Source organism: Artibeus jamaicensis, unplaced genomic scaffold (assembly GCF_021234435.1).
Source record: "Artibeus jamaicensis isolate MK-2021 breed Jamaican fruit bat unplaced genomic scaffold, CSHL_Jam_final contig_851, whole genome shotgun sequence".
Taxonomy (NCBI): domain Eukaryota; kingdom Metazoa; phylum Chordata; class Mammalia; order Chiroptera; family Phyllostomidae; genus Artibeus; species Artibeus jamaicensis.
In genome coordinates this window covers 7,538,282-7,605,365 of record NW_026521986.1, presented here as the reverse complement: position 1 = coordinate 7,605,365, position 67,084 = coordinate 7,538,282, and the positions used below count along the sequence as shown (strand labels likewise).

At 37.0% G+C, this 67,084-nt stretch overlaps 1 protein-coding gene across 1 annotated transcript; it reads right to left on the bottom strand.

Moving 5' to 3' along the window:
- Positions 1 to 7,807: 7,807 nt before the first annotated feature.
- On the bottom strand, positions 7,808 to 19,399 carry CCDC196 (coiled-coil domain containing 196). The gene is given in 11 exon segments (XM_053673318.1): positions 7,808 to 7,915; positions 8,084 to 8,104; positions 8,106 to 8,144; positions 13,835 to 13,984; positions 14,368 to 14,427; positions 14,957 to 15,040; positions 15,242 to 15,319; positions 17,016 to 17,066; positions 17,756 to 17,852; positions 19,093 to 19,245; positions 19,350 to 19,399. Coding segments are annotated over 11 exon segments (891 nt in total).
- Positions 19,400 to 67,084: the final 47,685 nt, after the last annotated feature.

The following is a 67,084-nucleotide window of genomic DNA, read 5'->3' as shown; positions in this document are numbered from 1 at the left end:
TAATGTGACCTTTTTTCTTTGATTGCTGGTTACTGGATGAATATGGCAATATGTACGTGCTTTTTTTACTCCTGTTACAATGCAACATTTCTTCAAAATTCTCCCTGTGTCAGGTGTTACAGCAAAGAACATTTTCTGGAATGTGGGAAGACAGTAGCATTTCTAAACACTGACAAATGTCTCAAAAACATGGTGGGAGGGACAACCAGAGTGAAAGAGTTAAACAGCTTGTATGTGGAGAATGATAAGCACCCAGGGATTTATTCTCTCCATTCTTAAAAGTTTTAATATTGAAAACTATAGGAGTTCACATTGACTGAGTTAACATAAAAGGTAAACATCTGGCTTTCATAATGATTTTCATTATGAAGATGAAACTTTATCAGTAGAGATGAATTACTGAATGAAGTTAGGGGTTTTGCTGTAATGGTATATTTACACTTAGTCCTCTGGTATCATACTTCAGTTTTCCCATGTTAATCACAATCTTCATATATAAATAAGATACAAGCTTACTTTTCTGTGGTCAGATTCTCCTCGCCCGCACTAAATGTGAGCAAAAACAGATTTGATAATGAATTACTCTTTCTCTAAGGCTCATTTCACTATCTCTTCTTTCCTGTTTGGCTAATGGCCACAACTAAAATTAAAAGTGGGTGCCAGCAACATTTTGAATAGAATACTTAATGCCACTGAATTTATACCTTAAAGTGGCAAAAATGCTAAATTTTATTATGTGTATTTAGCACAAAATTTTTTAAATGGGTACTAAGTACAACTTTGGTTGGTTTTAACCTCTTATTTTCCCCAAAAGGAGCATGGTTACATTCAAGATGAATTTTTAGACTGGCTGAATTAGTGTACTAGTTCCTAGGGCTGCTATAACTAAGTGCCACGAGCTGGGTGGCACAAACAGCAGAAATTTATTCTCTCGTATTACTGGAGGCCAGAAGTTTAGAATCAAGCTATCACAAAGCCATGCTCCCTCTGAAGGCTCTAGAGGAGAATTCTTTGTCTGGTGCTGGCTCCTGGTGTCAGCAGCCCTCAGTTTGTAGCTCTGTCACTCCAGTCTTTGCTTCCATCTTCACATGACCTTCTTCTTTGTGTGTATTTCCACGTGCCCTTCTTATAAGGATACTAGTCACTGGATTTGGGGACTAAAAAGTAATCGAGTATGACCTCACTTAACTAATTATATCTACAGAGACCCTATTTCCAAATAGGCCACCGTCTGAGGTTCTGGGTGGGTGTGAAATTTTGAGGGTCACTATTCAAACGCAGTATGGGCAGTTCATAGATTACATTACTCTCTAGAGCCATGAGAACAGAAAATTCAGCCTGTCAGAAATGAAGGTTGAAAGTTTTCTTTAAAAGCCGGGATTTAGTAATTAGATATGCTTTTAGAGAAAATGCAGCTCCATAGAGAGTCCTGGAGAAATGTTTAATATTTGGCTTAAGTAGCCTAACGCTTTCCCTCTAGAAGTAGTTTTCTAGATTAGAATTTTCTAAAGTCTAGTGACATAAATTGATTCATCCCTACTAATGAAATTTAACATTTTGCTTTCAGGTCTATGCCCTTGTTATCTTTGATGGGAAGCTGAGCCACCTCAGTTGCTTGTGGAGTTTGGTGGCACTGATTTGGGAACAACTGGGACAATGTTTTCCAGTGTCTTCCATGTTTAAAATAAACTTGAACTTTCCTTGCACTTTTTTTAAAAAGATTTTATTTATCTTTAGAGGGGAAGGGAAGGAGAGAAATATTAGTGCATGGTTGCCTCTCTTGTGTCCCCTGCTGGGAACTGGCCTGCAACCCAGGCGTGTGTCCTGACTGGGAATTGAACCATGATCCTCTGGTTCATAAGCCCGCACTCAATCCACTGAGCTATACCAGCCAGGGCTTTCCTTGCATGATTGATATTCTGTTTGTTCTGTGCAGATTGCTGCTTGAATAGTTATTTTGTGCCCTTGTCCTTTGTGTTTTTTCCACCCTTACTCTCTTCCTCTGAGGTTCCCATCTAGAAATTCAGATATATGAGGATGTTTTTGGTTCCAAGTAACTGATCCTAGTTTAAGACGAAAGAAATGCATTGGCTCATGAAACTAGGAAGTCCAAGCATGTGTAAAGGCTTCAGGGTTAGCTAGTTTCAGGATCTGAAGCCATGTCAACAAGATGCCATCTTTCAGCTACACTTTGTTCTTTGTTGACTTACTTCCCACATTGGCTCTTTATACATGGTGGCAAAGATGGTATTGATTTCTGTAGGCTGTAATTTAGATCAGTAGTTTTTGAGTCTCTCTGGGGGACCTGGATACCCCAATATCCTTTCAGAGCATCTTCAAGGTCAGAAATATTTTCACAGTAACACATTTTTCCACTCTCATTTTCTCATTAGGTACAGTGGAATTTTCCAGAAACTACATGATGTATAATATCATCACTCTGATAGCTAATGGAATGTGCTTGTATATTTTTATATTTAAAAACACCTTAGTATATAAATATCAATAGATATAATGTACATAAACAAAAGCTCTTTGGAGTCCTCAGTAATTTTTAAAGTATAAAGGGGTCTGAGACAAAACCTTGAGAACTATAGATTTAGGTCATGAGCCCATCCCCAAAGCACTTACTAATGCAACAGGAGTGGAATTTTTTTATTGGTTTGGCTTTGATCAGGTACTCACCTGGAGGATGGAGATGAACTGTCCCCTACAAGATGAACTAAGATCAAGGGAAGATGGATCTAGTTACTATATGTAAGGCTAGTACCTTGATAGGTTAGCAGACAATTCAACTCTTTCTACAGAGACCCATCTCTCTCCACCATTATTAAAGGTTTCATTCTTTTCTTAGGGCTCTAGTTTATACTTTTAATATCACCTACATCATCTTATGTTAATATTCATAAGACAGAGAAACTCTTCCATATGTGTCCTGGCAATTTACAAATGTACAAGGTCACCACTTATTTACATGGCTGCTTATCTGGTAAAAGAAGAAAACCAGGAACAAAAAATTTTAATTTCTAAAGAAAGCAGTGGTATTTTCCCCCTTAATTCAAAGAAAAAGTAGACTATAAGGAAGGAGGAAAGAATTTGCTAGATGAGGAAAGAGCTTTTAGATAAGGGAAAGGAGGTTGATAATGAAAAGTAACATTAAGTACGCAGAAGCTATTTGATTTCTTAAAAGGATTCTGTTCAGTTCTTAGTCTTCAGTATATACAAGTCAAGAAAGTTCCAAACTCAACTGACATAGATTAGACATTGATTAAAGTTATGTGGACACGAAAAAATAAAAAATATCATGTTTTTCTTAAATTATCATCAATTGATTCCCAGGTCATCAAACTTAACTGAAAACTCAGCTCCCCTAGAAAATTAGTTTTGTCTCTATAAAAGCAATATACACAAAGAAAATTATCATATTTTTCTGTGTATAATGTGCACTTTTTTGCCCAAATTTTTGAGGGAAAAACAAGAATGCACATTATATGTGAGTAGTACCAATTTCATATCTATATAAATGTTTTTCTTATATTTATGTTTATGCATTAAAAGTATAACTCTAGAAAGCAATAATAACATCCATATCTTCAAAAATAAATGTTAAAATTTCTTTATAGTACTAAAAACAAGTATCTAAATGTAAACAAACAATTAAATTAAAAATTAAAATGAAAGTTTTTTTTCCTGAAAGTTTGGGCCAAAGATGTAGGTGTTCAATATACATGGGAGCACATTATACATGACAAAAATGTGGTAGTTTGTTAACCTGAATAATCTCATTTTTCTCTCAGGTTGACTAATAATTGAAGAAAATATGACTTATGGGACGTTTATACAGAGTTCTAGCATAAAATGAACCTTAAGTAAATTTTAGGAAGCATAAATGAGGTGTGAAGGAAGCAGTTGTTCTGAAAGTTCTCATTTTATCCTGTAATCGTTACATTTCATATTTGTCTGCTTGTGTATCTCGTGTGGGATTGATTGGTTGCAGAGTGAGTATCCCTTTCAAATGCAGAACCTTGTTCTCTTCCCCTTTCCTAGTATTTGATGACTAAATACAGACCATATGAAGCAATGGAAACTTTAAATTGCTAGCAATGCAGGTTCCTCCCAAGGTGCCGGAGGGGCCATTAGAAACTTGCCTTGGCACATAACATTGCAGAAGCCTCTGCCTGTAAGAATGAACTCTACCACCTAAGGTGGCCATAGTTCATTCAAACAATACTAAAGCTGATTTTCTGCTTTGGCCTCAAAGTGTAAGGCATATTTCATACTGTTACCTGTTCTCTTTGATGCCTGCTATTCCATACTAAAGATCAAAGTATTGGCCTTATTCCATTTAGGAAAGAAGCATATGACAAACATTACTAATCATTTGAGGTCATTGCAAAAAGGTAACTGGGGGGGGGGTGAAATGTAAGCAAGTATTTCATAAATAGCTAGAAAGTCAAGATAAAATTAAATAAGTCATAAAAATAAAACTACCCAACATTATGGTTTGTAAATGTATTGCTGTTGGGACAGAGTTTTTTCTCAATTGAACTTATAATTGAAAAGTGTCTCCCCAACTACAGTCAAGGGTATCAGCAGCTTTATTCTCAGAAGAGCATAATTGGAATATTATGACTATAAATGAAACCAAAATAATGATATTTCAATGTCACCAATACATTCTGATTACTCATTCAGTTTCCCTAGTAATTTGATTCTGAGATGCAGGATGCCCAAAACATAGACATATTCTAACCTCATTGGAAAGTACAGCCCCGTCTGTAATTTAATGTGGTTTGTCAGTGACTCTCATAGGAGTTTGAGTGGCTTGGATGAGCCCCTGATCTGGTGGGTAAGCAAACCAAACAAATCGGTACATGCAAACTGGAGATCCATATACTGGATTTATCAAATCACAGACATCCAGGCAGAGCCGGCCTCCCTGATAACTCTGCACTGCCATATAGAGAATAATCAGAGTCCGAATTAAGTCTTAAAAACAAGGTAGAATGAAAAGCTACAATATTCCAGTTCTGTGTCTTGAAGAAATGGAAAGATTTAGAGTATTTGAAGAAAGGTGATAAGCCCAACTGATAATGAACATACAATTTTAATACTTTTTAAAAAATATTTTCTTTATTTATTTTTGGAGAGAGGGGAAGGGAAGGAGAATGAGTGGGAGAGAAACATCAATGTGTGGTTGCCTCTCATGCGTCCCCTGCCGGGAACTGGCCTGCAACCCAGGCATGTGCCCTGACTGGGAATCGAACCGCGATACTCTGGTTCGCAGGCCCGTGCTCAATCCACTGAGCTACGCCAGCCAGGGCCAATTTTAATACTTTGAAGATGGTAAATGACTCATTTTTTGAGAAGTTATAAGTCTCTGCTAGCAAGTAAATTACCTTATTTCATGCCTTAGTTAATGAATAATTAACAACAAATAATCGCAATGTAGTCCAAAAGGTAAGGAATAAAGGTAAGATACTCGTCAAAACCCACTGAAGGGGTAAAAAAACATCAGCACATGATTTTGAACATTCAGATGCTGATCTTTTAATCTGATTTTTAAAATGGGACTCTAAGGCCCTGTGATTAAATGATTTATTCAAGATAGTCAGTGGTACAGTCAGATTTTATATTCCTCATTTTTGTTCTCATTTCTCTGTCTAATCCAGTTGACTTGGAAAATCTCTCAGGACTGCCAACTTTCTTAAAACAGAATGTGCATTACACACTCAGCTAACTCAGTTGGTAGAACATGAAAGTAATAATCTCAGGGCTGCAGGGCCTATTATTTTTGTGGTCAAGAGAGGCAAAACATGAGTTAGATTGGCTGTGATAATCAGATCAATTGTTAACAGCCCCCATTAACTTTAGATATCCTTTCGACACAACTAAACTCCAGTTTCTTCTTCTGTGAAGAAACTTTATGCTTATTTGAAGTCCCTTCTAAAAGTCCAAATTTCATGATTTAAAATTTTCTAGTCCAAAAGTACATTAAGAAAATGCACTTTAAAATACACCTTTAAAATTTAAATCGACTTTGGGAGAAAGAAGATTTTTCATTGTGGCTTGCTTTGCTCATTAGTAGAATTTAAAAGGGATTCCTACAGGTTATGAAGTGTTTTGTAACAAATCAACTTTCCCCATGTTGACATGAGATAGAAATTTAATGACACCTATGCAGAATAAATTAAAAATCTGAAGGTCTCAGGGATTACAGTATGATCCAGTAGTATTATATTGACATAAGACAGGGTGTCAAGAAACCGAGGACTTTGCAATTAACTTTCCGTGTGGCATTATGCAATGTCTGAGCCTTTGTCAAATCTCAGGCACTGTTTTAGGTGGTCAAAACGAAGAAAAGATGGCCCTGACCTGTGTGGCTCACTTGGTTGGGCATTGTCCTGCAAAGTGAGGGCTTGATGATTTGATTCCTGGTCAGGGCACATACCTGGGACAGTTGATTTGGTCCCTTTGGGGGTGTGAGTGGGAGGCAACTGATCAATGTTTCTTTCACATCAGTATTTTTCTCCCTCTCTGTCTCCCTCCCTTCCCTCTCTCTAAAAATAAGCAAATTAAATCTTGTTGGAAAAATGAAAAAAAAAAAAAAAAACAAGACATAGTCCTGGGCTTCAAAGAGCTTACCATTTGATAAGGGAGATAACTGGGTAAACAAATAACTGCAATATAGTTCATTAAGTACTGTGATAAAAGTCAGAGAGCCTAGGACAGTGATTCAAAAACCTGGCTTCACTTAAGAATTTCCCAGGGAGCTTTTTAGAAACATAGATGCTCTCGCCCTATTCTTCAGAGATCATGATTTAAAGGATCTGGACAAGGGCCCAATAAATTGGTATTTTTAAAAGCTCCTGAGGAGATTCTAATACACAACTTGGGTTGAGAATCACTGGGATAAAAGTTGGGCACCAAACTCAACCCTTAGGACAAACAGGCAATGGTCAAGCAGACAAGGAAAGAAGAATCTTTCGGGCAGAGGAACAGCTTTGTGCATAGGCATGGAGATAATAGTACTCATGATGCATCAGGGGAACCACAAATAGTTCTGCAGAGTTCTATGTAGGGTATACGGGGGAGGGGAATATGGTGAAATATGAGTCTGGGGACGTAGATGGGAGGCAAATCATTGTTATATGGTCTGTGAATGAGTTTGGACTTTACACTCAAGTCAGTGGGAAGTGACATGATCTCATTGCTTTTCAGAAAAGTACTTTCAGTGGTGCTGTGGAAGATGGATTAGAGGGACTGGAAGCAGGGTAACCAATGAAAAGGCTGTGGTAACCTAGGCAGGAAAGAGGGCCTGAACTAAAGCAGCAGTACCAGGAGGGTAGGAGATATTCAAAGAATAGAAAACTAGGAGGCAGAATCAACTGGGCGGTTGGATGTGGTTGGTGAGAGGGTCAGAGGAGCCTATGGAGTATCATTTTCCTTTTTTTGTGCCTACTTGTATTCATTTGCCAGTGGTGGATTTGCCCAGATTTAAACACTTCAGAGAGGAAGATGAGCAGTTTTTTATGGTCTTAGTCTACAATGTGTTTTGAATCTTGTTGTTTCAAAATCAAAAGGTATCAAAACAATCAGCGGTTATTTCACAATCCATACAGGACTAAATTCCTAAAGTGCTTAAGGATGAGCATCTAACTGGCATTTCCACCCATTCTGGTGGGGAATGAGAGGGGAAGCAGTACTAAAACAAAGGTTTGAGAGATTTTAATGAACACAAATGGTTGTGCCTAGTCCTTAAGTCTGTCCAAGCAAATGGAGTGAAAGCCTTCAGTCCTTCAGAGATTCATTTATCTGGCAGTGACCTCAGAAAAAAGAGCCTCCCTCCTACATCATCAAACTGACTTCCTTTAATTCTTTGTTGTTCTGTATAGGTCTTTGATCCCAGGATTCTCTAAAGCAGGAAAGAAAAAAAAAGAAGAAAATAACAGCTATAACATCAAGTGCCTTGGCACTTCGCAAATCCCCTAAAATAAATTAGAATGTACACTAACAAATGCATTCTAAAACCTGTAACTTTTCAAGACTTTAAAGTGATTTTGAAAATTAAAGTAGTTCTCACCACATTAGATGCATTTTTCCCCCGTAGTTGCTCTGCCCATGGTTGTAGTGCCCATAGTTACCTGAAGGGAAACATGGGGGAAATGAGAGCTCTCTTTGAGAAAAACAAACAAGCAAACCAAAACAACTAGTTTGCAAGGCTATTAAGTTGCAAGGCTATTAGGCTTCATCACAGTATTGTATCATTGTGTGACTATAGGACTGACTCTTGTATTAGCATTAATGTAGATTTCCTAATTGTTGTCTTAGAAAATAACTTTATCAAACAGTATTTAAAGTTGAAGTGATGAAGCTTTTTCTGTTGTTAGCTCATGTCCCACAGGAGAAAAAAAATCATTGAATATTACATGCAAACAATTTTATTTGAGAGGCTACAAAATGTAGTTCTGATACAAATTTTAAATGAAGAAATGTGATGTTAATTGACATGTATACATATATATCCACACCCTCCAATAACCCAGATATGTATATATATCACAAAAGTAGCCAACTTGAATAGTGAAGAACAAACCAAAGATAAAAGTGGGAGTGGGGAAGATAAAGAGGAGGCAGTGGGAGTAACAGGCATGAGCTGAGATAGAGCAGGAGAAGGGAGGCAATAAAAGGGGAGAAAAACAGAGGATACAGGGAAAAGTATGGGGCACTAATAGGCTCTGTAATGAATCTGTTCAAGGTTAGTGTTGCCAGACCAAAATATAGGACACGTAGTTGAATTTGGATTTCAATAAACACCAAGTAACTTTTAATATAAGTTACTTGGTGTTACTTATATTAAAAGTTACTTGGTGTTTATAAGTGTCTCATGCAGTATTTGGAACATAGTTATACTAAAATTTATAGTTTATCTAAAATTCAATTTTAACTGGGCATCCACTTTCTATTTGCTAAGGATGATAACCCTATCCCAGACACCCTACTGCTCTCCTGATGCAAAAAAGTTTTGAATCTATTATCACTCATTGAAATAATTATAATATTAATAATATTAATAAAGGTACAGTTTACTTTTTTAAAAATTCTTAAGCTTTATATTTTTGAAAGAGGACTTTTATTATCCCCCTGGAATTCTGTGGGGTTTCATATGAAGTGAAAGAATGACCGAGTTTAGAAATTAACTTCATAATCTATTAATGCCATAAACCTAACTTGGACATCGAGTTGCCTCAAAGCCTAAAAAATTCTGTGTTTGAGAACAATGCTATTCATCGAGGACCCAGAATTAAGTTAGCTGTGGATCTTCACCACTGCCTTTCAGCATTTTAGCTTGACATCACTATTTTCCTTTCAACAGCACCTGCTGGAGTGCATTTCAGCCATCACGAAGAGTAATACTAAAGTGAAGTAAAGGTTAAAGCTGGGAAAAATGACTTGCTTTCAGAACAGAGGGAGTTATAGAATAAATAGGGTCTCAAGAGTATTCATTTCCCACCTCACTGGACTTTCCTCTGAATTTATAAACATAGCAAAATAGTCACATCCAACCTTCGGCTTCTGAAAAGAGCTCAAGTAAATGCTAAGAGTTTGAGAAGGAGTAGAGGAGAGAAAAGCAGGGCTGTCAGAATCAAATGTCTTATCACCACTTCTATTATTACTAAAGATAACCTCTTCTTTATACACCAGCATGAATGATGGGAAATTCATCTGAGTTTAAAGATCACTTCATGTTCTCTAAGGTAGGTGACTGCCAAAGACCATGAACTGTTCTCTCAACTCTACTGAAGCCAGGCAAGGACTGCCATTCACTGTGGTTCAGACTGCAATTTTACTCTGGTGGGGCAGTAAATCTCTTCAAAGGTGACCCATTTCTGGGAAGACTAAAAGAAAAGACTTTACCCTAGGAATAAAAATGTTTTTCTCTCCTCTAAGACTAGGTGATACAGTATGCTAAACAGATAAGCCTGTAAGGCTAATACTGTAACCTGTTCCTCAAGAGAATTTGCAAGTAGTGTTTGCTTGAAGAGTAACAAAGCCAGTATTATTAACACAGAATTGTATTTTGCCAGCCAAATAGGCCACACCCCTGAGATGCAGCCAGCCCACAGGAAAGTTGATGTGGAAGTATGGGTTCTCTCTTCTTGGAAATGCCCTGATTTGCTGGGAGGTATGTTGAAAATTACAGTTCGCCTTCTCTTAAGACAGATTGTGAAATTCAATTCTTTTGAAACTAGAGTAGAAGAAACATTATCCAGGAACACTATTAAACACTGAATACTCAACCTTCAAAAATTTACCACCTCTTGTACAATTGCCTGATTTTGTAAACTAGGTGTCCCAAACCTAATTGGGATTGTGGAGGAAGTGGGCAAGGACTGTGTTTTGGAATGGAGGGAGTAGAGTAATAAATAAGGATTGTGAAGCCAAATACCAACTGTAATACGGTCTGCTCAAGGCTGCCAGTAACACACATCAGTGCCACAGAACATGGCACAAAACATCAATAGTTGTGTGTGTGTGTTTTCATTTGATATATAAATGTAGCACATTTTGTCGTAAATAGAAGGCCAATTGCTCCCTGAATTTCCAGAATTACCAGGATTTGTGGACTAGACAGCTGGACGAGATTGGTGCCACCTACTGGGCTACGTGCAGAATTACATATCTGTCAAGCTGTTTTGGAACCGTTTTATTACTGAACAAAATCTTAGTGCGTCTGATTCTTCATTTGGAAATGTATACATTAAACAAGTGATAAGTTTCAGTTCAAGTGATAGCCTGTAGAAGTGGAGGAGTTGTGAGAAATCACATACTTTAAAACTTCCATTTTATAGCATATTCTAGGAGATGAGCTTTGGCTATGGAATCAGAAGCCTAACTTCTCTGTACTTGTTTCTTGTTCTATAACTACTCCATGGAGTCGTTGTGAGGGTTAAACAAAGCCATATGTTTTCAACATGCTCTATAATATCTTGTGGTAGTTTTATATTCAAAAACCCTGAAACTAAATGACTTGCCCAAGTTATTTAACTGGTTAGCCTCAGAGTAAGACCTTCAACTCATATATGACTCAACCTAGTGCTTTTCACATTAAATGACTATTTTGTAAAATTTAATGGTGAGATGATTTAGGTGGCAACTGAGATAAATCTACAATAGGAGGTGCTAGATGCATTAAATACTATAAATCACAGTGGGAAAATTATTCCTTTTTCAGTTCTTTCAAACTTCATGTCATCAAGGAGAAAGTTTCAATTTGTTACTGGATTTCTTTAAAACTTTTTACACCTTGCTAATCTCACTTTCTAATTAAGATAAGGCAGACTTCACACTTCAAAATCTTGTTTGAATATTTAAATTCTGTTTGCTGTGTACTTACTATTAAGTTAACGTTCTATTACAAATAACTGCACTGGAATTTCATTTAAAGCAGTAATATATAAATATTATTTTCAGGTAATGCACTTAAGAAATTAAAAAAGCGAGTCTAAACAAAAATATTGAATAAGCAAATCTAAGGGACACAGAAGTTGGGAAACACTGAGCACCAACAAACCACCTCCCATTGTATCACTGTGGGTAATAATCTTAATATAAAGAAAACTGATGTTTCTTTTGTTTACTTTTAAATAATCAAACACTAGATTATAAATAGGTCAATATAACCAAACTCTAAGACTTAGATTTCAGACCCACTTAGGCTCAAACAAACCTAAAGATTTTGTATATGTGTGTATTAGAAAATGAAACTGGCCTATAACCAGTTTATTGAATACACAATCAATAAAACACAGGAGCAGTGCATCACTCATGCTTGGGGCTACAGTCACTTGCAGTAACTAGACAGTTTGGTGCCTATCATTTCTCTAGAAGCAGAAGAAGAACAGGGAGGAAAAAAGGATATCGATCTATACTAGTTCAAAGTTCAAAGACTCCAAGCTTTATAAGCAAGCAAAAAAAAAAATCTGAGATGATCAAATTGAATGGAATCATTCATTCATTACTAATCTTGGCTTGACTGAATCTGGAATTAAAAGGATTTTGGCCCCTTATGCTATGGATCCCTCAAGATAACCCTCAACTAATTTTAAATGAAACTGTCTTCCTCATAACCCTTATTTCCTCTATCATTTTTGTTTTTATCTCAGTGACTTCTGGCTGTATTCCATGTTCTTACTAGAGAAGAAAACCTCAAAATTTCTGCACTCAATTCTTATAAAAACAATAGTTAAATAAAAAATATGAATGGAACAGTGCCTGAAGGACAGACAGGTAGTTCATCCAGTCTTCTAGATTTTCTAAATTTTACTTATGGCTCAAGTCAGACCAACACAGTGCTATGTACCTGGACCAGATCATCTTGAAGTAATTCATCATTTTTAAAAAAATTTTGAATCAATAATTTCTTATCAGGTGGTACCAAGTAACAGATAAGAAATAGCCTAGGAAATTTATATTCTGGATTCATTGTAGAAATATTGTTGAGGACACTAGCTATTGTAGGAGACTTCTGGCCAAGATGGAGAGGTAGGTAGATATACTATGTCTTCTCACACAACCAAAAGAAGGACAACAATAAATTTAAATACAAAAAAACAACCAGAACTGACAGAAATTCAAACTGTATGGGAATCTGACAACCAAGGAACCAAGGAATTAAAGAAGAAACATTCATTCAGCCTGGGAGGAGAGGCAGAGACAGGCAGCCAGGTGGAGAGGACTCAAGGCGAGGTGGCAGCTGGAGGAACCGAGTGGGCAAAGCAGGGGCTGGCAGACCAGGAGGTCCCACATTTGCATGTGGACACTAGCTATTATAATGCACAGAGAGTGTCCTGTCCCTGTGATAAGGAGCTAGAAAGAAATTTTTCTTTGGTCTCAGTACTAATAAAAGCTATGGTTCTCCTGACCAATTGGCGATGTTTCTTAACATCAAAATTCAAGTTTCTTTTTCTGGAAAATCCAGAACTAAATTTGAAGTCTGTCTCTACCAACTATGTATTATTTGCATTATACATTTTCATGTATTTATGTGTTTTCAAATTAGTTTCCCTTTGCATTGATGTATTCATCTGTTTATTTAATCCTATGTGCTATGTGTTATTTTGTACACTGTTCAAGTCCTATATGGAATATGACTGAGAAAAAATTAGAGATACACATTACTGACACTGATGAAAAAAACATTGTTATGTCTTAGCAATGATTTTTCATTCTATGTTTCTTTTTTAAAAGTCAGCATTCAGATCTGTAGAGCCCTGAAAACTTAAGAACTCCTCCTGTTCCTCAGCAACTATTCCTTTATTCTCTTTTTTTATGGCAAACTATATGATTTCTTATAGTGATGCCATAAATTCTTTGGGGGGAAATGTTGAACTCCCAGAGGAATATCTGGATTGGTGAAACTCACAACAATTGTCAGATGTCTATCTCCATGGCCCTCTGTTCTGAAGTAGCAGAGTCTATGCCAATAAGGTTCATGAAATCAAACTACTTTACTTCCTGAGAGAGGGGAAGGGTGGGGAGGAAACTAATATTTTATCAAGTGCCAACTATGTATCAACTGTATATGTTAAGTATATAATATATTACTTAGTTATTACAAAAGAAAATTTCGTCTCCTCCAGAGGAATCTTTACCTTCATATGAGAGCTTCTGAGTAATAATAATAATAATAATGATAGCGATAACATTTATTATAACATTCTTAACATTTAACTTACTGTGTGCCAGATATTGTATTGATCACTTTACATGTAATGGGATCTCTAATATAAGACAAAACAAAACCTCAAACTGCGTACCTTTGAAACTGTACCTACCTCCTTGGGATCCAAGAAGATTAAAAAAATGCCTGCTTTGGCTCAAAATTTGGCTGTAAGTACAGTGATAATATCAGGTCATTGACCTTCTGGTAGTTCTTCCAGGCTTCAATTCTGAGCTCAATCACTTTTCCATTAAAGTCATTCTACAAGAGAACATTTTTCGAAACTACTCATATACTATTATTGGCTTCTCTAAAACCACTGTCACCTGAATCCTTTTTACTCAGAAGTTTAAAAATGATCCCATCATGCTTAGTTTTTAAAAATCGGGGAGGAAGTATTGTGATTTTTCCCCCCATTTCAAAGAGGACAAAATCAAGACCATAGGAAAAAGTGCTATTTACCCCAAGTTACTCATGGTGAAGCTGGAGACAGTTCTCTCTAGCCATCTCCCCATGTAATATTTCTTTTAGCAGGACAATTGGTAATTGAGATGAAGGGATTGGGCTTCATTTATGAAACTAAAAGCCTTTATATTGCGTGAATGGAATTGTAACCCAGTTCTAACCTGGGAAGACATTAATACCTGAAGGTTGTTGGCTTGTCCCTGATACCTGACCCATTCTATTTTCTTCTGTCGCTTTTCCTGGTGGAAGAAAGAGCCTCTGGGTGACAAAGTAAATTGAGATCAATAATCAGTTGTCTCAATATGCTGAAAAAAGTTTAGAGTAAAATTATGGTGTCATAGATTCATTAATAAGTTAGTTTCAACTGCACAGTCCTATTAATTGGCCTCACCTGCACAATCCACTCTCCAAAAGTTAAAATCTAAATGAATAGGATCATTTTCTATGGATGAGTTGGCTGAGAGATTATATACAAGCATAATACCTCGAAATAAATGTCCACAAACAAATTAACAAGTGTTTTGATGTCACAGAGCTATTGCGAAGTTGTCACTGTTGGCACAGCTTCTCTCGCTCTGCCCTAGCTAACATGATTTCCCAGAAACTGCAGTGTCACTTTGACTCAAATATAATATCACAAGGGAATCAGATCTATAAATGTTTGCATCAGTTCAGGAGCACACTATACTTTAGACATGTTACTGCTACATTAAAGATATCGAATCTGTCAGCTCTAAAAGCCAATGCCATTCAGAAAGTTTGTATTACCTTTCTTAGCTCCTCCACTTTCTTGGTATATGATGTCTGCAATTCATTCTCAGTCTTCCTAGGCACTGAAGAGGTTTGGGGAGCCTAGGATGGAAGAAGAGAGCTAAAGGAATAGGAGGTCCCAGGAAACAAGTGCAATGCCTTAGCAGACAGTAAATCCAATATATCCTAAAGGCCCAGATCCTACCTATCTGCCTACCCAAAATAGCCCTGATAGTCAGCAGGCTGTTTCCAGTTTTGTGGCATTAATAATCTTTAAATTTTAATAACATGAAGTCTACTTGCCTTTACATCCTGCATGTTTGCTTTGTTTTTCATCTGTGGTATTTTTTGTTGATCACTCCGTTCTTCTGTATTGAATGTCTGTAGAGAGACATTTTGGCAAAGCTTTAAATTAGCAGGAATTAGTAAGGGACTTGGAAAGCCAATATGGGTCAGGGCTTTTGGTTCCTGCCAGTCAGCAACCACTCAGGGCCCAACATGAAAAGTGAACTAGCAAAGGGGGTTCAGAATAGAGCAGGCTCTTCCATTTGGTCTCTTGAGTTTGCCTTATCATAATAATAACTATTAACTGAACCCTTATTATAGACCAATCACTGCTATAAGCCATTTATTTATACTACTGCATTACAAACATTCTCCTTTAATCTTCACAAGACTATTTTATTTCCATTTTATAGATGAGAAATATGAGCCTTAGAGAAGCTAAGTCACTTGTTTGGGGACACACAGCTAGGAAAGCACAGGGCTGGAATTTGAACCAGATTTCTCAGACTCCAAAGCCTATGTTTTTAACCACTAGGCATACTGTGCTTTCTCCAGTTCTCACTGTATAAAAATATGCATAGGGAAAGTCAATCACAAGGTAAGTCATGTGACCATCCCTTATAAAAAGTCTTTTGGGAGCTGTGGAAAAGCTGGATTTTGATAGAGGATTTGTGCTGGCACATTTCCTGTCACAAAGACTCAGGAAGTTGGGAACTAAAACTTCTGACAATTCATAGAACTGATTTGTAGCTGCCACTGAGAACTAGGGGAAGATCTCAGTATAAGATGCAAGGCTTGGTGGTATCCTGATTATTTGTGGAAAGGTGCGATTTTAAAAAAAGCAGTCAGAAATCATATGACACTCCTGTTTCTATCACAAGACACAATCTGCTCTTCTGGACTCATAGTCTGAAAAAGCACGCAAATACAAAGGACTTGGTCCACAAAGTAATTTCTACCCCTGCCTGGTTTTCCAGCAAAAGGCCCTGCTATTGTTATCTTAAACAATGATTGCAAAATTATAGAAGAATTTGAATTAAGTATTCATTCATTCACTCACTCATTCATTCAGTTTACATTTATTGATTGCCTAAGCATTCAGTTTACATTTATTGTGTTCCAAGCATCGTACTATATGCTGGGGATTCAGAGATGGATAACGCAATCAAGATGCTGGAGCTGCTATTCTGGGGAGAGGTTGGCAGGTAGACAAAAAACAAGTAAGCTAATAATAATAAAGTAAAAGAAAGTTATGATGTTACATTATAAAAAGTGTTATATGGAGGACATGAACAGAGTTGTATAGTAGAAAGAAGGGGGCAGGGTTTGCCCTATTTTTGATAGAGTGAACAAAGAGGGCCTCCCTGAGGAGGTGACATTTAAACAGAGACCTGAAGGATGAGAATAAGCCAACCCTAAGAGAATCCCTTTATAGGCCAGGGATAAAGCAAGAACGAAAGCCTTGAGATAGGAAAGGCCTTGCGTATTTGAGGAACCACAAGGAGGTCAGCATGGGAGGGAAGGACTTCTATAAGAGGAGACTAGAGAGGTAAGCAAGAGCTAGATTATGCCACAATAAAGAGCATCTGTAAAGGGTTTTCATAAGAAGAACGATATGATTTGATTGTTTTAAAAATATCACTTTGGCTGCTGTGCAAAGAAAGAATTGGAATGAGGCATGAGTGTAAGTAGGGACATGAAAAAAATGAGGACAAGGACCAGAGGAATAGGAAGTTTTTTTGCATCTTGGTCTGTATGATGCAATACTTTCAAGAGATCCCTAGAGGCACACCTTGTTCCATAGCATCTCCATTTCCTTCCGGAGCATCTTGTTTTTCCTTTCCTGTTGTGGGGTGGGGAGGCAATCAAACAAACAGAAATGTGTTTGTCCATCATTAAAGTGAAACTGGAAGAAATTATTAAGTAATAGGGGAAGAGGGGCACAGGGACATATTCAATCACAGAAGAAAGCAATAAATAAGCCTAGCCCAGGAACCTAAGAGATGAGATGAGAGGGACCTTGATGATGATGGCAACAATAAAAAATAATAACAATTTCGAATAACTTTAATTATGGTAATTATGGTATGGTATCAATAGAAAAGAGTTCCTTCACACATAATATTTAACACATTCTTATCACATGGAAATTTCTCTGGAGCTGAAGCTACTAATTTCTAGTTTTTCAGATCTTTTACATTGTTAATTTTTTAAAATCTTATAAGACTCTTTCAGAGCATACTATTTATTTTATTTTGGTAGGTACTTTCTATTCCTTCTGAAATTTGAAGGGTTGGTTAATATGCTTGTTTTCATTACCTACCAGATGAAAAGTTTTTTAAAAAGTCAAACCCAGCATTGTATCTGACTTCCTTTTGGATCATCCTGGACTTTGTAGATAAAGGAGGTGTAAGTGTTGAAGCACAGGGTACTAGACATGAGCACTCTGTCTTTCCTTCCACATCTGACAACAGCAATGGAACTGATCTCTGTTCAGGAGGCCATTCCCTGAAGTGCCTATCAGCCTCTTACCAGATTCTGCTTCATCTCCTCTGCTTCCTTAATAAGCTCCATGACTGAGGATTCTTCACTCCCCTTTCCTGCCATGATCTGCCTCATGATCTGCAGACTAGAAGGAAAAGAGAGATGATAATACTTCCTAAAGTGTAACATTAATATTCTGCAACCAGTCAGAAAGTACTCTACAATGGAAGTGAGATGATGGCTGAAGTCACAGGAGTTACAGAAGTCCATCCAGATATAGCAGGTCTTTATAGGTTGGCTCCATTCCTAATCGCCTTAGCTATGTGCTCTATAATGAATTCTGTGTTCTATAATGCTCGAAACTTAGGTCTTCAACAGCCAGTGAAACTCCTCTCAACCCTGTCAGAACAATGTTTTGGTGTATGATTTTTGGGATAGAAAGGGGCACTTTTGCCCCTGTGAAGAAGGAAGTCAGTCAAGGAACATGTTGTCTTTGGGATAAATCCCAGAATTACTCCCTACCTTGTAACTGTCCATCTTCCTTTTCCACATAAAGACATGTGAGTTAGTTGGGGAAACAACTTATATCCTTATGGTATCCCCCAGAGAATCAAGCCATCAAAAAGTTTCTAACAAAATCTGAATCAATGGCAAGTCTTGGACTGTGAGAGAAGACATCTTTTAATGGCCTTAGTAATGTTTATATTCATTGTCCTATTTTCTCTCTAATTATAAGCAGAGAATCAAGACTTTGTGTTCTCTTGCCCTGAGAGAATTCTGAGTTTCTGGATTTGCTTGACCATAACTTTCTGTCTGGCATTTGTTTTCCAAAAATTTGAGCTTCCTGAGATGCTTATGGTAAGGGTACAGAATGAAGGTAGAATTAAGGTGAGATTGCCCGAGACTAGAAAGGAAACAGAGAGTTGGTGGGTCCCAAGAACATGAGTATCTTAGTGAAGTGTTAAGACCTCAGCTGCCTACTATGCTTAGACAAGCCAGACCCCAAGCTCAGAAACTATTGCCATTTCACTGCTTGGTATGGGAAGAGCAGAGCCACCTATTCTAAAGTGATTCCTCAAACATGAGTAAGGAGCTATCAGTGTGACCATGATAAGCTGAAGATATTAAAGCCTCTTATCTGTTTCTTGGGTAGATACCCTATTAAAAAAGAGCAATAACTGTAATCCTGTGAGATGAGGGCTGAGTCATATTTAAGTTTACTAAAAGAAAATAAAGGATTCCTTGCCATTCTGATGTTATGATTACAAGTTTTATAGCTGGATGTCTAAACCTTTTTTAAAAATGTAAATAAACATTGCTAATCCTATGGATTTAAATTCTCCAGGCTTTCTCCCTTTAGGAATTCTTCCATGGGGAACCCTTACCTTCTTTGTTTTTCCTCCAAGTTCGCCATTAACTTCTGGAATAAGAGGTTGTTCTTATTTTCAAGAGGTTTTTGCATCTCTAGCAGTTCCAGTTTTCTTAGTTTTAAGTCCTCATTCAATTCCTTTAAGTAGTTGTAATCTGTTTTGGAACTTCTGTGGGAAGAGACACCATAACATCTGCCTTTAGTCTGGGTCAATAGAGACCCTCTTTTGCTTCCTGGATAGTTACTACTTAGCATCTTCTGTCAAACACTCACCTTGTTTGTGAGGGCAAGTGAGAACCTGGAGAGCTTGAACTACTTGTCATCTTGAAGGGAAATGTCTACTTTTAAGATAAAGAGGTCTTCTTGAAAATATGTGCCTTTTGGTTCCATTCAGTTGTCATCATTTTTGTGCTGATGTTCTTGAAACTCCTGTTGCATGGGACTGATTTTTAACTGCAGCTTGAGGTCACAATGGCCCTACAACCATAGAATCATCAGGTCTTTCAAGTAACTCCAACATTAGTGACAGTTTATTGACTAAAAATACTGTTGATTACATCTGATATGTTCTCACCTTAGCTTTAATCAATGCCAAAAGGAAATCTTGGATTGAATAGTATAGAATCATAAAATATTATATTATGGGATTCTTATTATGGTAGGAAATGGTGGCTTATAAAAAAACTCATCAACACCATCTTCCATGGCAATGCCTACTATCTGTAGGGCACAGTGCTGGATTCTGTGAGTGAAGAAAAGATAAAGCATCTACCTACCTTCTGGGGGTCTTAGGAGGAAGCATTACCTCCTTTAAGACACATTTAAAAAAATAGAGGCCAAACTGGCAAATACAAGGTATAGATATAATATTGAGCAATATTACATATGTGGTAAATAACAGTTTTCCTATTTTTTAAATGATATATCTCAATAGGAAGGTAGGCTGATATTGGACATGTAGCAAGAGGATGTAACCATAAAAAATCCATACTGTCAGTATGTCTTTCTACAGCCAGGCTCTTTCCTGAGAAGCCGTAGTTCTAGACTTACCTCCAGATTCTGATTCTGCCTCCACTTTCCTCTCCTTATTAGAACCACCTTTCTCCTAGAACCTAAGAGTTCCTGTTTTTATCTATGTTACTTAATGAGCAGAAGAAAGCCCCCCAAATTATACATTTGTTTCTTCATGCCCTTCAAACAGAGTTTTAGGGGAGTAATTTCAGTGTTGTTCTCAAATGTGAATTAAGCCATGTAATTTCAAGTATTAACTGACATTTCCAAGCATTTTCTAGGCATAGTCTCCAAACCAACTTAAACCCTCTGACTTTTGGGAAACCTTAAAGGTTTTGCAGTGGAAATAATGCAAGATTTAATTTATCAGGTCTTGGTTTGTATGTCACCTTCACTCTAGGCTGTGAGCTGTAAGTTACTAAATTTTCGGAGCCTCAGTTACTGAGAATGGCAAATAAAAAGGTTTATTATGAGAATGAAATGTAGTATTATGTCATGTTCCTGGTTCATGTCATATTTTAGTGTATTTTGGGTTTATTTGGGTACAGGATTTTTTAATGCCCCAAGTTAGCAGTGAAATATAAAAAAAGCTGATTTATATGAAACTAATGAAGCTTAAGCTTTAGAGCCCTTCATTTTCACAGACCTCTATCAAAGGCCCTTTACCTTGTTTTTTTATCATAATTTTGCATTCTTTTTTGGAAAGAGAATCACCCAAATTATAACTTCAGGGTCCCACAAAACCTGGATCTGCCCCTGGTTGGTTATGATACATATTTCTTCTAAGTATCTTCTAGATCAAAACTTCTCATTATGTATTATCGACAAATACTTTTTCTAAAGTGTGTATGTGTCACTTGTAAGTTTTATTTGATAACTAGTGTAATATGACATTAAATTAGAATAGCTGTATCAGTTAAAGTATAGCCAATTACAATCCAAGTACAAACAATTCACACTGGTTGCCCTAGGAATTCTTGTAGAAAGTTTGGATTGAATGAGAGTGAGCCAACTCCACACAGTTAAAAAAAGGAACTAAGTGGACTAATTATTATTAGTTGTAGCTTTTTGGACTGCATATATTGCAGGTGGTAGTAAATAGTAGAGGACAAAAATGGCATTGATCACTAAAGCATGACCTCTTTAAATTTCATGTGGTGATATTTGGTTGGCAGAATTATGTTAGAATTTTGAAACATTTAATAGGCAGGCAGCATCCCAACTCACCTTCCTTTCTGTCCTTGCTTGTGAATGATTAAAAGTGGAAGAACACTTGCTATTCTGATGTGCTCTTTGCCAAAGCCAATCAGCTTCTTTCATTTCCTAACATTCCGATGGCCATTTCTTCAACCTGGAATATGACTTACAAAAACAGAATTTATCTTTTTATAATATATGCAGACTTTAATATATTGAAACACACACACACACACACAAACAGTACTACAAGGGGATCATTGACATATTACAGTAGGAAGGGTGAAGTTGACCATTAGAAGTAGAAAGAAGGGAAATTGAACATTAATGTTAGGTCATCTGTTAACTGAGGAAGCATGGTAGGAACTTTGAAACGGTAATGACTGAAGTTTGAAATAGCACCCAAACAGTACCAAAGGGAGCCAACCAAGCAAGAATGAAAAGATTGCCAAGTAGTGCTAAAGGTCAAGGTGAGTTTGGGAACTGCAGATTTGTCATGGCATGAATCAGCAGTTATACAATTTCTCCAGCAGTGCTTGGCAAACTAGGAGCAGTAGTAGAGAGAACAGATGGTTGTCTAGGCTGTGACTTGGCAGAATGGATAGACAGCCGTTTAAGGGTGTAAGGGAGCTCAGAGTGCTGATGAGAGTATTCGTCAAAAGGTCGGACATTGCATTCAGACTATGCAGGGAAGAAAATGAAAAAGAGGTAGCTAAGAGGGGAAATTGGGAAGGGGTTGAGGTTAAGGAATTTGTGGTGGAAGAACAGGAAGTTATGGCCAGTGAACATCTTAGGAAATAACTTGTGGAATCTCATCTGTTTAGATTAATTGTAGTAGCAATTCATTTTTTTTTCCTGCAGTGAACTTTCTGTTGCTTTCTGTCACTGCATAATCATCACTGAAAATACATGTGGTACCTCAAAATAGGCATTATAACACACTATTCACAATGACCTCATCTAACATTATAGCATTTGATTTTAGTATCTGTTAAGAAAAAGCGTGATTGTTCTATAATTAGAGAACTCAGAGCAATAGCATTTTAATGTTAGCTTTACCAGTAAAAAAAATCAGATTAGCTTAATTAAGCCAGATCTCCAAGAGTAAAAGCAATTATTTTCATATTACAGAGAGAAAGGCTTTCCTATTTTGCTTCCCCTGACTTTGGTAGTGGCCACAAAATTACAGATGAAGTCCTTTCTGACCCAGAGCCAGTTTAACCCTTGATAACATTATAATAATTCCACTAACTAAAATAAGTAGGGAAGTGTGGACAAACTCATAATAGTAAAACTTGTAGGCTCTTAAAGATTACCCACATCTTCCTGTACTGTTTGTTATGACCACTTTACATCTGTTTCACCTTAACCCTTGCTATAGCTGTTCCAAGCCAGGCTACATTTGGAGTGAATCCATGTATTTAAGAAGATTGAGATAAATTTCGGGACTCCGGAATGCTCTGTGTTATTGTGGAGGTCTTGAAAGTAATGTATTCTCTCAATGTGTCCAAATACTTAGTGTAATGATCTTCACACTGAGGTCTGTGACCTTTCACAAAGACTTTTCAAGGAATGTGAAAACAAGGGCACTTTTTAGGGAATCTTTTGCTGGGTCCTCAATTTCCAAAAGTTACTTTTTGCTAAATGGGTCTGCCTGACAATGGCCCTTGGGCTCTTTTCCCATCTCCCTTTTCCTAATCACGCTTCTCCCACTTGTTGTCTTACTTCAGTGATTTGCTTTGGGGGTGTGTGAAGACCTCTAGGGCATTAAACTAACCATGATTCAAAATATTGGTGTTGGAGTTAAACAGTGAATGTTTATGATTAGACTACAAATTCTTTTGCAGGTCAGGTGTTTTCCAATGCTTTGCTTTCAACAAAATTGAAAGGTGACCTAATCAAATTGTCATGTTAAATTTATTAAAAATGTGTATTTTTATTTTGATAATAAATTACTATATGTATCTTTGGCTTATAATTCAGAAGGAATTCAAAGAATTGAGTGACACTGCTATAACAAAACACCTTCCATTTTTATTTATTTGTATAAAAGGTGTTCTCAGTCAATACTGTATGTAAGCAGAAAAGATGAATAAAATTAGTGCTGAAGTCTGTCTTATTCTAGTGATAAATAATATTCATTTATGGATACACAGACTAAATAGGGGAAAAGTCTACTCATAAAATTAATGGAAACATTTCCAAAATAATTAGTTATGTATAGGAGTTATGAGAATATGTTTTCATCAATTGTATATCTCTAAAATTATAATGCTAATGCAATTCTGAAGGAATTTTAACACTTAGAACCCTAAGGCCACTGAAAAAAATTAAATATCTCTCTATATACACATTTTGTAGAGAAAAATGATAGACTGGATGGCTTAGGAGTTCCAGCCAAGTTGGAGGTAATAGGTAGATATGCGTCACTTCCTCACACAACCGAAAGAAGGATAACAACCACTTTTTTCAAAAATCAACCAGAATTGCCAGAATTGAACTGTATGGAAGTCTGACAGCCAAGGTGTTAAAGAAGGAATATTCATCCAGACTGGTTGGCGGGGTGGAGATGGGCAACCAGAGTAGAGAGGACACATGTGGCAAAGTAGAGGCTGATGGACTAGGTGGTCCCATGTTCCTATGTGGATAAACCAGGTGGAACAACTTGGGATTGAAACAGACCATGCAACCCAGGGTTCCAGCATGGGGAAAATTAAGCCACAAAAGTTCTGGCTGTAAAAACCTGTGTATGTTGCCCCAGCAGGAGAAACTACCAGTCTCACAGGAAAGTACCCATGGAGGGACCCATGGGTTCTAGAATGTACACAAGCCCACCCGCCCAGGAATTAGCACCAGGGCAGCACTTAAAGGGGCACAATTGTCTTGTGGGAAGCAGGGGAAGTGACTGAAAGTGGAGCAAGAGCTGAGCAAATGGCATTGTTCCCTCTCTGACCCCTTCCTCATATACGGTGCCAAAATGCAGTCAAGTGGGTTGTTCCACCCTAAGGCTCTGCCCTTTACAATGTAATAGATGCAACAAGGCAAAGGAATATGGCCCAAATGAAAGAAAAGATTAAAAAAATCCATGCCCTGGCTGGTGTAGCTCAGTGGATTCACTGCAGGCCTGCGAACCAAAGGCCTGCCTATTCGATTCCCAATCAGGGCACATGCCTGGGTTGCAGGCCAGGTCCCCAGTAGGGGAGCACATGACCGGCAACCACACATTGATGTTTCTCTCCCTCTCCTTCTCCCTCCCTTCCCCTGTTTCTAAAAATAAATGAATAAAATCTTTTATAAATAAATAAATAACAAAAACCCAAAATCCAGAAAAAGAACTACATGACAAGGAAATAGCCAACCTATCCGATGCAGAGTTCAAAACACTGATAATCAGGATGCTTGGAGAAATGATTGAGCATGTATGCAAAATAAAGGAAGAAGTGAAGGCTATTAAGTGAAATAAAGGAAAAAATATAGGAAACCAATAGTGAAGGGAAGGAAACCTGGACTCAAATCAATGATTTGGAACAAAAGGAAGAACTAAACATTCAACCAGAACAGAATGAAGTAACAAGAATTAAACAAATGAAGAGAGGCTTAGGAATCTCTAGGACCACTTTAAATGTTCCAACATCTAAATCATAGTGGTGACAGAAGGGGAAGAAGAAGAGCAAGAGATTGAAAACTTCTTTGAAAACATAATGAAGGAAAACTTCTCTGATCTGGCGAAGAAAATAGACATTCAAGTTCAAGAAGCTCAGAGAGTCCCAAACGAATTGCACCCAATGAGGAACATACCAAGACACATCATAATTAAATTGCCAAAGAGTAAAGATGAGGAGAGAATCTTAAAAGCAATAAGAGAAAAGGAGACAGTTATCTACACAGGAGTACCCATAAGACCAGCAGCTGATGTCTCAAAAGAAACCTTATAGGCAAGAAGGGGCTGCAAAGAAGTATTCAAAGTCATGAACAGCAAGGACCTACATCCAAGATTATTCTATCTATCAAAGCTATCATTTAGAATGGAAGGGCAGATAAAGTGCTTCCCAGATAAGGTCAAATTAAAGGAGTTCATCATCACCAAGCCCTTATTATGTGAACTGTTAAAGGGATTTATCTAAGAAAAAGAAGATAAAAAATATGAACAATAAAATGGCAACAAACTCCAACTATCAACAACTGAAGCTAAAAAAAAACAAAAATAAATTAAGCAAACAACGAGAATAGGAACAGAATCATAGACATGGAGATCACATGGAGGGTTAGCAGGGAAGGGAAGTGGGGAGAATAGGGGACAAGGTGCAGGGAATTAGAAACAAAATTGGTAGGTACAAAATAGACAGGAAATGTTAAGAATAGGATGGGAAATGGAGAAACCAAAGAACTTATATGTATGACCCATAGATGTGAACTAAGCGGGGAGAATGCTGGAGGGGGTGGGAGTACCAGGTGGAGGAGAATAAAGCAAAGGAAAAAAATGGGACAACTGTAATAGCATAATCAATAAAATATACTTAAAAAAGAAAAATGATAAACTGATTTGAAAAATGACTTCCAAGCATAACATACATTGCATTTCAATAAAATTCTGTAGGGAAATTAAGGTGGAAAACGCCAGTTCAAGGAGAAAAATGATGAAATGTAAAAAATTTGACTTGTAAAGAAGAGCTTATTTATGTAGTTAGCTTTTACTGGATATGGGTTCTTAAAGTTAATCATATACATTTTAAAGTGATATGAAAGATTTATTTGAAAACATCAATAGTACAACAAACCAGAAATTATGTTTTTTGTAACTATTTATACTTAACAATAAGAAATGTTAGATGTCAACCTAAAAATATGTGAAATGATAGCTTGTTTTTAAACATTCTTTTAGAAATCTACAAGCAAAAATAAAAAGTCTAAAGGCCATTGCTTCTGGGCTACTAGTTATTGGCTCTGGTGTATTTAAGAAATCCCCTTGGGAAACTTTTAAAAGCTACCCATTTCCAGGCTCATTCCCCAGAGAGCCTACTTTGTACATCTGGAGAATGTGCAGTTTTGTGGAGCACTCCCTGGTGATTTTCCCGTGCGATCTGTGGACTGGCCTTTGAGAAATACCACTTCGTTTTCTTCTCAGATCACAATGCATCAGCAAAAAGCTGCTTACTTGAATTGTTATTTTCTGGGCCATCTGTGGAACTGCCTCCTCTGAGTTCTATTTTGTGTCACACCTGTGCCTTTCACTTGGGATGCCCTGCAAAAATTTTGTGAAAGCTTCTTGCATTTGTAAAGAAAATTATCCAAGATGTCATTCCATCACCAGTTCCCCCAGCCACCACTGCTGCTCACAGGTGACCGTGTATCATATTTTTCTTTCAGAATTTGGTACTAAAGAAAGTGTCTGGAGGAAATATCAGCAGTTTTAAGGGGCAAATCAGTAAACTAGTTTTGCTTTTCTTTTGTTCTGGTTGACTAGGAATCTCAGAGATAATTTTGTGACTGGACATTTGGGTTCTAAGTTGTACTTATGACCTTCTAACCTAGTTAAGACTGTTCTTGGATCTGATTTTTTTAAATCATTTTTTTCTTCTTTTTATCATTTTAATAAATCACCTCAGGTCCTTTCTAGGGAAGTATAAGAAAATGAGTAAAAATTATTCTCTTTATATATATATTTAAATATATGGATATACAATAGATTGGAACTAAAGCATTTTCTAGTTTTAGTCATCTCTGCGTGTGTTTGTGTATGTGCATCTGTGTGTGTCTGTGTGTGTGTACACATCTACAAAGGAACTTTGCTTGTGTAAGTAGATAATGGATTGATGGAATTTACTATTATATTTTGGGTGTAGTCAGCTGTAATGTAATTGGGATTTCAGGTGCACAACTGGTTAAATGGGGTATAGGAGGGAGTAAATGGACTTGGGGAGCTAGCAGGTGCCCAGGCTTCAGTTCCATCAGGGAACTGCAGTACATAGCAAATATGAAAAATAGAATATCTTAATATGGAGTACTCTAGCCTGTCAGTAAGGAGGTACAAGGTCCACAGAATTCACCTTGAAGGAGTTCCAGATCCCACAGGTTGGTGACTATGAATATGCCAATATTCTTCCAAATATACCTTATATTTTTTGATAGTCCTTCAAAATAATGTTTGGTAGAGGGTAGAAGCTAGATATATGTATCCAAGAGTTATTTACTTGTCCTATGTTTTTAAAAATCCCATTTTATATTCTATATTTGCCCAGCCTTAAGGTTACAGAGTCAGATGAGACAAAAAAGAAAATTTTTTCTACTAGAACTTTCCAGGCATAGGCCAGGAAATGTGATGGTCTCCTTTAGTAAATTAGATGTTCCTCCTTGGCAATAAGGCCCCTCAGGGGCAAGGCCTAGCCCAGGGAGGGGATGAGGGCAGCCCCCCCTTTGCCTCTTTGGTGAGCGCCCTTATTAGGGCACACCTACGCAACCATATGCTGGGTAGGTGCCTTAAATGAAAGGAGTTGGCAGGGGAATGGATGCTAAGTGTAAATGTGGAGCTCACTGCAAAGTGGAGACTGTAGGGATAGAAGGGAGCAGAGGCTTAGTCTACAGGAGGGTATGGGGTTGGGAGCACCCCCCCCAGCACCAGCTAAAAATCCAGACCCAATCCTGCCAATTCGTAATGACTTTAAAGGGAAAATGGAAATCTGGGTTTTATGTGACCTTTTGACTTTTAAATGCTGTGTGGACCCAACAACATATTTTGGGCTTCATTTGGCTTGCAGGCTGACATTTTAGAAACTCAATTCAAGAGAAATCAACTCATTTTTTCCTGTGCTTTCTAACTTTTTCTGTTCTTGCACTGAAATGATTATTTTTTAAGAAAGCATTTAAATTCAGATAGTTCAAGAAGTGTTTTATTAAAATTATATAAAATGTCAATTTGATCTCATTTCCTAATTTGATAGATTTACAGATTCAGTATATCAGAAAATGGATGACAGAGGTAACATATTTCAAAATAAAATGAAAACCAAAATCCCCAAACAACAGATATTTTTGACATCTATCGTTAGGCACTACAGGGACATAAAAATATTACATGGATAAAATATAAAATTTCTAAAGAGCTAGGAGGGATACATGTATAATGCATCTTAAATTAGACAATCTGGTCATATTGCATAGCTAGAATTCGAAGTAGGCTCAGTAGTCTAAACTGAACAGAGAATTCTATAATTATGGTTCATAAGCTGTCTCAGTTGAAAAACTAAACAACCTGAAACATTCCTCTACTAGTTTTTTTATATTTAATAAAACCCATGTATAATTTTAGATACTCCAAAATAAAAATAGAACCAAACAATGTATACTTGTCACCTATGTGGCTTCAATGATCAAATACTAAAAATAAGAGATGGCATTTGTCATATTACTAAGGCTGTCTTCTGCATAGCAGCATTTTTCTTTTTTTATTTGTGCTTGCAAATAAATAATTAGAGGAGTATAAACAATAATAAGGAAAATAAAATGAAGCAAAGTCTGAGCAGGGATTGTATTTTTAAAGGCTGTGTAGCTCTGGGTGATGACATTGGGAATCTTCTGGCTTTATGGGCTACTCTTTTCCATGCACAAAATTTTTACTCAGAGGCTTGCTTGATATACTAAATCAGACTCTATTTCCAACTTTGGTTTCGGTACACATTACTACATTTCTGAGTTTTATGAAATGAGGCATCAAATAAAACATTATTTCTGAACCACAGAATCATTTTAAGTAAATGAAGTGTTACTACTTAGGTGCATGTATTAAAAATTAATCTATGAACCAAGCAGCATGTGCTAATAAGCAAAATGAAGAAAGAATATGAGTAGTAACTTGTCATAACAATGAAAGTCCTGAGTTAGGCTCTGACTAAATTTTTTAATTCACTAAAAACTATTCACACCTGTGTCTAAATGGTCACAAAGCTTGATTTAAGAGTTTCACATTAATTAGATATAATTTCATTGGAAGTTACATTATAATATGTATTGACAGTTAAAAATAATACTGCCCCCAAAACATAAAGAAGTTTAAAAGGTTAAGTGGTTTAATGACTGTTCTGGGAAGTCCTCAGTAAAGCCACTCTTGGGTGTATAATCATGATGGAAGAGAGACAGATGAATTCTTTTGTCTTGCCCATTGAACAGATACAATAATTGTAAAATTGAATTGAAATTGATAGTTTAAAGCATCGGCATTTTCCAGCTTGACACCTTTTTGGTGTAACAGAAAACATCGTCTGCTTGTATCAATTCTACTTTCTCTTTCTTCCATGTGTCCACTCCCAGAGTTGGAATCACAATCAGTCTAAACCAATTGTGACAATTCAGATGCTCTTTGCCAGTGATAGGTTTAAGTATGGACATGTGATTCAGTCCAGACTAGTGAAACATGAGTGGAAGACTGCTAGGGTTTTGGGGCAAAATTTTTCCTCCCTAATAAAAGGAGAAAGGAAAAAACAAGGAAAAATTCATTCACTCTCGCTAACTTTTTTCCCTACTTTGGACACTCCTAAAATAAAATTTGGAGGTACCTACTGTAGTCGTTTTGCAACAATGACGTGGATGGTCAAGATAATGATAAAAAAAAACTAACCCAGCATCCTCATGTGGTGAAACTGCTGAAATAACCTTTAACCACCTACCTCTAGACTTTCTGGTACATTAAAAAATTTAAATGCCTTTTTTCTTTAAGCCACTGATAGATAGCAACATTTCTATTACATGCAGCTTAATGCATTCTACCTGGAAAACTGGGCCAGTGGTGTGCCAGAGCCAACTCACACTGGCCTGTGGGACAACTGTGCTTCTCCCCAGTTCTGCTTTCAATGATTTCAAGATAGTAGCTTTAATCACCTATGGTGCATGTATTTACACGATGGAACTAGGTCAATGATACCTATCAGGACTCTTTTTCCACAGAGAGCTGGTCGTTAACCATTTATCACCAGCACACAATGGGGTGATACTGTAATAACAGATGCTGTAATAGCAATTGCTATGCTATCATCTTTTAAAGTGTATTTATAATAGCAAATGGATAATAACTTATATCAAGACATTTTTAAGTTGTGAAATTTTTAGCACTAAAAGGGATTTCAGTAAATTTAAAAATAAAATTAAATCTCAAGCGATTTTAAAACTAACTTTTAAAACTAACATAATCGAGTAATTATGTAAAAGCTAAAATTATATAACTTGTTAATAGCAGAGCCAAGTCTACACTTTGACCTCTTATTCCTGTCCTAGTGATATTTCCAGTTCACCACAGAGCCCTTATAGTACTACACAACAACAACAACAATAGTAGTTCTTTGTTGGTGAACATCTAGCCTCAAATTAAAATATTAGGCCACTGAGATACTCAATTTCTCTATAAAAAGACCAACCTAGTTTTTTTTTGTTTTTTAATGTATTTCATTTATTATGCTATTACAGTTGTCCTATATTTTTCTCCCCTTTATTCCCCTCCACCCCCTGCCCCCACCATCATTCCACTACCTTAGTTCATATCCATGGGTCATACTTATAAGTTCTTGGCTTCTCCATTTCCCATACTATTCTTGATCTCCCCTGCCTATTTTGTACCTATCTTTTATGCTTCTTACTTCCTGTACCTTTTTTCCGGTTCTCCCCGCTCTCCCTCCCTGTAGATAACTCTCCATGTGATCTCTATTTCTGTGAATCTGTTCCTGTTCTAGTTGTTTGCTTAGTTGGTTTTTGTTTTTGTTTTTGTTTTTGTTTGTTTAGGTTCGGTTGTTGATACTTGTGAGTTTGTTGTCATTTTACTGTCTATATATTTTATCTTATTTTTCTTAGATAAATCCCTTTAACAATTCAAATAACAAGGGCTTGGTGATGATGAACTCCTTTAGTTTGACTTTATCTGGGAAGCACTTTATCTGCCCTTCCATTCTAAGCGATAGCTTTGCTGGATAGATTAATCTTGGTTGTAGGTTCTTGCTCTTTATGACTTTGAATACTTCTTTCCAGTTCCTTCTTGCCTACAAGGTTTCTTTTGAGAAATCAGCTACTGATTTGTAGGTAACTGTCTCCTTCCTTTTCTCTTGTTGCTTTTAAGATTCTCTCCTTCTCTTTAATCTTGGATAATGTAATTATGATGTGCCTTGGTGTATGCTTCCTTGGGTCCAACTCGTTTGGGACTCTCTGAGCTTCCTGGAATTCCTGGAAGTCTATTTCCTTTGAACAGGTTGGAGAGTTCTCTTTCATTATAAGTTTTCAACTTCTTGCTCTTCCTCTTCTCCTTCTGGCACCCCTGTGAGTTGGATGATGGAATGTTTAAAGTTTTACCAGAGATTTGTAAGCCTCTCCTCATTTTTTTTTTGAATTTTTGTTACTTCATTCTGTTCTGGTTGAATGTTTATTTCTTCCTTTTGTTCCAAATTGTTTATATGAGTCATGGTCTTCTTCCCTTCACTGTTGGCTCCCTGTACATTTTTTTTAATTTCACTTTGCGTATCCTTCAGTTTTTCCTCTATTTTGCAACTACACTCAACCATTTCTGTGAGCATCCCGATTACCAGTGTTTTGAACTTAGCATCTGATAGGTTGGCTATCTCTTCATCACTTAGTTGTATTCTTTCTGGAGCTTTGATCTGTTCTTTCATTTGAACCATATTTCTTTGTCTCAGCACACCTGTTACATAATAAGGAATGGAGCCTTAGGTGTTCATCAGGGCAGGGCAACTCACATTGCTGCACTGTGCCACTGTATGTGTGGAAGAGGTCTGAGAGGGAACAATGATGCTTGCTCAGGTCTTGGCTAGCTTTCAGTCACTTCCTTCACTACCCACAAGCAAAAATTGGGCCCTTCTGGTGCTGATTCTGGGCGGGTGGGTTTGTATGCATTCTAGGACCCTGTGGGTCTTTCCAACACACTCTCCTGTGAGGCTGGAAGTTTCTCCCATGACTTTAAGCCCCCAAGGTTTTTTCAGTCAGAGGTTTTTGAGGCATTATTTCCCCACACTAGAACCCTGGGTTGTGTGGTCTGTCTTGTTCCCCAGTTATTCCTCCCTGTTTATCCACATGCAAATGTGTGTGACCAGTCCGCCAGCCCCCACCTCACCCAGTTCTCTAGCTGCCACCTTGCCGCGAGTCCTCTCTAGTCTAGCTGCCTGTCTCAGCCTCTCCTACCAGTCTGGATGAATGTTTCTTCTTTAACTCCTTGGTTGTCTGACTTCCATACAGTTCAATTTTCTGATAGTTCTGGTTATTTTTGTTTTTAAATTTGTTGTTATCCTTCTTTTGGTTGTGTGAGGAGGCAAAGTGTACCTACCTACGGCTCCATCTTGACCAGAAGCCCTAAAAAGACCAACCTAGTTTTGATTATACATATAAGAAACCATATTTAATTAAATGTTCTAAGTTTTAGTCTATTCAGCAAAGACGCAGAACTTGAAGAAGAATGACATATGGAAACTGTTAGCATGAGATTAAAAGCTGCCAACTGCCTTCAATCATCATTACTCACAGTAAGTCCTGATGAGTAATGGGATGATCAGCTGGGCTTGGGCTCCCTCAGTACGCCAAGGATACTCTCATAGAGAAGGAGCTGCTGCCCACATCCATTCTCCAGAGGCTGAAGGACTGTCAGTTAAAATCTGATCGCCTCTGCTTAATTGAAGATAGGTAGACAATCTTGAAAAATTAAAACTGCGTTGTGGGATGAAATGAATTCTCAAAGAATCCAGACTAGTCTCATAGGATAGTACAATGCCAGATTAGTCAATGCCAATGACAGCTTAGGTTTGAAATACCTGACCAAAATTAGCCAGCAAAGATGAGATATTAAAAATACTCACTACTGGCTAAAGTACTTGTAGGAGCTTCACAGTGCTGGTGAAAGTGAAAATCGATACATTTCTGGGAAGCAATTACATAATATATCACATATCAATAGCCTTAAAAATAGAAATGTTGAAAATTTTTGATAAATGTTGACTGTAGGTGATATTTGTGGGCAGAATTCCTTATACTGGTCTCTCTTATTTGGGTACCATTGAAATTTTTCATAAAATTTCAAGAAATATTTATAGTATTTGGCTCAGGAATTATAATTTTTAATGATCCATTTTCTAAGGAAATATAGATGCTAAAACTAATGAACATTCTTTGCAGAGTTATGAAAAATTGTAAACAATCTAAATTTCTAACAACTGGGGAATGGATGAAGAAATTGTGATATATTCATACAATGGAATGCAGTGGAGCCATTGAAATAATATTTTAAAAGATATTTAATACAAAGAGAAAAATGGTCAAAACCCAATGTCAAATAAAAAGAATGCAGAACAGTACAGTGTGTGTGTGTATTCGGAATATTGGAAGAAAATGAACTAAAATCAAGGCGTTTTCAGTAATTATATTTTTTCACCCTTTTCAGAATTTCTCTAATGAGTGTGTAGAAACTTAAAATTCAAATCTTTTTCTTATAAAATTAATAGATACTAATTTAAAAACTAGAAAGTACAGAAAAATGGGAAAATATTAAAACATCTATATTAAGAAAAAATTATATAAAATTAAAAACAGAACAAACAAAAGTCTTTTAAGTCCCTTGGGGTTAGTTCTGACAATGAAGGTTTTTGTCTCAATCAGCATTGATGCTCCCAAAGCATTTAGCCAGTGTGTAAGGGATAAAGCAGGTTGATGATGCCTTCAAGAGGTGGGGAAGGAAGGAGATATACCCATTGGATGGGTGTTGGTATAGTTTTGGAGACGCTGAATGTTAAGAGTGAATGATTTGGGGAGTAGCTACCACCTGTGTGAGGCTACTGAGAGCTACAACAATCAGAAAAGGACTTGAAAGATTCATGCTTTGCATTCAGAATCCATTCTCTACTTTGAATGCATATGAGGTCAGTCCGGAAAAAGTCCAACCATTGTTAATATAACAAGAATGGTTCGTGCAACATCGATGTAACCTGGAAACCAAGGAGAGTGGACTGGAATGTGCATGTGTGAACTATGATAACTTTATTGTACTAGTCAGTGGGGGCAGTAGAAGCTGTTGAGTGAGCATAGGTACTATGTGGCTATCATATTCAAAATGACTGAGCAAGTACAGCAATGAATCTGCATCAAATTCTACGTCAAGCTTGAACATTCCTCCACTGAAACTGTTTGGATGATTCAGAAGGCCACAGCTATGGGCAACTGGTGATTGGCAGCTTCATCACCACAATGAGCCTGCTCACACCATGTCTCATGCAGAGTTTTTGGGTACAACATCAGATCACCCAGGTGACTCAGTTCCTGGCAGCCAGGTTTGGTGTCCTGTGATTTTGGCCTTTCCCAAAACTAAAATCACCATTGAAAGGCTAGAGATTTCAGAGCATTGATGAGATTCAGGAAAATATGACAGGGCATCTCCCAATAAGATGGTGATTGGGAGAACTATGTGAGGTCCCAAGGTGCCTACTTTGAACAGGACTGAGGCATCATTGTCCTGTATACATTGTTTCCTGTATCTTAAATAAGTGTCTCTATTTTTCATATTACATAACTGGATACCTTTTGGACAGACCTTGTATTTCTTCACTCAAGGAATAAAGAGTGAGGAGAGTATTGTACTAATAATTACTTTGTGACTTTCCAACTGTGTGTCCTTGAATATAAGAAAATGTTAAGAATAAGGCGAATGAGGCCCAATATAATTTATCTGTTATACTATCATCCCCAAACTTGATTGTCTCGGGTACGCAATTGCATGATCTAGACATCTGACCAACTTTCTCATGTAATCCAAAAAGCCCTAATCCAGCCCAATGGTTGTCAACTATTTTTCTTGGTAGCACACAGGACAGATAACATCCTCATATGAAATATATTCCCATGGTGCACCCAGGGTTAAGAGACATTTCTCTAACTCCAATTCTTTCTCCACATTTTAAAAAAGGAAGTACTAGTGGGCATAATGTTATCATAAAGAAATTCTTGACTATACTTTGATCTATATTTGAAAATAATGATTAATTCACAAACTTTGGCTGTCTTTAACAGGCCAGTCCCTTAGGTAGAGCCACTCTCCAAGCCTCATACTTGGAGGCAGGGCCATGTAGGTATTGCACCTCATTTCTCTTTTGTGAGTGTAATTTAAATCACTTTTAAAAATCCTGCATATAATGTGATCCCAAGAGGCTTATGAAAGCTGCTTACAGCGCAGCAACCTTTCAAGTAAGATTATTCTGGACAGGCAGGACAGGCTGAGTTGCCAGGACTCAATATTCATCTGTGAGTGGCCTTGCTTTTTAACTTTTCTTGGAATCAAATAGCAAATAATCTCACTTGAAAGAAAGGTGCATGGTCTTTCATCTTAAACAGGTCCTTTTACCTTGCAATTAAAACTACTGGTCAGAGGAAAGTAAAACAGATGGCTGCTGATATTTATTCACTTATTAACCAGTTATTTATTTAAACATTTACTATATGCAGGTACTGTTCTAGGCTCTAGGGATTCAGCTGTGAAAGAAAACAGACAAGATTGACCCCTGCTGTCCTGAGGCTCTTGATCTACTGAGTGGAGAGTGATATCAGGCAGGAAACAAAATCAGAAGCATTGTTGGGCTTTTTTGCTCACTCATTCAATTCCTTCGTTTAGTTAACACGTGGTAAAAATACCTAACATGTTCTAGGCATTCTAGATGCTTTCACATAGATTGTCTCATTTAATTTCTGCATTAACTCTGCACAAAAGTATGCTATTACTTCCTTTTTATAGGTGCATAAATGACATGGTTGGTTGTAATACTCTAAGAGAGGAAGCAATAAATTTGTGCAATATATGAGATTTGCTAAGTAAATTATAGTAATTTGTTCAATAAAATACTATATTATGCAGCTATTTTTATGCAGCTATTATAAAAATCTCCATGCACTGTGGAACACTACCCAAGATACAGTATTAACTTTAAAAAAGGTGAAATGCAGAAAAGGGTTTAAAATCAGCTCGTGTTGATTTTTTTAAAGATATTCACATGCCTATGTTTGTATAGGAAAAATATATGAAATACTATGTAAATAATTTAATAGTGATCAATTCTGAGGGAGGAGCCTGAAGATTTAGGAAAAGAGGAATACTTACTCTTAAAGGTGTATGCATCCTTTTGAAAGTTGGAAATGTTAACCACATACATTAATTACTTTTTTCAGGTAAAATTGTTCATATTATTCAGGAGAATGTCGATTAACTTCCCAGGAACTTCAGGGGTATGACTGGCTTGTTCAAGGTCATAGGCCCCCAATTTAGGAATAAACATAGGTAAATGTTATATAAAGGAAAAATGTGTTACCTTGTATACTTGTAGGTAAATGTGTGTGTGTATGCACATGTACATGTTGGAAGGCAGCTGGGGTCCTGAACCAAAACTGAGGGGCCCAAGGTAAGCTGGATGGTCTAGAAAAGGTGTTAATGTTTCAGTGCTTGTATTTACAGTACCTTGATAGTGCCTAGTGCTGGTAGGTAATTAATGTTTGTTAAAAGCCTGTGAGATTATCTGAGGATTTTAGGAGTGAGAATGCAATGCAGGTGATTTGCATGAAGTCAAAGCAACTCCTGGAGTTCATAATATGGTTTCATTATTCTGGCTGGATGAAGGTGCAAGAAAAAATGTGGTTCAGAATATAAACTATGCAGTTCCTTTTTATTTCCAGTATAAGGCATATCCTCTAAGTTTGCTGATTTGGAAAAACCTTATTTATTCTTATTTTTTTTTACAAAGATTGAATTCTCTTGCTTGCTATTTATCAGCATTCTGCTGACCAGTCTTGTTCCTTCTCTGTTCTTAGCTACTTTTTTTGTTTTCCTTGTTAAAAGATCTATTTAAAACAAAAAAAGGCAGTTCAGTAGCCCAAGTATTTCAAAATCTCATTTCATCCCATTCATCATTTATTAATGGGCCTATTTCCTTTCCAGTGTTTTTTATCCCCCAGATATATTTGAAAAAAATTTTAAACCCCTGGGGCTATTATTACATCATTAGTTCTAGTTACTGCTTTTTTAAAAGTCAGATTCTGGTCTTTAAATCATTTCTATATATTATTTCCCCACACCCTTTTCTATTTCAAGTACTTTCTTTTTCTCTTCTAAATCTAGTACTCTGAAAAATCCCTAGTGAGTCCCAGCTGGATGTATTTTTGTTTTGAGAAATTTATCAGTTGAATTGTAATTTATTCTGCTTACCTCTGGGTTATTTAAGGATAGTTGGGTCTTTCTCTAGCTGACAGTTGCCTGTATCTTCTATCATTAGGGAACACAAAGATGCAGCTCATTTTATGGGCATTTAATATTTTTCCTAATTTTGACTTGCTATTGGGTTCTTAATTTTAAAAATAGGCTTATTTGGAACCAACCTATTTTTAATAAACACTGCCTTCTAAACATGTCTCTCATCTGTGTCCAATTCTAAAGGCCATTTTAATGTTCTTTTCCATTCTAATGTTCATTTGGTGTTAATGAGTAGCAGGCTCAACAGAAGGAAAAACCCTTTGCCGTCAGATCATGGAGAAAACATTAGGTTCAGAGTTAGGAATTCACTATTCAGCTTTCTGTTCCATACTTCTTTTCTTTTTTCTTTTCTTTTTGATTCAAGCTTTGCCTATACTTCTATTGCCATCTAGAATCAATCATCTCCCCATCTCTTCTTATCTAATATTGAGAAAATGCATAGAAAAATTTGCAGAGCATTATGAAGGCTTGTGAAAAGGGTACTTTGTAGATGTCAGTATTATTATGCTGGAATTTTGCCATCATACTGTTTGCAAATGAATAAAATTTAGAATAATATCTTTAGACTATAGTCCGAGGACGTTCAGTTACCAAAGTACCAGGAGAATGATTCTTATATAGCAGGCTCATAGCAAAGCTCCAGGACACTAGAGTTATGCCCTTTTTAAAACAATGGTGATTACTGTTATTGTTTACCCTCTTGGGAAAGTCATGACAAGGGAAGGAATTGAAGGTAAGATGTGCTGCTTTTGCTTATTTTGCTCAGATGAGGGTGTTATATCCACCGGACGCGAGAATAATTTTCGAAGACCTTTCAGGGTTTTGATCTTATTTTATTGTCCAAGCTTAACCTGCACAGGGGCAAACTCTCAGGGTGTCCAGAGGCACGGTGCCCAAAAGGGCTGCAGATGAGAGCCACGCTGAGCACTTACAGCTAAGTTCTTATATAGGGGCGTGCAAGCAAGCGTTGAACAGAAGCAGACGTGGCAGTTAGCTGTTTGCTGACAGAGACCTCGCTCAGGAACAGGGTGGGGTTTCAAAATTCAAAGCTAAGCAGATTACGATCAGCCTGTTTTGCTGTGGTCAGGCTATGTTCTCAATTTCCCAGATCTCAACAAGGGAAAAGGCAACGAAGGAGTAAGTCCTGTCTGTAGTCCAAATGGTCCAAATAGCTGTTTACATGTGAGGAGGGGAAAAGAAAGGATGTTGCCTAATGCAAATAAAATCTGGTTACATATTGACATTGTGTATATATCAATAGCATTCAAGGACATGTATAGCCTCTGGAGCCACTATAAGGTTAAAGGCTGTACTGGACATTTGTAGACATAAAGGAGTTAGCATCCTACATTGGACCACCTAAGAGCTCAAAAAGCCCAGTCAGCCTCAAAATATCTGTTTCCTGGATGTCACAGTCTGAAACCTCCAACACCAGACCTTCTCCATTGGGTGCATTTGCAATCAGCTATTCTCCTCGGAGCCCCTATGTAAGGACTAGGTGCTTAGGTTTAATGCATTTAGCAACTAATCTGCTGCAAAGGATTGGGTCTCAAATCTTCATAGCAAAAACGACTTCTGAATGGGAGGAGGCTCTTGAAGGATGAATAGGGGTTCACAAACTTGTATGCCTTGTACAATTAAATATGTGAAGTAGACCAAATACAACACAGCATATACTAAGCTGCTTGTGTTGCTGGGTAAGAATAATATGTGCTTCATTACCTATCATAGGCCCAATGAAATGGGCGAACAAAATGTATCCAGGGCCCTACTGGTATCCTAGGCCACCAGGTTGAGACTTCTCATTTGTATATATGAAGGAAGGATAGTGAGGCATTGCAGATTAAAGGAGTAATATGAAAAAATGTCACCAAGACCTACATGTTATCCGAGAACTCTACTGGCATTGATTAATTTGTCACAGGGACTGATAATATTGTAGAAGCAATGGTATAAGAAATTATCTCTATCCTTTTCAAGAAATAAAACTGGTATCACAAGATCTGGTAGCCCAGAGTGAGCAAAGTGCATCTTAATGGGTTTATCTTAAAGGGTTTAAAAATATTTGCCATAAATATTACACTATTTATGCTAACACATTCTTTTTACAATGAAAGTGTCAGAAAATTTTAAATCAGATTACTTTGTCTATAGCCTAGCTGAGATTAACTTCAAAGAGAGAATAAAAAGTTATATAGGGGGAGACCGGGTGAGTTTAGAGTTTGAGGCTCGGGCAGAAGACAGAATCATAGGTAGGTGTGAGAGCTCTGGCAGCTGAAGGCAGTTAAGGAAGCCTGCAGGCATGGGGGTGGGTACTGCCAGAGAGGGAGGAGGAAAGCTTTGCCTACTGTGCAGTTTTGCCTAGGGCAGCTAATTGCTGTGCCCAGAAAATTGCCTCTGGAAGCCTTGGGCAATATGCAGTAGGTTTTCCCTAATGCCTACTTTATCAGTTAAGTTGAAATTTGGTAGAGAGGACAGGAGGGGAATGATGAGCTGAAAGAATTCGTGAGATGAAGAAACCTTCAAAGGTCACCAACTTTTTCAACAAAGTAGCTCTCATGACAAGAGACAACTCAAACTACGGAAATTGTACCTGAGCCCAAAGTAACCCACCACAGTTTGAAATGTCTTTGGGCGCTATGGGAAGTGGACGGGGGCCTCACTCTATAATTTTTTCCAGGATTGCCTCTGATATGAGGAATATGCAGGGTGTCCAACCTGTGGCCCACGCACTGCATGGGGCCAAGGATGGCTATGAAGGTGGCCCAACACAAAATGGTCAGTTTAATTGAAACATTATGAAATTTTGGTGTGATTAAGTGTCACAATGTATTTCATGTGTGGCCAAAGATAACTCTTCTTTTTGCAGTGTGGTGCAGAGACACCGAAAGTTTGGACACCCCTGAGATTAAGGGAAGGGACCTAGCATTCATTGGATCTCTGTTATGTGCCTATGCTTTGTACTGGACATTATATGTTATCTAATTTGATTTTCGTAGTAATTGTGTAACAAGTTATCACTATCATATAATACAGAGTTAACAAATTCCAACATTAACAAATTTGCCAATGATTACTCAGCTATAAGATGCAGTTAGAATTTGAATTCAGGGGTGTCCGACCAGGCCCCACTGCCTCTTTTCTACAGGTAGTTATTACATGCCTGCCAGGTGCAAGGCACTTTGCTAGGTGCTTTAGGAATGTAAACAAGGGGCCCATTCTCTCTCTGTTCTGAGAGAAGGAATCCCTCAATTAATGAATTAGTCATCATAGCTTTCTATTTAATGTCCCAATCTGAATTTTTTAAAAGTGGAGATCATGCATAGCCACATAAATTGGAAGATATTCTTCATGTTCATAAAACCTTTTAAAAAATTAGGTGAGCTGCCACATATGGCCCAAACGCTTTTTATTAATCCTTTATAGCTTTGCATAGCATATAAAACAATGCTCCCAAACTGTCCAAAGATATTAATAAGTTCAGGAAAAAACAAAATAAAACCCAAAACATGATGTTAGAAATATTTTCTTCAAAAGTACATTTCAAAAATTATGCTAAGTGAAATAAGCCAGGTAGTGTAAAAACAGATACCATATGATCTCAACTATAAGTGTAATCTAATCAACAAAACAAACAAGAGAGTAAAATAGAACCAGAGACAGTGAAATAAAGAACAAACTGACAGTGACCTGAGGGGAAGGAGAAGGGGGTTAACGGGGGAAAGAAGGGGAAGGGTCAAGTCGAGGAACACGTATAAAGGACCCCTGGGCAAAGACAAGAAGGGGTGCGGAGGACTGAAAGTAGAAGGTGAAGGTGGGGGGTGGGTAGTGCAGGGGAGAGTATTGGGGGGGAAATGGGGACAACTGTAATCGAACAATAATAAAAAAATCAAAAAGTACATTTAAAAATATATGTAAGAAAATACAAAGCACATTTCTGTTGCTCTTACTATGCGAAAGTCTGTCTTTAAAAAATGGTGGACAATTCCAAGAGAAATGAAAATGTGCATATGTCACCCAAAGGATATTTGCTTGGTGCTCAGTTTGTTAGTGAATACCAAGTCAGACTTGACATCTTACCAGTGTAATCTAAATACTACTGTCTTTAAACCATAGGTGGCAAACCCAGGCCCCATGATTTAGATGCTTCTATTATATGAACTCATGTTGATTTTTCCTCACCAGATTATAATGAGATCAAACATGTTTGGGAAATACCGATCTAGAACTCATGGCCAAGTTGGTTCCCTGTCTGATTGCCAGTGTTCCAAAGGTTAGACTGGTCTTCTTGATTTGATTTCCTACTTTTTTTTTCTACCCTTTGTTACTTCATTAGACAGATTCACGGTGTCCAATGCACATAAATCTTCAGAATTAAGTGCACATAGACTTAACACATTCTTTACATGCTTGATGACAAAAACCTATAACCAGAATGGTTAAAATAGTAAACTTAATATTATATGCATTTTACCACAATTTAAAAAATGCAATGGGGTGGAATAGTTCATAAATAATAATATAAACTTACACATTGCAAAAATTAATATTTTGGTGTCATAATCATATAAAAATAATAGTTACATTTATTAGTGTGAGATATAACATAAACAGGAACTAAATGTCTGCTAGAATTTAAGCAGGAAATATACTCATGAGAATTAAGTAAAAAGTTGGATCACAAAGGGACGTTGTTCAGCCATGTGTTCTCAGCACTTGGCATAGTGCCTGATACATAATATGTGTTCAGCAAATATCTATTGAATGGATAACAAGATTATTTCAGCTCTAAGGGGCTCTTTCCTTAGTTGGCTATTCAACCTGTTTATTTCCTAAGGCAAGTTACATAATTTTTACTAAATGTTTCTGTGTTCCTGTGTTTCTTAGAACATAGCCTGAACCAGTGTGATTATGACACCATCAGTAAACTTCATATTAAAAAAAAAGTAACAGAAAAAATTTGTCATATGTGACAAATATATTTGTGTAAAATAATTGTTTAAAAATATTTTAGGAAGTTTTATTTAAAAAAACATTTGCATACCCTTATTACAGTATTAGTATATATCATAAGAAATTGCCATTTTTTTGTTAGTCAAATGTTGGCAATTTAATATGGTTTGATCTTAGTTTGTAAATTACTGGCTGGTTTATGCCTAAGTAAGTGATGGAAAAAGTGAAGCTTGGAAAAATATATATTAAACATTAAATACTTTAATGTTCATTAAAAGGGCTCTTTTTTTTTCTTTCAAATTCCAGGAACTGAAAAGTGACCTAAAAAATCTGAGCAATATTCTAGCACCTTCATTAAAATATGTGAAGCTGACACCTTTACTACTAACTTTTATGGTTAATCACAAATCTCCTGCTGGAACTGTGCAATGACCATCTCAATTATTATAAAAAGATTTAATGATCTTAAACATTGATTACCTTAACACATAGCAGTCTTCTTCATTTCTGAAGTTAAAACAAGCACTCATGATTATTACAGTTAGTAAGGATGGAAAAGTCATGTATTTCATAATTAAGAATATAATAATAAGGTGGGTCTATACTTTATTTTTTTAAATACTTCAAATAATGATAAAATATAGAAAAAAATGACATATCATTTACTATTCGAACTGTTTTAAATTTCTAAGTGACCATTGTCATTTGAATGGCCTAGGTCAGAGCTCAGACGATGTCCTAGAGCCATGGCAATGACCATGGGCAAAGTCCTGCACAGGATATGCAATTTGTTGCTTCTGTGGTTATCCATGACTCCTTTAGCTACATGTGGACACTGTCACAGGAGACCCCAGGGGAGAAAAAAAACCTCTATCAAAACTGAGAGGTACAAAGGTGCAAACTGCTACTCCGACCTTCTAGTGATAACCAGTGAGTCCCCTTTTTCTTCCCAGTCTTTGTTTAGCAAGAGAAAGTTTAGGTTGAGTTTATACAAGAATGGCCAGTTATCTAGAATTGCTAGTAGATCATTCCAATGTTAATGGGAGGAGTAAGTGGGTAATGTACTACACTTGGTGACTAAAATTCTCCAATGTTTTCTATGCTTATATTTACATATTAAAAAATAATACCATCTAGCATATGCTACATTGTAGCTTGCTTTTTAACAATTGAAAAAAAATACATACTTTGAACTTCATTTTCTGTCATTCATTATTTTTATATAATATTATTTTCAGAGTTTCTTAAAAGTCTATTGTATGTGGTGCTCCATAATTTTTTCTTTTTGTGTAATAATTTTTATTGTTATATTACATTAATCCCAATTTTCCTCTATGTCCTCCTCTGCCCATCCCACCCCCCGTGCTCCCACGGTCAATTCTCACACTGTTGTCCATGTCGATGAGTCATTCATACGTGTTTTTTGTCTAGTCCCTTCTTCCCACCATTATCCAGCCACCTGCCCCTCTGGTCACTTTTAGTCTGTTCCATGTTTCCATGTCTATGGTTCTATTTTGTTTGTTAGTTTATTTTGTTCATTAGATTCCTCTTATAGGTGAGATCATATGATATTTTTCTTTTACTGGCTGGCTTATTTCATTTAGCATAATATTTTCCAGTTCCATCCATGTTGTCACCGAAGTTAGGAGTTCCTTCTTTCCTTCCAGACTAAAAATTGTTTATTTAGTCTCTGTCATAATTCTGCCCTGGTTTTGATTATTTCCTGAGATTTTTCTTTCTTAGGTAGGTCTGTGTTGCTTTGAACTTCCCTCTCAGAACTACCTTCATGTGTCCTGTAGGTTTTGGGTTGTTGTGTGTTCATTTTCATTTGCTTCCAGATACTTTTTGATTTTTTTCTTTGATCTCATTGTTGATTCATTTCTTATTTAATAATGTTATTTAGTCTCCATGTATTAGAAAGTTTTGAGTTTTTTCCTTGAATTTTGTTTCCAGTTTTAATCCATTGTGATCTGAGCACATGCTTGATATGATTTCAATTTTCTTGAATTTGTTGAGGCTTGTTTTGTGTCCTACTATGGGTCTATCTTTGAAAATGTTTCATGTGCATATGAAAAGAATGTATATTTTGCTTCTTTGTGGTGAAAGGTTCTGTATATACTGAATCCATTTGATCTAGAGTGTTGTTCAGTGCCAATATCATTCAGTGCTAGTCAACAATATCCTTGTTAATTCTTTGGAAGATCTATCCATTGTTGACAGTGGGGTGTTAAAATCCTCTATGATGACTGTGTTGTGTGGGGGCAGCTTCTTTCGCAAGGTCCCTCCGGTGCCACGGACATGCGTGAGTGAGTAAATATGGCCGAGACATGATGAGATCTGTTTGGGGATGGAGGAGTGGGCTATGGCCAGTTTCTCTGGGGAGAAAGAGGCCAGCAGAGGCCAGTTTCTCCAAGGAGAAAAAGGCCACGAGCGCCTTCTTCCATAGCCTTTTATTGGGTTGTAATACACAGGAATACAGGATGGCAAGGATCAAACAGTAGATAACATTTCAAAGAGGTCTGAGGGTTTCAGTCTGAGTGAGTGTCTGTCAGAAAGAGAGTTGCAGAAACTTTGGGAGACATACTCATTTCCTCTTGGACCTTTATCATATGAATGAAAGCATTCTTAGAAGAGCAGATTTCACAGGTTTATCAGCAAGTCTTTGTGGTGCCAGATTTTTCCCCAGGGCATGCTCTGGCCAGGCAAGGAGCTGCACCTCTCCCCAACAGGTATTCAGGCTTAAGGGGACTAGAGCCAGGAAGAGCTTCTCCCAGAGAACACGGGGACTCAGGCTTTGACAAAGCGGGGGGGGGGGGGGGCGGCGAGAGTCCATGGCTCTCTGTTGCAGTCCCCCAAGTCCTTCCATGAAGGCCTCCCAGGTGATTGAGTCTGGATTAGGTTGCCCCCCGCTGTGAGGGGTCTTACCCGTCATTGACTTCCGACCAAGCTCTGGGGGCAGGGAGAGGAACTGAGGCAGTGTTTGCTACCAGAGACAAGCTTTGTCTCCTGTGGCTGGCATTCCAGAGGTCGTCTCTCGCCCTTAGCTACAAGGGGTAGAGATACAATTCCTAAAACTAGGCAGAGCAGTCTACAACAGTGTTGTTGTCAATATCTTTCTTGAAGTCCTCCAAGATTTTATTTATATATTTAGGTGCTCTTATATTGGGTATACATATGTTTATAAGGGTTATATCCTCCTGTTGGACAGTTCTTTTAAATATTGTATAGTGACCTTCTTTGTCCCTTTTTATGGCTTGTTTTTTGTTTGTTTGTTTAAATATATTTTTTAAAGATTTTATTTATTTATCTTTAGAGGGGAAGGGAAGGAGAGAGGGAGAGAAATATCAATGTATTGTTACCTCTTATGTGTCCCCTGCTGAGAACTAGCCTGCAACCCAGGCATGTGCCCTGACTGGGAGTCGAATGGTGATCCTTTGGTTTGCAAGCCCACACCCAATCCACTGAGCTACACCAGCCAGGGCTTATGGCTCCTGTTTTGAAGTCTATTTTGTCTGATAGAAGTATTGCTACTCCAGCTTTCTTTTTATGTCTGTTTGCTTGAAATATTTTTTTCTATTCCTTCACTTTCAACCTGTTAGATCTTTTATTCCTAGGTGGGTCTCTTGTAGACAGCATATATGTAGGTCATGTTTTCTTATCCATTCAGCTACCCTATGTCTTTTGTTTGGAGCATTTAATCCATTTATTTTTAAGGTTATTATTGATGTACTTATTCAGTGGCATTTTATCTGTACCTGTGTTTCCCTCCCCACCATCTCTCTCTCTGTTTCTTTCCCTTTCTTCTCCTTTTTATAGCAGTCCCTTTAGCATTTCTTGCAGTACTGGTTTGGTGGAGATGTGCTCATTTAGCCTTCTTTTGTCATGGAAGGTCTTTATTTCAGTTTCTATTTTAAACGAGAGCCTTCCTGGATAGAGTAATCTTAGTTGTAGGTCCTTGCTTTTCATTATCTGGAATATGTCATGCCAATCCCTTCTGACTTGTAGTGTTTTTGTTGAGAAATGGGCTGGTGGCTTTATTGAAGTGCCCTTGTATGTTACTAGCTGTTTCTCCTTTGCTGCCTTTAAGATGCTTTCTTTGTCTTTAAATATATGATTTTGATTATGATCATCTTGGATTAAACCTCTTTGGGTTCTTCTCCATTTGGGACCTCCTGTGCTTCCTGAACTTGTGTGACTTTTTCTCTTATCAAGTTAGGGGAGTTTTCTGTCATTATTTTTTCAAACAGGTTTTCTATCCCTTCCTTCTTTTCTTCTTTTTCTGATATTCCTGTAATGTGGATGTCGTTATGTTTCATGTTGTCCTGAAGCTCCTTTAAACTATCCTCATCCTTTCTGAGTCTTTTTTTCATTTGTTACTCTGACTGGATATTGCTTTCTCCCTTGTATTCCAGTTTGCTAATTTGGTCCTCTGCTTCATCTAGCCTGTGCTTAATGCCGTCTAGTGTGTTTTTCATTTCAGATATTGTATTCTTCATTTCTTCCTGGTTTTTATTTATAGTTTCTATGTCCTTTTTCATGCTATTGTAGTTCCCACTAAGTTCCTTGTAGTTCTCACTGAACTCCATGTGCATCCTTATAACAATTATTTTGAATTCTATACCTGACAGATTGCTTGCCTCAGTTTCATTTAGCTCTTTTTCTAGGGATTCTTCCTTTCCTTTTGATTGGGGGTTCTTTCTTTGTCTCCCCATTTTACATGATTCTCATTGTTTGTTTCTGCATCTTAAGTTGCTCTGCTTTGCTCTGCTTTGTCTTTGTGGGGTGGTCTTCTGAGGTAGGAGTTCTGTGGGACTCAGTGGTGCAGTCTCTTGATCTCCTGATCTGGGTGCTCTAGGGTTTCCCTTTGTTAGTTTGTGTGGACTCTCTTGTACTTGGGCTTTGATTATTGGCAGCTCATTTGTTGATGGGTTCTCCCCTCTAGCTGGCTGACTAGGAGTCACAACCCCTTCCATGTCTTGTATGTTGGAGGGCTGGAACAGTTGGCATACAAGGTCCACCATGGCTTTTCAACTTCAACAGTCTAGGAGATCTGAGAACATTGTTGGGGTGTGTAGAAACTCGTCATAAAAAGGAAATCTTTCTAGATCATAGTGGCAGCCGGTGTGCACTCCCTGACCTGCCCAGGCTCTGCATCCTTCAGCTTCACACTTCAGCTCCAGCCAAGCAGTGATGGCTGCACCCCAAGGTTCTATGGAGTGGCTGTCTGCATGCAGGAAGCTCCTTCAAGTCTTGTGGTGCTCCCCAATTTATTCTACCAATCCTCTATTTCTGTTCACTAGGTTTTTCTGAATTTATTTCTTCACTGTTATTAATGACATCACAGCTAAATCTAAGCATAAATTCTTCATTCTTTTTTAGGATAAATTTAGTAAATTCTAGAAGTGGAATTTTCTGGTTGACAACGGGGATTTTGAATGATTTCCTGGAGAAAACATTTAACTCCCAAGAGCAGAGAGAAGGAATAGAAAAGAAGTGATAGGGTGGACGCTTTCATACTGGGGGAGATTCTGAAGAGACTCTAGTCTAGCCAGTTTAGAGATATGGAACATATATTTGCCACCTTATACTTAGACAATTATTTCAGACTAAGGCCAGGAAGACAGACAGGTTAAGGAATTTTGAAAACAGTTACCATTTTTTGGGTGTTTATTATGTGCCGGGCAGTCCTCTAAGCATTTTCTGTGTATCATCTCACTTTATTCCTACCATAACTCTAAGATGTAGGTAAGGAATGGAGGCAAGAGAAGTTAAATAACTTAGAGCACAGAGCCATCTGTACTTTTAATAACAGTGCATTGTTGCTTCCTGTCCAACACACCAGGCTACTTAAGCTTATGAGCTGGGAAAGCCCCAAAATAAAAGTCTACAGCACATACTATATCTTTCTAAAATCTCCAACCTTCTTCTTTTCAAATGTTTGAGTTTGAACATTTCCACCAAGGCCACGTTTTTTCTTGGTAATAAATACAGCAACAATAACCTTAAGTGTTTTACTATTTGTTGCTAATTATGGATGTCATCTAAAAGTTGATTCATTCTAAAAATAAGGTACTGCATCAACTGTTGCTACAGTTCAACTACTAAATTCTGGTAGTTGATGTAAATAAATAATTACTTTTGTATAATTGTACTTGGTCAGGCATTGCTGAATTCTCATTGGCTATATTCTTTATCTTCCAATTAGCTTGAAAGTCAATCAGGAATACAGAGACACATAGGAAAGATTGTAGTAACTCTCTTACCAGGAAGGAATGCTGCGAAGGTTTTGATTCTCACATAGTATATAAATATCTTTCTTCTAAATAAATGCCTTACAGTGTACAAGTCAACAATGTGTTTTGAATAAAACATGGACTTCCATAACATTTTCTCATCCTTTAAAATGGCTGGAGATATGCTCACACTGATCCTGAAGAGTAACTCAAAGCACATATAGGTAAATAAATGGGGATTATGTTTATATTCAGGTACAGTGGTCAGCTGCCATAAATGTTTTCCTTGACCCCATTGCTGTTTCCTCCATCCTTCAAAATTCTCAGTTACTGTTAAGAACTAATGAATAGTATAGCAAAGTGGTTAAATGCATGGGTTCTGGAGCCAGACTGTTTAGGTTCCAATCCCAGCTCTGCCACTTACTAGCTGAGTGACCTGGCCAAAGTTTCTTTGCTTCTCTGTGCCTTAGATTCTTCATCCGAGTCTCCAAACTTACATCTCCAGGTTGGCTACTCCTCAGAACTGTAGATTTGTATGAGAAATTGTTTAGCTGGTGTCTCAACTTGGCTGTCTGAAGGCATCTCAAACTTAACATCCCCAAACAGAACCTGCCTTATTCCTACCTGCCCTGGCATATAAATTGTAACCCACTTTAATCAAACCCAAAATCTAGGGATTTTCCTTGATTCTTCTTTTTCCTTCATTCCCATACCTAATCCATCAGTTAACCTCATTGCCTTTACCTCCAACACATATCTCAAATCTATCCACTTATTCTATTTTCACCAGCACTGTCTTATCCAAGCCAGTGTAATCTCATGTCTGGGTTCTTGCAGTGTTTTTTTTTTTTACTGGTCTCCATTCTCCCACTCTTCTCCAAAATTCAATCTCCCTATAGCCAGAATGATTTTCCAAAAGCATAAATCATATTAGTCACTCCCTTACTCCAAATCCCCCAATGTCTTCTCACCACATTTAGAATAAAAACCAAACTCCTTAATCTGCCTTTCAAAGTCTTACAAAATTGATGCTGTAGTGGGTCAAATAAATTATGCCCCCAAATTAATGTCTACTAGGAACTTCAGAATGACACCTTATTTGGAAATAAGGTTTTGCAGATATAATTAAGATGAGATCCTACTGATTTAGGATGTTCCCTAAGTCCAATGACTGGTGCTTTTATAAGAAGAAAAAGGACACAGGGACAGAAGAGATGCAGAGAAGGCCATGCAAAGACAAAGGCAAGAGATTGGAGTGATACAGCTACAAAGCAAGGAATACCAACAATTGCTGAGAAAAGCAGAAGCTGGAAAGAGGGAAGAAAACATTCTTCCCTAAGCCTAGAGCCTTTGGAGGAAATAGGTTCTGCTGACACCTTGATTTCAGACTTGTAGCCTCCAGAACTGTGAGAGAGTATTATTTATGTTATTCAAGCCACCAGGTTTGTGATAGTTTATTATGATAGCCTTAGGAAACTAAGGCTACATAATGTTCTAGCTTCAATTCTGTTGTCCTCCCCTTGCTCTCTACCCTTCAACCACACTGCTCTCTCTCTTCTGTCCTTGGTGTTGGAATACCTGGCTGGTTCCCACCCCAGGGCTGTTCACTAGCTGTCCCCTCTGTTTGGGATATTCATTCCCTCATCTTTGCATAGATCCTTCTTATCATTCTGCTGTCAGCTTAGATGTTACTCCCAGATTCCTACCTCAACCTCCCATTCTAATATATCCTTCCCAATGCTCTTCATCACATTCATCCTGCTGTAATTGTCTGCTTCACACTTAATACAATTTGACATTTCTTATTCATTTGTGTATCATAGAGTGTTTCACTATCCCCTCAATACACAGATAATACAAACACACATCACACTCGCACATTCATTAATGTGCACTGTCCAATGTGTTAACCACTAGCCACATGTGGCTATTTAATTATAAACTTAAATGAATTAAAGTTAAGTAAAATAAAAAATATAGTTTCCAAACAATGTTAACTACATTTCAGGTTCTCAACAGTCACACATGGCTAGTGGCTACCATATTGGACACATAGATATAGAACCTTTCCATCATTACAGAAAGTTCTATTATTCAATTCTATTTTAGAATATAAGCTTTAGGAAAAGAGGAATCTTGCATTCCCAGTATTTTGAATTTGTATGGCATATAATAGATGTCAAATAAATATTTTTTGAATGAAGAATGAATGTGCCTTCAAAAACGTTGCTGAGCCCTGATGTGAATGAGCTTTGTAAAAACAAATGGCAACATTACAGCTAATGGAAAGCAATGTGGCTTTCAGGGAAAGATGGCTTCTGTTCTCCTTGCCTTTTTACCTGGGCAGAGCTTTAATAATCACATAAGCCATTGATTATTCCTTTTGTTTGTTTGTTCTATTGGTTCTCTCAATAAACACTCAAAAACAGATTTGGTGTAAAGAAGATTTCAACAATTTCTCTCACTTGAGTGGTGGATTCTTTGGCTTATGAATAAAAACTTTTAGTAAGGATCTGTTGAAAAGTAAAAGGAGGGCAGATGGGAGTGTGGGTGGAATATTATCTTCTGTGCAGTTTAGTATTTGCTTTAGATTTCTGAAAAGACAGTGTTATCAATCTCACATCTTCAGTAATAATTTCTCTGTGCTTTGATTAATGTGGGTGTAAAATGTGCCTGATGGAGCAGTGTGTGTCTGAAACATTCTGAGACAGGAAAGTCAAAAAGTATTTTAATTTAAAAAATTAATTCTAAATAGGCTAAAATGGAGTGAGATTACTTAATTCAACAGGTAGATATTATATCACTGCATTAGAAGAAAAATCATGGAAATAAATCTTTGTCAGACAAATAGAGCCAGTGTATTTTTAAAGCATTAAAGTTTTGGCTGTCAGTGACCTCATCTGTTTTCAAATCATCACAGTAAGATTAAGAATAAAACTTGTGAATGTCTGGTACTATACCTAGCATGTAAAAAAAATGATGGTTGGTTTCTCTACTGCATCTCATTTCTCTATTTTTTCTTTTATGTCTTGTTTTTCTTTTTCCATTCCTCTATTTTAATACTCAGATGTATGCCAAAGTTCTTATAAAGGAAGCCACTGATTAGCTAATGGAAAATTAGTATTGATTAACAATGGAGAATATTATATTACCTAAGGAGTACTTGTGATTGAAAAGCCAAGTTAAGGGCTGACAAGTAATCTGAAGACTAGTTCAGAATGAATGAACTAAACAATGTTTATTAAAACTTACCCATTTCCTTTATAAAATTGACCACAGAGTGTGGTTAGGACACTATGGAAATGTAATCATAACTTGATCTGAAACACAGTGCAGATGCTCTGTGCACTATTACCTAATTAGACTGTGGTGTTTCCAAATCATAAACTTTATGGCTTTTACATGCATTTGAAATGGAGGAAGACACAAGGAACTAGGTAGGACTTCTTTATTGTAAGAAAGAATAAAACAGGGTGTGTGTGTGTGTGTGTGTGTGTGTGTGCGTGTGTGTGTAAGAGAAGGAGTGGGAAGAGGGAGGAAGGAGGACAAAAAATTAGAAGTGATGGGAGTATGTGACTTTAGAAATAAAGAAACAGAATCTTGAAAAGGTTCAGAAAGTTCCATTCAAGCACTAGTCTAGATCATCGTCTCCTCTAACTCTCCGACACAGTGAGACATCTCAGCACTTCTGTGTTATGTCCGGTGACCAGAAGCCCATGCCTGAGTGATAAACCTCCTCTGGTGAGGAAGTTATCTCAACCCCACTGGGGTTCTGGTCAGAGGCCAAAAGAAAGCACTAGGGCTGCTGGATAGTGATTCTTGGAAGCTTGATGAGCAGTGTCTTGGCTAAAGTGACACAATTTCGGACCCAGCAATACAGGAAAGAGGGAAATCCTTCAGCCATGGACAAAATGACAAAGAAACAATAGTTCGTTGTTTGGTGGTCCCCCTGCATGGTCTACCTTTTTCAGAACCTGAGTCTCCTCTTTTAGCATCAATATTTCCTCAGAAAAGTCTCTGTATGTTCTCTTACTTTGTGTGTTTTCCTGGCAGGAATGGGAGAAGAGAAAGAGGCAGGAGGCGAGCACAGCCATGGAACAAGGGAAGGGAAAAAGAAGAAAGAACAAAATAAGATAGTAAGGAACATTTGTGAGGATTCCAATTAGACCTTGAAATCAAGGTCGTGCAAGGATCTGCCCAATAAAAGGGTAATTGGTACATATATGATATAATAATATATTATATATGGTATATATGTGATAGATAAAAAGGCATGAAGCATAACTTACAAATGTACTCACTATAAAAATCAAATATTACCCCATCCTGCATGTAACCAAAAGAACTCCTCTCCCTTTGCCTTTGAACAGTAGAAGTGGGTCCATATTTTACAAAAAGGACTGGTTTCTGGCAGAGGAGGAGGGTGGTAGGTTGGAGACAGATGGTGGGGGAACCAGAGGAGGAGGGAGACAATGCAAATGTTTCTGCCAAGGGTTGCTGAGCAGGGGTTTTCTTAGATGCTCCAAGCAATTGCAGAACTGAGCTTGTGTCTTGAACTGGCCCCGTGGCTACTCTCCTAGACTTGAAAATAGGTTGAGCTGTGAGTAGAGATCACACTCTTCTTTCTGAGCTCTCTTCAGCCACTGTGCAGAGAGGACAGCTGCTATGGCTGCTCTCGTTTTTATTTTTTCTGTCTTTGACCTTCAACTTCTTATCCCGGGAAAAGCTTTGAGGACTCCACAGATGTCAGGTCCCTATTTCACCTCTGCCAGGCACTCACCATGCCTGAAAATTAAAGGAAAGAAAAGGATTAATGGCATTACTGTGCTGACCTTTTTTTTAACTCAACACTGAACCAAAAGGTAGATAGGAAGACAATGAAGAAATAAAAATTGGGCAAATAAATAGCTGTTCTCTTTTTGAGGAAATCTCTGCATGACAAATCTCAAATTGGACAAAGTAGGATTAGTGCTTTATATTGCATAAGCCATCTGTCACTGCAGGTTCTGTAAACCAAATAACAGATATGTTATCCTGAAAATGATAAGGGCAAAATCTACTATTTAGGTGCTACAGAAATTGGAAATCTGGGGTCAGAAGGAGACAATCTCCTGATGGTCTAGTTGCTGCACCCTAAAATCTAGTCAGTATGTCATTACCAGATCAATGTCCCTTAAATCTCTTTTATTACATGCATTCCCTACTCGACAAATTTTATCCCCTTCTTGTTGAAAATATTTTCTTTCTTCTTACACACTTTTTTCCCCTAAGTTTACATTTCTGCAAATTTTAAATTAGGCTTTTAAAGTCCACCTTCATGTGTCTATAAGACCTCTTTCAGTAAAAGCATATGCCCATAAATATACTCTGATTAGCATTTTCTGTTCCTTGCCTGCTTTGGTTTGACCCTTTTCCTCTAGAGTGTGCTTAGTATTCAACTTCATCTCCTCCTGAACAGTTCAACATCTTGGCTCAGCTCAATTCCTCTCATTTCAATCCAGCCTAATTGATAGTTCTCTCCTCCAACCTCTGTAGCTCTTAACAGATGACGAAGCCCTACCTTTTAATGATTTACACTTGCTCACTCTCAAATAGCATAACATGTGAAAGAAACTTACCATCTAAAAAGTATAAAAGCATCTGGCATATCATTTATTAATTTCCTTCTTCATTATTTTTATATATTAGTTGTTTTCTCTCCAACAAGAATGGCAGCTAATAAAAAAAGTGATCATTTTATTTATTCTTCTATGTGTTCTCTAGAGGGCCTTGCACCATGGAGAGCACTCAGGAGATAATCAATAGATACTTACCGACTGAATGATTGATTGACTAATGCACTTTGTATTTGGATTCTGAATACAGAAGCCCTTGAGGATGTCCTGGTTTTTCTCCAAATGATCTGAAATTGACCCCTACCACACGGTGAAAAATTCACTGCTCTTTTGCCAATGAGAAAGTGGAAATGCAGAGAGAATTTAAATACTCCCAAAGGGCATTAGTGATAGCTACAAGCTAGAATTAAAGGCCAGACATCCTGACCACCAGTTCATTAAATTTGGAGTCATTGAATTGTGCTTTTTTTCTGAGATGGGTAGTTTTTGTTCACCTGTTAATCTCTTGATTTATAAGTTCTAGCATGTTGCTATATAAATCTGCTTCTTTTTCTTTTTTGTTTTATTTATTTTTGAATGACTGTAATGGGTAAAAATACATCTATCATGTTGGATGCTTAAAAAATTTAATTGAGGTAAAATTGACATATAACATTACATTAGTTTCAGCTGTTCAACTTAATGGTTAGATATTTGTATGTATTGCAAAATTATCACCACAGTAAGTCTAACATTGGTCACCATACATAGTACAGATTTTTTTTTCTCGTGATGAGAACTTTTAAGATCAACCATGGTGGTTACTTTTTGTTTCTTTGTTGGCCTTTTGAGGTCAGGAACTATGACTTATATACCCTTACTTACCTTTTTTGTATCTAGCACAGTACCTGACACCTAATAGATGCTTAATAAATATTTTTGAAAGGATTAATATTATCAGAAAAAATGATGTTTTTTAGAGTACTAAAGAATTATGATACCTAAATTCTCTTTATAGCCTTGAGGGGAATTAAATTTGTAAATTGTCCTATTTCATTCATAACAATCTATCCTTAATGTCAAAATATAATTCCTTTGCCCAGTTATTGTTTTTTAGGGGTTACATAAGAAGTCAAGCCTATCACAACATTGTTCTTGGTCTGATTCGTAAACCGTAGGTTAACCTAGGTTTTAATTTCTAATCCACAATTAAGAGTATAACACCTACATATTTAAGGGAAGAAAAGAACTTCTCCTATCTAAAATCGTAGGTAATTTAAGGAGACGAGTTGGCTCCAAGTGAGCAAAAAGCATTTGATCCCTGACTCATCTGAGCCGTATGGATTTCATAACTGATGATTAGCTTCTCTTAATCAGTTGAACATCAATTTAAGGGACAAATTGATTAGCTCCTTGCATAATTAACAGAACATTAAGTACTATAACTTTGAGTGGAAAAAATTGTGTTGATTAGCAGCAAATATGCACAGTTAACATTAAGACATTAAAGGGTGTTATATCAAATCATTAGTAATCTTTTTTTGCTCTCAAAATGTCAAGGAGGTATTTGTAGCTCTTTCGGTGACCACTGTTTGCAGTTCCCAAATCATTTTCACTTTTTTCTGGCTGGCATTGAATTGAATATATATTTTCCACAGATAATAAAAATATAATATTATGGGTAAATAATAACCACATTTGTATGTGATCGAATTCTCAATTTATAAGAACTCTATACTTAGTGAAATGGCAAACAACACAGTTCCAAGGCATAGAAGAAGGAAAATAACAAAATATTAAATATTTACAAATCATTTCAAAAGGAATTGGTGAAGAATTGGAGAACGGTCGGTAAGAATGTTAAAATGAAGAGCGTGGTTATTAAAGGTATCAGGATCTACACAGGACATGACTACGAGCCAGTAGAAATCAGAGTTGAATGATATGTAGATAGGCAAGAATAGATGCGAATAAGACATTAAAAATTATATATATGAAAGTCTCTCCCTGCTGAATCTAGGTGCAAGGAGATATTTAAATGGGAAGAACAACCAGGAAATAGATCTTACAAGGCACAGGGAGTCAACAAATCTGTTGAAAAATGTGATTCGTCAGTAGTCTATAGAAAAATTGCACTAAATTGCAAGAACACATAATTAAAACTAAACATACAGAGTGTTAAGGCTTCACCATTCTGAGCCAGATGGTAGTTGATTCTGACTACACCTTGGGCACTGAGGACCTAATTAAGTCTTCTCAAGAAGGTGTGCAGTTGTCAGTCAATTCTGTAGTCAGTGTTAAGCAGGACAGGTTAATGGAGACACTGGAATATTTGAAACTGATGAGGCCTGAGGTAAGTTTCAAACACTATTAGCAGAAGTTGAGGACCTTAGTAAACATGCAGGGATTTCAGTTTAGGTCTGTTTCTTAAAGTCCACATCTGCTAAACGTTTGTCCTTTTAATTTATCTCAAATCACCAGTCCCAGTAAGAATTAGTTAAAAAGAGGACTGTTTTGTAGGGTCCAATCATTAGGATAACAAAATAACTAATCTAAAATTGGCATGTCATTTTAATATTATTACGGTCTATCAGTTCACTAAGGGATGTCTGTCTATGACAGTATAAATGTTATCTGAATGGAATCAGGGAACACATAGTTTCTGAGAAGCAATCATATAACATGAGTTTTCAACAGACCAGCTTCTTAAACAGTCATTGTGTCTCGCAAGTTGAAAATAGAGATTCCTGGGATCATCCTCAGTGATTCTGACTCAGTAAGGTTGGGAATCTGCACTTGTAAAAAATAACAATAGAAGATCCATAAACTATCCTTTGAGAATCACATAAAAATCAAGAGTTCCTTGAAGTTAAAGAACACTATTTATTTTTACAATTGCTTCAGAACCTAATGTGATGATGCTTGACAATGGTTAATAATGATTTGTCAAGTGAACGAATAAGTAAGTGGGTGATTAGTTCTCACTCTGGCTTATTCTCAGTTACCATCGGAGTATCAATTTTTTCAGGTTCCATGATGTTTGACTAGAAGTTCTGGTCTCAAATTCTTTGTCCTACACAACAAAATCATGTCTTGTTGTTGGGGTTCCTGTGAATTTATTCACTTAACATTCGAAAATATTCATTAACCTCACCCTATATATTCTACAAAGGACTGTTCTAAATACTTGGGATATATCAATGAAATAGAGAAAGCTGCTCCTTCATGAAGCTTACATTCTGGAAGTTTGCACATATTTACAATATTTCTAACTCTGAGGTTTTATAATTATTTTCTTGAATATAATTATATGTTTTAAGTTCTTCACACCAAAGAGTTTCTTATAGAGTCTTGAATTAAGTAAAAAAATTATTTTGGCAGCTTTTAAAGCTCACTGAGGAGAAGAGAGATTGGCTTAAAGCACCAGGGAGTTTTATTTTTGTGCATAAATATTTATGTGTGTAAAGGGGTATGTGGTTAATTATAAGTGAAGGGGGGAGAATGACAGATGCTCAGATCCCCTGTCCCCATGGAGAGACAGACCTTGCTTGTTGGAGTGTAGTGGCACATCGTGTGGCTTGTGTACTGAATCACTGATTTAAATATTGCGGCAGCTGGAGTGCAAAGTATATCAGCAAATACTACAGGAGGAGGAGCGCATGTGTCTTGAATACAAAGTAAGAATGAAACAGGTTTGCACAGTCACATTGAGCAAAGCTGTGGGTAGCCCTTTCCTTTGTATATTTTAGTTTCAAAGGAAAGCTGGAAGAGGTTGACTGGACAGTCCCTGGACACAGGCAGATAAATGGGTAAAGGGCCCAGTGTTGCTTCCTAAATCCTAAATTTTCATTTCCTGCAGAGAGAAAAGAGAGAGAGAGAAATTCTCATCCTGCCAGGGAAAATCTATTCAGAGAATTCATCTCCATAATGAAAGCACTAAACCAAACAAGTATAGTCCCTACTTCAGTGCTCATGGGGAAAATGAGGAGGAGAAACTAGTTTTCTTTAGCAACTTTCATTTCATTGCCTCTACTTTGGGTCTCATACGAAGTTCAAAATCCTTTTTTCAATTTTCCTTTAATAAATAATATCTATAAGGACTCTCCGGCTTACACAGACCACGTTTTGCCTCATTTACTATTGTTCCCCCAATTTACAGGCTAGGAGTCTGAGATGCAGAGAGTTCAAATGATGTTGCACAGAGATCAATCACTTAGTAAGTGGCAGAGTGAAGACTAAATCCAGGTTTCCTGATTACAAAATCTGTCTCCACCATCATGCTGCCTCTTCTTACTCTCACTCCTTGTGTGTGTTTGTGTGGTTGTTTTCTCTCTTCCCCTTTAGAATCCCCAAGTTAGAAATGACAGGAAAGCTGGAGGAGTGAGGTATTGCCGGTGGGAGGTGAAGAAAGTGGTTAATGCTGATGGGTAAAACTTTTCTACTTAAAGATAAGGTGCTGAAAAGGAGTAGGAAAAAATAAAGAGCAGCTTTAGAAGAAGTATGAATTCAAGCAGTAAATGAGCAGATACATTTCATGATTGAAACAATGAAATTGCTAAAAATGTTAACCCCTTTTCTCTATATTCTAGATCTCTATGCTCTCACCTGTACAGAGGAGATCACGTTATTTGGTGAACTAGGGGAGACTACCTGCCTAACAGTGCCCCCCAACATTGCATGACATCACAAGAAGAGCCACCTCAGTCTCAACCTGATAATGTCAGTAATGGTCATCAGAAATCATGGTCCAGGATCATTTAATATGTTGATTCCTTGTGAGTCTGAGTCACAGCTCACCGTCCATGGTGACGCCAATGAACTTGGTAGTATTCATGTGCAAACAGCAGGGAACAGTGAGCTGGATTCATTCTGTCTCATGCCTCATCAACCAGATGGTTGGCTGTACCAAAGCCAGTAATGCTGATGTCAGAAGCGAGAGAACACAGCTGGATTTTCAGGTTCAAGGGGAAAGAGGGAATCTATAATGCTAAAAGTTTGGGAGGAAATTGCCGCCTTTGGACCAGTGGATAGAGCCAACTAGAACTTATGGAGAGTTTTTAATGTTAAGTCCTGCAGCAACATTTCTGTATAATTGCTTTTTGAGCCATGGCAGGATTTGAATCCTCTTTACCTCACACCTGCAAGCACCCTGCTGGTGCCAGTCAGCCAGTCATGGTGTGCAAGATCCAGATGAGGTTTTAGCACTGACACATGACACTCCCACCGACTCCTCTTATCATGTTATCTCTGGGAATTCTGGGGACTAGCTTAAAACTAAAAACTGCAGGGATGGAAAATAGTTTAGAAAGCCAGCTCCCAAGAACTTGTTGATGAAGATTTTATTTTTATGAGTACATCAGTATAATTTTGCACTCTAACTAGGATGTGAAAAAGGCAATACATGCTTTTCCTCCTAGCTAGGGCTAGCAGGAAACCTAATTGTGGGCACATGGGGCAGGGGCCTGGGGACTGGGCTGTTCTACCAGGACATATGCAATGTAGGAACCTTGGAGAAAGAGCCTCAGTCTTAATTTTATCATGGATGCTGCTAAGATGTTCATTGTCCAAGCCCACCTGATCCATTAGAATATGCACACTCCCTTACACCAAACTTGGTCATGGTTTCAAGGATCATTGTACCTGGTTTCCATGTGTTGTCACATCAGAAGTCCAATCACACCTGGGCCACAGCAAAGGAATGAAGTCCAAGTCTTCCATCTGTACCTGAAAGATACATTTCCTTTCTCCTCCTCCAAAAACCTCCCCCTCTATAGGAACCCTTCTCTTTCTTCAGAGTTCAGGCCATGAATCCTTGTTTTCCTAGCACCAGCTTCTTCCCAAACAAAGAGCTGGGTGTGAGCTTTCGGTGGGGTGGGGGTAGGAGAGGTGTTGATTTCAGGGTGTCTTCTGAAATACAAAAAAACTACTAAAATAATTCCTACAAAGCAAGGGAGGTTGATCACAGTGGCATGATTATTCTTCTTGGTAGGGAGGAAGATGGGGGAAATTTCCCTTTCATTCTTTGTATTCTCCTACTGCAGCAAGAACAGGGTAAAATTAATATCTCAATGAATCATCCTGCCACAGAGAAGGAGGTGACTTGTAGGTTACTGAGGTTTGGTGAAGGCTTGTGGGTTATGCACACACTATCTATGATTGAATCAAGTTTAGGAATGTAGGACCAGAGAATGATAGAGCGATGATTTGCAAATGAGTGCTTGATCCATGAATATTTAAACAATACTTCACTAGTACAATAATTATAGTATTTGGTGTCAGGAGAGTAACATACCCAGAAAGGGAATGCTATTCAAACCTAAATGTTCAGGAAAATAAATAGCATTTTGTTGCCGGGGTGCCCACATATGTGTGCATAAAATGCTTAAGCAGTAACCCTGCTGTAACACTGCAAAATGACAGTTTCTCCCACAGTTGCTACAGCAAAAGGGGCGCTGTGAATTTTAACCCACAGGAATTAACCTATGTAAATGACTTCTGGGTAGCAGGGAAGATGTTTTTCAAAAAGCACTCAGCCCAGAAGTTGCTCTTGCCAACATTCTTGGTGATTTATTCAACTGTTCCCACTGAAGAGCACAGAGAGAATTCTGCAGCAGAACACAACTACAGAACTGGAGGCAAGAGATGTCCCCTGAAGTTGTAATGATTGCATGGAAGCACAGTGAAAAAATTAGGTGAACCAAGACAAGCACATTCACTTTAGCTATAACAGTGTGCCGATGAGATAGAATGAACACATCAGCTACCTGCTCTTATTACTGACTATTACTTGTAAATGATAACTGTAGCATGCCTGTATTTATTACAATATATTACAATAAAATAAAGAAAAATTACTAATGCATTAAGCAATTTTGCTGTGCCTGTGAGAGATTACAAAAATGGCAATCTATCACAAATTTGCCCCTTCTCCATATTCATATCTCTGATGATGCCTTTCTTCATTGACTGGGCTATGCCATATGGCTTGTATTGGTAAATGAGAAAATAGAAAATGTCATTGAGGCAGAGACTTGAGAGGTGCTGAATAATGGAGCTGTTGCTGCTCTTAGAACCCCAAACAGTCATGTGAACAAGTGCAGTCTACCATGTGGGAGGATAAGGGGCATGTGGTTCATTCATCTCCAACATCAGAGCCAACAATAAACCAATCCCCAGAAGTAGGTCTACTAGCTGATGAAGCAACTGAATGAAGATGCATGAATACATTTCAATGAGACCAGCAGAACTGCCCAGAGAAACCCAGTCAAAATTGTAATCTACCAAACTGAGCTAAATAAATGTTTCTTGTTTTAAGCCACTAAGTTTTAGAGTATTTTTGTTATACAAGCTTGTAATGTAGCAATAGCTAATGCACATAGTCCCTTGCACACATATGGCTCACTTAATGTTCATTAAAACCCCATAAAACAGGTAGTACTATCGCTTTCATTTTACAAATGGGGAAGCAGAGGCAAAGAGGATATGAGACCATGGACCAGTCCCCTACAGCTTGTAAATGGCAGCACCAAGATCAAGGCAACCTGACTCTAAAGTCTGTGCACTGAACTCCTATGCATGATGTCACCTTAACTTGTCTTCAAAAAGCAGTTCAATTATTTAAATTAATTCTTTCATTTATCTCTAAGATGTCTCGCATTAAAAAGAATTCATCAGGGAACTTCTGGCCATGATGGAGAAATAAGGACCATATTTACTCACCTTCTTTAAACAACTATAAAATTAGAAAAAAAAACAGGTGAATCAATGGGTTTCAGGCATCAGACAACAGGCAGCTTAGGACAGAGATCCCTGAGACAAGGAAAACAAATGAGGTGTTTGTCTCCTACAATTATAATAGCTCATTTACCTGGAGAGAATTTCCAGACAGCAGCACAGGGAAAGGGAACATAAACAGAGACTGGCAGTCTAAGACTGCTAAACTGAAGAGACAGAGTTTGAAGTTTAGTCAGAACAAATGGTTAGAATTTTTAGGGAAAAATATGGGAAGATTAGAACTTCACGAAAAGATTTTTGAATGTCTGTAGAAGGATTCCTTGAGTCTTTGGCTGAGTAATTATCTGCTCATGCATGTGAGAAAGTTACCTAAGGTCATGGAAGATCCATGAAAAGGAATAGGTTGATTAGCTGGGAATATCTAATGTTCTCACTAGCCAGAGTGGTAAGACTTCTTAATAAAAAGGGCCTATATTCAACAAAAATTGCTAAACATCTAAAGAAGAAAAAAAAGACTCATACTGACAGCTGTCAGAGTGGTGGAAATTGGGGGGCTGGGTGAAAAAGTGAAGGGATTAAGAAAAAAAAAAGAAAAGGAAAGAAAGAAAACTCACAAACATAGACCAACAATATGGTGATTACCAGAGGGGAAGGGGGTGCGAGGATGGCGATGGAAGGAGGCTTGACTTGAGGTAGCGAACACACAATAGAATATACAAATGACGAATTATAGAATTGTACACTTGAAACCTACATAATTTTATTAACCAGTGTCACCCCAATAAATTCAGTTAAAAGAAGAAGAAAATAACATATGTGATAAAGAATTGGTATCCAAAACTATAAAAAGACCCCTTAAAACTTAAGAACAAGCCCCGGCCACTGTGGCTCAGTTGGTTGGGCATTGTTCTGCAAACTGAAAGGTTACCAGTTTGATTCCTGGTCTGGATACACGCATGGGTGGCAGGTTCAGTTCCTAGTCAGGGGTGCAGATGGAAGGGAGCCTGTAGGTGTTTCTTTCTCACATTGATGCTTTTCTCCCTCTTTTTCTCCCTCCCTTCACCTCCCTCTAAATACAATTTTATAAACCAAACTCAAGAATTAGAATAGAAAAAACCTGAATAAAATAAACAAACAAAAAATAATTAAAAATAGGTAAAAAATCTGAACAGATACCTTGCCAAAGAAGATCTAAAGATACATATTAAAATGTGTTGCATATCATTAGTCATTAAGGAATTGCAAATCAAACAACAATGATATACCAGTACATTGTTATTAGGATGGCCAAATTTCAAAACACTGAGAACTGCAATAGCTGGAAAGAATGTGGAGCAGCAAAAACTCTCCTTTTTTATTGATTGGAATGCAAAATGGTAGAGCCACTTTGGAAGACACTTTGGAAGTTTCTTACAAAGCTAAATATACTCTTACCATATAATCCAGCAACTGTGTGCCATGGTATTAACCCAAAACACGTGAAAACTTATATTTTCATAGAAAAAAAAATGCATATGCATATTCTAGAAGCTTTATTTATACCTGTCAAAACTTGGAAGCAATCAAAATGACCTTCAGTAAGTGAATGGATAAGTAAACTGTGGTATATCCTGACGGTGGAATATTATTTAGCACTGAAAAGAAATCAGCTATGAAAATATATAGAGGATCCTTTAATGAGTATTACTAACTAAAAGATACTTACCTAAAAAACCCCACATATAATACCATTCCAACTTTAGAACACCCTGAAAAAGGCAAAAAGTATGAAGACAATAGAAAGATCCATGGTTGGCAGGACAATGAAACTATTCTGTATGAAACGATGATGTGCATACCTTAATCAGCATCTGTAGAATGTGCAACATCAAGAGGGAACTTTAATATAAACTATGGACTTTGTCTGATAATGATATGTGAATGTAGGTTTATCTGTTGTAAAAAATGTGCCACTTTTTGTTGGTAATCAGAGATGTTATACATGTGTAGGAATGGGGTCATATGGGAACTCCAAACTTTCCATTCATTTCTTTTGTGAGCCTAAGACTTTTCTTCAAACAAAACATATTAAGTAAATTGAATAAATAAAAAATAAAGAAGGAGAAAAGTATGATCCATATTAGGAAAAAATCAATAGAAGCCTATATAGAAATGACAGAATGATGGAATTACCTGACAAAGACATTAAAACACTCATATCCATATGTTTGAGAAGAGATAGGAAAGCATGAGATGATGGAGAGAGAAAGAAATGTGTATTTAAAAAACCCTCCCAGTTTAACTTCTAGAATGAAAATACAGTATTGGAAATGAAAAATGCATTGAATGGAATTAATAGGTAATTTAGACTCTGCAGAAAAAAAGACCAGTGTATTTGAAGATAGCACAGTAAAACTATCCAAAATGAAGCATATAGAGAAAGAAATCAGTAATGAGAAAATAAGTGATTTCTGGGATACTATCAAGTGATCTGTTTTACATGTAATTAGAGCCTAAAGAAGAAAACAAAAAGGAAAGACAGAAAAGTATTTGAAAAAATTCTAGTCCTGGCCAGTGTGGCTCAACTAGTTGGAGTGTTGTCCTGTAGATTGAAGGGTCACGGGTTCAATTTCCGGTCAGGGCATGTGCCTGGGTTGTGGGTTCATCCTGGTTTGGGCATGTGCAGAAGGCAACCAATCAATCTTTCTTTCACATCAATGTTTTTCTCTCTCTTTCTGGAATAAAAAAAATTCCAAATTTAATGAACACTATAATCCCACAGATTTTAGAAGTTCAATGTAACTTGAGTAGAAGAAACAGATAAAAATCACAGAAGACATATTATAATAAAATTGCTGAAATCCAGTGAAGAAGTCAAAATGTTAAAATAGCTAGATATAAAAGACATATTACATAAAATGGACGAAGAGAGAAATGATAATAGATTTGTTAAAAGTCATGCAAGTCATAAAAACAATGGAACGATAACTTTATAGTATGGAAGGGAGAAATATCTAGCCTAGGATTTTATACCCAGCAAAATATTTTTAAAAAAATAAAGGCAATAAAGAGGCATTTTTATAAAAACAAAAGCAGCACAAACTTATCACCAGCAGATTATGCTCCAGGAAATATAAAGAAAAGGTTTTCAAATAAGGAGAATAATAATAGATGGGAATTTAGATCTACACAAAGGAGTGAAAAGAACTGGGAATGTCAAATTTATGAGTAAATATAGAAGACCTTTTTTTCTCACTAAAATTCTAAAGTGATTACTTAAAAATAATAACAATGTACTTTAGGATTAATAATGTATGCAGAAATAAAATGCAGAACCACAAAAGCACAGCAGATGAAAGGGGAAAATAGAAGCATACTGTGGTGAGTCTTATAATATACATTAGGTAGTATAATATTATTTGAAAGTAGACTGTGGTAAGTTACAGATGTGTGTTTTAAATTTGAGACCTGAAAGCTTACATATTATTTAATTGTGTGAAATTAAATACCTAAATACATGGAGAGCTATGCTATGTTTATAAATTGAATGACTCAATATTGTTAAGATGTCAAAATCTTTGTAGGCTTTTTTAAATAGAAATTGGCAAGCTGATTTTAAAAATTATATAGAAACACAAAAGACCTAATGTAGAGAAGTCAACTTTGGTAATACAGAACAAAGGTGGAGGACTCATGGTATCTGATTTCAAGACTTATTCGAAAGCTAAAATGATCAAGATAATGTGATTTGGGGCATGAAGACAAAAAAAATTGATCAATAGAACAGAAGATCTAAAAATATATCCTGATACATATGGTCAATTGACTCTCAACAATAGTGCCAAGGCAACAATTAGAAAACATAATCTTTTTAAAAAATGTTAATTTTATTGCTTTTCCCTAATATTATATCTGCATTCAACTTTTTTCAATTACTACTGACATTCAATATTATATTAGTTTCAGATATAAAGTATAGTAGTTAGACAATTATGTAATTGACAAAGTGATTCCATGACAAGTCAGCTACCCATCCAGCACTATACTTAGTCATTACAATATTATTGTCTGTATTCTTTATGTTGTACTTTACATCCCCATGACTATTTTGTAACTGCCAATCTGTACTTTTTAATTACTTCTCATTTTTACCTAGCCCTAGGAAATATAATCTTTACAATGAATCTGATGGGACAATTGGATATATATGCAAAAAATATTCTTTAGGTGTGATTTAGTAGAGAGTAACTGTATGAATGGATAATTGGAAACAAGATTCAGTGTTTTTGAAGCCTTACAGGATGATGCCTGGAAGAGGCCTATTCCTGGTATATTTCACCTCTGAGATGTGTTTTTGTTACCTCAAGTTCAGGGATGATTTATATTTCTAAAAACATTGGTGTTCTTAAGTACATAGTATGTTATTTATTATTTTGAGTTGAAAAACTGCCTCTTCTCTGATATTTAAACAACCTTACCCCCCATATGTCTAAGGAACTTATTTTAATAGAGCATATAGAAGAGATCTCTAATTATATTTTGAAAATGCTTAATCTTTGGCTAGAGACCTGTGTATAGAAAGGGGATTTATGTTGAAGGCACAAGAGATAGGTGTTATTCATATATCATCAGGTATAATTCTGGATTTAGCACACCCAACTTGTTTAATATTCTTTTGCTATGTTAGCCATAAGCTTCAAATACTTTGCCTAAATTTTCCCTGTTCACTTTTTTCAATCTTTAGACATTATGTTTTGTATTTATTTTATTATAGTAAAATATATAATATAAAATCTACCATTTTAAACATTTTTAAATATGTAATTCAGTAGTATTAATTACATTCACAATATTGTACAACCATCACCATTATTTATTTTCCAAGTGTTTTATCTCCCCAACCAAGAAAGTGTCTAACCACAAAGCAATAAGTTCTCATTCTCCCCACCTCCAACCCTTAGTAACTTCCAATCTATCTCAATGAATATGCCTGTTCTAGATATTTCATACAAGCGAAATTATACAATGTTTATATGTTTATTTCTG